The sequence below is a fragment of the Gossypium hirsutum genome, chromosome D07 (genome assembly GCF_007990345.1).
Source record: "Gossypium hirsutum isolate 1008001.06 chromosome D07, Gossypium_hirsutum_v2.1, whole genome shotgun sequence".
Lineage (NCBI taxonomy): Eukaryota > Viridiplantae > Streptophyta > Magnoliopsida > Malvales > Malvaceae > Gossypium > Gossypium hirsutum.
In genome coordinates, this window is record NC_053443.1 from 11,867,299 (window position 1) to 11,921,545 (window position 54,247).

General features: G+C 33.6%; 5 protein-coding genes across 7 annotated transcripts; 2 read left to right on the forward strand and 3 right to left on the reverse strand.

The window, feature by feature from the left end:
• Positions 1–5,693: 5,693 nt before the first annotated feature.
• LOC107954016 (uncharacterized) lies at positions 5,694–9,440 on the reverse strand. 3 transcript variants are annotated; one of them, XM_016889463.2, is made up of 4 exons: positions 9,113–9,440; positions 7,054–8,318; positions 6,834–6,906; positions 5,694–6,299 (listed from the first exon to the last, which is right to left on the reverse strand). In XM_016889463.2, exons 1-4 carry the CDS (start codon positions 9,209–9,211, stop codon positions 6,144–6,146), a joined length of 1,593 nt encoding a protein of 530 aa, XP_016744952.2. In that variant the 5' UTR covers positions 9,212–9,440; the 3' UTR covers positions 5,694–6,143. The 3 variants fall into 3 exon arrangements, with proteins under 3 accessions (XP_016744952.2, XP_016744953.2, XP_040953420.1); XM_016889464.2 differs by having other exon boundaries at positions 8,689–9,411; XM_041097486.1 differs by having other exon boundaries at positions 5,694–6,329; positions 9,113–9,405.
• A 400-nt stretch (positions 9,441–9,840) lies between these two features.
• On the reverse strand, positions 9,841–12,338 carry LOC107954015 (transmembrane 9 superfamily member 12). The gene is made up of 2 exons (XM_016889462.2): positions 12,176–12,338; positions 9,841–11,956 (listed from the first exon to the last, which is right to left on the reverse strand). Exon 2 carries the CDS (start codon positions 11,884–11,886, stop codon positions 9,919–9,921), a length of 1,968 nt encoding a protein of 655 aa, XP_016744951.1. The 5' UTR covers positions 11,887–11,956; positions 12,176–12,338; the 3' UTR covers positions 9,841–9,918.
• Positions 12,339–12,419: 81 nt separating this feature from the next.
• LOC107954018 (adenine DNA glycosylase) lies at positions 12,420–15,152 on the reverse strand. The gene is made up of 6 exons (XM_016889466.2): positions 14,701–15,152; positions 14,523–14,582; positions 13,857–14,074; positions 13,215–13,756; positions 13,022–13,128; positions 12,420–12,716 (listed from the first exon to the last, which is right to left on the reverse strand). Exons 1-6 carry the CDS (start codon positions 15,043–15,045, stop codon positions 12,633–12,635), a joined length of 1,356 nt encoding a protein of 451 aa, XP_016744955.2. The 5' UTR covers positions 15,046–15,152; the 3' UTR covers positions 12,420–12,632.
• Positions 15,153–16,705: 1,553 nt separating this feature from the next.
• On the forward strand, positions 16,706–19,792 carry LOC107954014 (glyoxylate/succinic semialdehyde reductase 1). The gene is made up of 8 exons (XM_016889461.2): positions 16,706–17,119; positions 17,316–17,426; positions 17,520–17,621; positions 17,806–17,907; positions 18,275–18,390; positions 18,621–18,699; positions 18,770–18,940; positions 19,541–19,792. The coding sequence occupies exons 1-8, from the start codon at positions 17,015–17,017 to the stop codon at positions 19,628–19,630; spliced, it is 876 nt and encodes a 291-aa protein (XP_016744950.1). The 5' UTR covers positions 16,706–17,014; the 3' UTR covers positions 19,631–19,792.
• Positions 19,793–25,871: 6,079 nt separating this feature from the next.
• On the forward strand, positions 25,872–28,145 carry LOC107954013 (uncharacterized). The gene is made up of 3 exons (XM_016889460.2): positions 25,872–26,137; positions 26,245–26,325; positions 27,832–28,145. Exons 1-3 carry the CDS (start codon positions 26,024–26,026, stop codon positions 27,841–27,843), a joined length of 207 nt encoding a protein of 68 aa, XP_016744949.1. The 5' UTR covers positions 25,872–26,023; the 3' UTR covers positions 27,844–28,145.
• Positions 28,146–54,247: the final 26,102 nt, after the last annotated feature.

A 54,247-nucleotide genomic window follows, 5' to 3' on the forward strand; every position in this document is an offset into this window, starting at 1 on the left:
TTATCGATTTTTCGCCTATTTTAGCTTTTAAACTTATATTGTTTGTCAAATCACCTCAAAATAGATGGAAAAGTTAATGTTTGTTAACTTTGTTGATGTAACATTCATATGTATCCATGTTAGCAATTAATTTTTTTTAAAAAAATTAAAATTTTTTAATTAAGTTTAAATAATTTAATAATTTTAATAAATTTTGAATTTTTTAACATTTAAAAATTAATTAATTGCTGATGTAGCAATCCACATGTATGCCACATCAACAAAATTAACCGACGTTAACTTTTTCATCTATTTTAGGGTGATTTGATAAACAATACAAATTTAAGGGCAAAAAGATGTGAATAAATAGAGAGCTAAAATGACTTTTTTGCAAAGTCTGAGGGCCAAATAAGTCCTTATGCTTTTTTTTATTCAAATTGCCGATATAGTAAGTACACACGTATTTACAATTTTGATCCATGTATTTTAAATAGCTGTATATCAAATTTATACCAACATTTAACACCTAAACTAATGGCTAAACGAAAAGACGCGATGGATGCAATTAATTCGAAAAAGAAAACCTTGGAAAGCTGAAAAGAGAGGGATTGTTGCAGCTACCACTGAGAGATAAAGGCACCAAAATGATAAATAAAGAAATAAGAAAGCAAAAATGGTGCAATAGCTCCTTTTTCTCATCATTTTCTTTGGCTTTCTTTTTTCATTAACAAATCTAAAAACCATTTTATAGCAACAAAAACAATTTACTTTTCCTCTCTTAATGTGAACTTGAAATAGTAAGCCATTCGAATTTTCAGCTTTTCTTTCTTTTTTTTATGAATATCGAAAAGTCTTAGCCTAGAACTTCAACTTGCAAGGCTTTATTTCCCAGGGACTTCTATTTTGATTAGGTTAAATTTTGCTTTTAGTTCTTGTGTTTTGTGAAAGTCTTGAATTCAACCACTATACTTTAATTTGATCAATCTTAGTCCCTATACTTTTCAAAATGATTAATTTTGATCTTGACCCAAATGATAATAGTTAAATTCGTTTGGGTAAATTCAATTACTAGTTATGCGGCATGCATTATGCATACAATTAGGGGAGATATCAATTCGGTTTAGTTGGGTTTTTTAGATTTTATGAATTATTCATCATGATTCTCAATTCCGCTGGTTCAATTCTCAATTTTTCAATATTATTTAGACTTATTTTGATCAAATATGCTTTGTTTTATGCTTTTAAATATTATTTGACTAAATTTCAAAACTTTTTCATAAAATATTTCTAAAATTCTTTTTCAAGAACTTATAAATTACTTTCAATATTTTAAATATAAAATCTTTATTTCTATATTATAAAAAATTTTAAAATAATAATATATTAAATAAAAAATAAAATTTGGTTCAGTTTCAGGTAACTTCAATTTTTAAACTTGCATTCCATAAACCGTTCAAACACCTTAGTTCGGATCGATTTTAGGTTTTACTTGCTTAGGCCTACATACAATTGTAGATTTAGTCTATATTATTCAATTGGATCATTTTAAGTCTTTATACTTTTCAAATTTAAAAATTTCAATCTCAACGCAATTGATATTGATTTTTTAGTGAGTAATATATGGAAATAATAAGTTGATACAATATTACTCATGATAATGTGCTTGCTATATCAAATTTTAGAAATAACACAACTTAATAAATTTTACAATTATTACTTAATGAATACTGAAATTTTAACATTTGAAAAGGACAATAAATTATAAAAATAATCAAATTAAGTATACGAACTAAATCATTTCAAAACATAAATCAGACATTACCTACTTAATAACTATAGACAAAACCCACGCATGATTTACGCAAAATAAACTCAAACCCAAATATTAAAAATTTGGAAGCTCAACTTTTGTCGATTGTGCCAAAGCTTCATTCACAACCGAGAACCGATTTCTAAATATTATTGCACATTAATTATTGAAAGTAAAATTATATTGTATGTTAAATATATTAAATTTTAATTATTATTTGAAAATTTTCTATTATAGTATTTAAATTGACAAGTTGATATATTTTAATTATATTAAATAATTAAAATAAAAATAATATTTTACGTTAATTATTGTAATTAAAAATATAATAGTTAAACTTAAGTAATTATTAAAAAAGACAGATGGTAAATATTTGGTCTTACTACTCCATTAAACATATAAAACTGATAATTAATGACAAACAGAGGGAAGAAATAACAATGAAAAATGCTTGTAATGGGGAGTTTTTATTTTGATGCATAAAGTAGCTCCTCATAATCTTTTTTTTTTTTTCAAATTTCAAGTTATATTTCTGCCGGCTACGGTGGTTTAGGTTGGTTTTGGAGGGGACCGAAGCCTCATATGCACTGGTGTATTTTGTTGTGGTGGCGGTGTACCAGGTACCGGATCCTTCTTCTGCTGCAGGCTACGACAGACCGAGCTTTGAGCAACCAAATTATCTGTCGTAAAGTGGCGTTTGAAATCAAATTAGTATTATATGCAAATTTGAATTTGAGTTAATTACATCAAACATTTTCAGACAAAAGTCCGGATTTTAAATTCTTATTTAAATTTTAATATTATTTTAAAAAATATAATTAAAACATATGGATCAAATTATTAATATACGTGTATTTACTAAACCGACAGTTTGGAATATGTTTATATTATAAAAAGACCCTCATAAATTTTAATATCACTGTATTTTTTTTTTCTAATATGTCGAATTTAAAATGCTCTTGTGGTAAGTATGCATTTGATTATAAATTGATCCCGAGTTTTAAACATTTATGTTAAATCCAAATTGACATTTAATCTCTAGATTATTAATATTTATATTTAACAAAGAAGAAAAAAAGCTCGATTGATACAATACAAATTAGGGGTGTAAATGAGATATAAATGCTCGCAAGTTACTTGAGTTCAACTGTTCAAATTGAAAAAGCTCAAATTAGACTTGGGAAATATGAAGCTGAGTTTGAGCTACTCGAATCAAATTTGAGCTTAGTAATACTTGGTTTGAATTGCTCCCAAACCTTATTAAGCTTTTCATCTTCAATATTGAAAAATTTTATATTATTAAATTATGTTATTGTCATTAATATATATTATTAACCTTAAGCTTAATTATCGAGTTAATCTCAAACTTGAATACGTAAAAACTTAATTGAGTTTCCCAAGATTAATTATATATTAAGCTAAATTCAAGCTTAAAAATAAATATTCAATCCAGTTTAAACTAAATTTCGAGCTCTAAATTTTGAATCAAACTCGAACTTGCCAGTATTTGAATTCATCAGTTCAAGTTGAGAATAATTTAGAATCTCAAAGAAAGTTGAATACAATCATACAATTAATCCTAAAATTAAAAAGAAAGTTAAAAAGATTTCAACCTTGAAAAGCTAAAAGTCGGTAGATAAAAGCACCAAAACGTGAAATAAATTATCCTAAAATAGTAATTTTAATTTCTTTTGTCAATACAATTGCTCTAATTATGAAAATTATTCCAATCAGTAATTGTCATTGAAAATTCTATTAATCCACTAATAAATTGTTGACATGACACATTTGCCTATTGTGTGGTTAACACGTGACATTTTTTTACTTTTGACTAAAGTTAGGATCTCTTTACAATTAGTCTAATTTTTTTTTTGATTTATTTGCAACATTAATATTTCAATGGTAACATCATCAACATTTGAATTCTCTTTAAAAAGAGAATCCAATAACGATAGTGACGAACCAAGACCATGACTCCACTCAATTCAATGGGCTAACCTACCACTAACGAACCGATGACCTCATCGATTCGACGACCGATCTGATTTAAGAAAAGCATTGATAAACACCTTTAATTCATATTATCTACATAGCAAGTATTGGCGCATGGCCGTAGCTAAGGGATAGGGCCTTGGCCACCTTTTTAAATGGACAACACAACTTTAGTCCCTTCCAATTATAAAATATTCAATTTAAACCTTATGTGTATAAAATTTTTACTTTTACTTTCAACCTTTAAATTTTTAAAATTTTATTTTAGCCCTCAAAATTGAATTTCTAGTTCACCCTTGTTTATACATTTACGGTTTGATCCATTTATTTTAAATATACCCTGTCATATTTAAATTGACATTTAATACGATAGTGAGACTTTCAAAATTCAATCTTAATATTTATAGATAAATTTAAAATTTAGATGGAGAAAAAAAAGAAAAACCAAAATTATTAGAAAGGGAAAAGAATTGAACCTTGGAAAGCTGAAAACGGAGGGATTTCTTCATATGGAACTGATAGATAAAAGCACCAAGACATTAAAATAAGTAATCAGAAAGCATATATGCAGCAGCCACTCCTCTTTCCCTTAATTTCCTCTTTTTCATTTCTAACTTAAAAAAGATACCATTTATAGATAAGCAATATCATTTTGATGTCAACTTCAAATGGTAAAACAACTTCATCCATTAATACAAAACTCGGTTTTCCTTCTTTTAATTTTCCCTGTAACTTCTATTCTGAATACAGTACAATTTCTCTTTTAGGTAAAAGGATTATCAATTTTGAAAGCGAGCAATTAAAGATAATTGATTATACCGTCATTGTTTTTCAACAATTTTACATAAATTTGATTAGTATAATAACAAATTTAGTTATCATATTTACACATTCTATTAATTTGATCATGATTTAACAAATTTAACATGTAATATTTTTATAAACATAATAATGTTGAAGTTAAAATTGTTAAATTTTTAGAATCAAGATCAAATTAACAAAATATATAAATATCAAGAACTAATTTTGTTATTATTACTTAAAATTAAAAAAAAAAGACTAATTTACTTAATTTCGAAATTAAGATGATCTAAAATGGTTTTTTATTTTTATTTTAAATTTCCCACTAACTTACTAATATGAAACTATGGGTGCAAGAACAATGACGAATATATTATATCTGAAACGGTACCAACAAAATTAATCATTACCTAACAATCTAACACTACTTACTTATACCAAAATAACTCTAAATAAGACCACACATTTAAACCAAAACATGGTGCACAAAGGTTTACAAAATATGATAAACATTAAAAGTTTGTGCCAATTAAACCAAATTAAGACCTATACATGCATTTCATGTAATTAACGTCTGGTCTTCGATCTTTTATTAGAAACTCGACTTGAATTAGTCAGTCAGGTTTGCTGACTTTCTGTTTTTGGTTGCTTTGGTGTGAAGGTTGTGACAACGGCAAAACTTGCACCATTTTAGACATGTTTACGTCATCATGAGCTTAGCTCATCAGCATAATACAGCCTCATACAAATACTTCAAACCCTGCAAGGCTAAAATTCTCAAATAACTGATATCTGAACCGAACTGGCCCAGCTGATTCAACAGGGAACTGGTTGGTCTCATGGTTCAATGGGGTACATAAAACCGGACCAAACCAGTTGAAACTGAACCATGTTGTTGAAACCAGACCAGACTAGCCGGTTCAACCAGGAACCGATTGGTCTAATGGTTCAACCAGACCGCTTGAAACCAGTTCAACCAGGAACCAATTGGTCTAACAGTTCAACATGGTATATACCATATAAAGCTAGAAATCTGAAGAATTGGCAAGAACCGGATAAAAACTGGGAACCGAGAACCGGTTTCTCGATAATTGTTTATGGGATCCTAAAGTAGTTGAACTATCGCGGACTTTGATTTTCCTTCTGTAAAGTTACCAAATCCATATACAAGATGCTAACATGAAACACTTCATAAAACTGACCCTGAACATGAACAAAACTCTTACAAGGCAAAGGGCATGATAATTTTAGATGGTTCTGTATTACAATAGCTGATAACATGGAACAGATCCTAACTGCTAACCTATTCCAAAATACTGTTTATACTTTCAATTTCCTGTTGGGGAATCCGGAGATTTACCTGCATGTCAACGATGCTGCATAACCTCGTAGAACTACTTAAGCACATCTAAATGTGTCACAAAACCTTTAACTTCTACTTGTTACACATATCAGACATTGAGCCACCTATCTGCTCTGTAAAAGATAATCACGGCAAAGACAGACATATTCACAACAAAAAGACATCACCTTGCTTGTTCCGTTGTAATTAGTACCCCTATTACCCTTTCGAGATCTCTTTGGCCACGATATTCTTCCATTTGTCCTTAAGGTCAACTGGAATACGGGTTGAGTGGAAAACAGGACGACCATGGTCCAAAATTTTCCTCCAGGGGATGTTTTTGTTTACTTGCGATGAGAACTTATGGACCAACTCCTGAAGTCAAGAAAATCAATTCTTGAAATCCTGTAAGAAACACGCATGCCTAAACACTAGTGTGAGGCCTGCAATCTAGCATAAGTAACTATGAATCGGGCCACTTCAGGAGGCAAGGCACCTTTTCCCGGGCATGTGCCGGTAAAGGCAAAAGGCACAAGAAAGGCATGCCTCACCTCTTCAAGATATATTGCACCAAGTCTGTTTCAATTGCTCAAATAAAGAATAGGAGAGAGCAAGTAAAAATCTTTTTGTTAGCATAAAACCACTACTGAGGAAAATATACAGGTGTGCATGTGTATGTCTGAAGCTGAGAACTTAAATATTCTTAACTTAAGGGGATCTTTGTCAGATCAGGAACTGAGGAAAGGCATCCTTTTAATAAGTTGGCAAAGGATGCAGGAAAACTTTTAGAAAATAACTTACACATCTATAGAAAGGAAACATGAATGCATGCTAACCAATTGAAGTTAATACATGTTAGCAAATACAGAATTTGGGAAAGGTAGAAATGAAGTGTCCCTAAATTCATACCTTCAACATATCTTCCTCTTCAGCTGTCCAGTGTAGTCTCCTACGTTTCTCAGTACCCAGTACTGGGAGCAAGCTGCAATTTAGATGAAAAAGTAAGGTAATTTCAGAGCAAAAGAAGTTAACGAAAACCGAAATCCAAAGTATGATACTAGCCACGTGCAATATGAATCTTTTAGAATGTTTCTTTCCTTGAATGAAATATAAAACCAGAGCAACTTACGACCGCTTAGTTGATTTTGCGCGTTCCTCAGATATTTTTACTGCTACAGTTTTTCTCTCTTGGTTCACATTCATATTCTTTGCACTGGTACTTGGTTGAAGTGATGACTTTTCTGGTGAAACAACTTTCAGAGGTTGTGCCTTGTTTGCTCTTTGTTTGTCACGCTTTTGATGTGTGACGAGTGTCTCGGCATCTAAATTGCGTGATACAAATTCAAAGCTTTCAATTACAGGCACTTTTGAACTAGATGGTCGTAATTCCCGTCGGTCGTCACCAATTTCAGCATTTCCACTATCAGAAGAAATTTCTATATCTTCCTCCATCATTTCTCTGTTCCCAACATTTTCAAACCCATGACCTCTAGAGATGTTTTGCTCATTGGATTGTTCTTTCCTTATGACATCAACACCCTGTGTTTCTTCTACAGTTCCTACACCACTTGAACTGGACGGTTGCTTTTGCTGTCGGCCCTCACCAATGTCATCACCTCCACTATCAGAAGAATCTTCTTCAACTTCCTCCATCATTTCTCCGTTCCCAACATTTCCAAACCCATGAGCTCTAGAGATGTTTTGCTCATTGGATTGTTCTTTCCTTATGACATCAACACCCCGTGTTTCATCCTGACTACGATGTCTAGTCTCTTTACCATCATCATTCAGCCCATTTCTACAATCACCACAACCCACTTCCCTTGCCATTGTTGAAACACTTGCTCCCTTCATGCTTACTGTTTCCCCTTCCCGCTCTTTGTTCCTACTATCCCTTCTCAAACATATAAAGTTGGACAATTCCTTCCTTGCCAACATAGCTTCTGTCGTCAAGTCTTTGAACCTGGCCACTTCTTTCTTGTACAAACAATAAGGGCAATAGAATTTACCCATATCATCAAATATGGGTCTCCAAGTCATGCATGCCTCGTGTAAAGCAACTGGGCAACCATTTTCACTGCAGACCAAAACCTGGCCGCTTCCGCTGTTGCATTCAAAACAATACTCTCCATTTAACCAATCAACAACAATGCAGTCTGCATGCTTTCCTCTAACACATCTAGCTACATCATCATCCCCCTTCTCTTCATCACGATCATTCACCTTGTCATCAACATTAACAAGGGCATCACCATTTACATTGCAATTACCCATTCCATCAGCATCAGCATTAGCATCACCACTGCTATTATTATCCTTATCTTGACCAGAACCAGTATCCTCATATGCTCCATGATTCTTACCATCTACATGGCGATCCTCATCACCTTCATGCTATGCCAAAAGTTTATTATAACGAATCATCAAAAACAAGTCATATTAGCTTGACTAAAACATTAGTTTCACTTCTTACAGTATGACAAAACATATAAAAGGCTTCAATCTCTTAAGAAAGTCTCAAAGCAATTTCCATAAATTTTCAACTTTCTCTATAAACAACCGAAAGTTCTATTCCACTATTTTATGATTATTTGACGGTTTGAAATAGCAGTGACAGCACCATCCGCCACAACTAAAGACCTCAATAGCAAATGTTAACAAATTTCACATCAATGCCACAAAGAGCAGTGTAAGTGTGTTAACAAAAAAAATCTCGACTCAAATGAAATCATCCAAGTTAAGTTTTAGGGTTTCAAAATTTTACCTTATTTGATTTCATGGTATGTCGGGAACTCGAAGGCAAGAGAGCACTTGTATCACGCATTGGAAGAAGATAGAGGGATCGAATACAAAGCAGAGAAAGACGAGGCGTGTTTGAGAAGAGAGACGAGAGTGGGTACTGGGTTTTTTTTTCTTTTGTAAAAGCAAATTTTAAAAGTACTTTTTTTTATGATTTTATATAAAATTTGGTATTGGTATATTTTTTGTTACATTAACTTATTATTTTATATTTTTATTTTGAAATAAAAAATAAAAAAAAAGTTTTATATTATTAAGTCTACGAATGATTTCACCTTTAAGTTGCGGGTTCTCGAGAAAGAACAAAATGTAGAAGAAATAAAAAAGAATGATTTCCCGAGAAACAAACAGAGAGCAAGAAAAAAAAAAGGGGGAAAAGAGAAAGGTACCTGACAACGGAGAGGAAGGGAGAAAGTCGAGGGGTTTGAAGAGGGTATTGAATTTCTAACTCCAGACTTAACAACTCCAACTTTTCTTCCCATTTTCATTTCTTAGAGATTTTTTTGAGATTTTCCTTCGAATTTTATTTGGTAATTTTCTTTTCTCCCGATGTTTTAAGTCGTTATCGGAGGAATCGCTGCTGTAGGAAGCATTTTGGTAACGGGGCTTGGCTATTGATTTGCAATCCTCACGGTGGTTCGTGTTTTGAGGAGGAAGATGAAAGCCTGTGTAGGCCTACGGGTAAATCGGGCATTGGGATTTGGTGGATTCGGCTTTAACCAAGCCTAGCCGGTAGTAGCCACATTCATTCGGGCCAATAACTTAATATTTAGTCATTTAGTCCCTGAACTTGGCAAATTTTTTCAACTTAATCCATGCTTTTTCTGGTCCACACTAATTGTGGAACTTGACAAATTTTCAATCTTTTTACATGCAAGATCTAAAATGCCCATAGGTACACCTGTTTATAAAAGGATTAATGTGTTTTAAATATACTCAACATTAAGGATTCAATTATTTAGAGACAAATTTAAAATTTGAACCATAATTAAAGAGTAGTGAATTGAGAAAAATAAAAAATATCAAAGGGTTATTAAAGAAAATAACCTTGTCTATCTGATATAAGAAAAAGAGAGAAAAATAACGAAGTTAAAACTTCAACAAAAAATCAAAACAATGAATCAATGTATCATCCTCCCATACATTGCCAAAAGTCTTTGAAAAAGATCAAACAAAGGGAAATTTTTTAAATCAATTAATCAATCTTAACGGACGAGAAAAGATAATGAACAAAATAGAATGATGTGATGAAACCAATGGTACCAGTAGCCAACATGATCGCAACCGCCATGATCATTGAGTAACCGAGGTAAAGAACAGCTGAAACCGGGCCACTCAAGCTCTGTAAGTCGAAGACAAGGTAGTTGATGGAGTAGAGGAAGACATAGAGCGAGACGGAACTGGATGCGAAGAATGCGTTCCACCACCATCGCCAATCCTCGACACAAAGATGCATGTAAGTGAGGACAACAGATACTTCAGCACAAACGATGATGAGGAGTAGAAGGACGATAAGCAAGAAACCGAAGACATAGTAAAACCTGCCGAGCCAAATGCTTGAAAGGATGAAGAAGAGTTCGATGAAGAGGGTTCCAAATGGAAGGGTACCAGCACCGAGAACAAGTAGCCATGATGGATATTTGCGTGCAGGGATTTCTCGTGGGATTTGGTTGGTTCGTACAGGGTATTGGATAGGTTCAGCTCGGGTACCGAAGTATCCTCCTAAGAGAGTGAGCGGAACCGAAATGCAGAACCAGAGAGATAAGAGTATGAAGTAGAGAGAAATCGGGATTGCACCGGTACTTTTGCTGCCCCATAGAATGAAATTCAATGCTGTAAGGATAACAAAGACGATTCCTGGGAAGAAGCATGCAACTGACCAGGAAAGAGACCTCCATCCTTCTGCAGTTCCTTTGAGAGTTCTCCAAAGACAAACAGCGACATATCCGGCAGCTATACCTAAGAAAAGATAGAGAATGATCATCCCGGTGAGTAGCATTCCTCGTGAAGCCGGTGACATGAAACCCAAAGCTGCAAAAACTATAGTGACTAAAGCCATTCCCATAATCTGAACTCCATCACCAATCATCACGCAGAGAAGCTTCGAGTGATTAGGTTCTCTGAAAACATCACCCACGACAAGCTTCCATCCGGAAAGCTCCTCATTCATTTGCGCTTGAGCTTCTTTGTCAAGTTCCTCGTACCTTGTCAAATCCCTCCTTACGGTTCTCAATAAAATAACAAACACAATACCGGCTAAGAAAGTGATCACCATTAGAGAATTTAGAATCGAGAACCAGTGGACGCGTGAACCTTCCATCTTCAAATAAGCATCCCAACGAGACGGCCATCTGATATCACTTTTCACGAATTCAACCTCATAAGTAAAAGAGATCCTCTCTTGTTCCCGTATTATCTGCGATTTGTCTAGCTCCAATGGGCAGTTCACAGAGGAGATATTGTCATACATGTGAAGTTTAGTCGTGACTTCTGGATCATATTTAACACTACACGGAATAACCTCGAAACCAACAATCTCAAAACCCGAAGCTTTCGTCTTATCAGCTTCGGAAATCACACCCATCCCTTCTTCCCCGGTCCCGATTATCTGCACACCACTCCCTTCATACTCATGAACCAAAATTTTAAACTTAAGGTGATTGATAATGTAATCATCATTACTATTCGGCGGAGTATACCCAATCGGGAATCCCGTCCATTGAATGTTAACCCCATTTTGTTTCGTAATCCTCATAACAGGCAAATTATCGAGAATCATATTCACTTGATACAAATCTCGAGTCCTTTGTTTCAAAAGCTTAACCTCGCGCTCGTTCAAAGGACTGGTAGTGCATAGGTAAAGAGACTCATTCACATTCATTCGAAACCGATAAGGTGAGTTATCGATCTGATCTCCCATTAGAAGCTCACCGAGATTCTCGGCACTTTTCTTAATCCCACCCATCGGTTTACAGTAAGGAAGACTGTAATAACTAAACGGAAGCTCGGTTTCGATTGAAGTCAAGGAATTAATTTTAGCATATATAGCATCTTTAGTCGAATACGTATGCATGTAACTCCCAGGCAAGTAAAATCCATAACAATGATGAACAAATAGAATCAATAATTGAAAACCCCAACAGATTCCAGGCATGTTTCCCATTGATAGCTGCAGATCTTGAAAAATTACAGAGCTATACCCTAAATTGAAGCATTCAATATGAAAATGGAATCTACACAATTCACAAACAACAGGTTTTTCAACATTTAGTTTCAAACATTGATTAAACTAAAAAAAAATCCAAAACGAAGAAAACCCAGATTGAGAATTTGCATATTAGATCCAAATTCATAACAATAGATTGAGAATTGGAAGAATAAGATCTAAAAACAAAAACCCATATTAGTAAAATGCTGAAAAAACAATAAAAAAAGAAGATTGGAGGAAGAACCTGAGAAAGATCTAGCAGATCAGAGTCTCCTTGCCTTTTTGCTTCTTAATAGTTTAAGCTATTAGGAATTTTGCAAATAATCTGAAGATCATTGAACAGAGAGATTGGGGTTATATATATATAATGTAGGTGAGGAATGTAAGAACATATATGAACAAACCGAATAAAAAGAAATGGAAATTTGAGCTAGAGTCACAGTGACAGAGATGTCTGTTCCGGTTAGATGCTTATTGTCGGGTTTGGATCCAGTTTACGCGTGATATTATTAGCATAATTCAAAATTGTTAGGGTAAATTACATCAATGGTATCTAAATTTTGTTTAAAATTACATTTTGGTCATTCAACTTTCAAATCTTACAAAACTGTACTAACGTACAAAATGATCCCTCAATCGTTAAAGATTAAATATGTCATATATTTCCCACTTGTTTTGCCACCTAAGGTGTTCGACTTGGTTCATGAACACTTTGGCCTTTTCCTCAATGGGACGGAATTGTTGGATGTTCCGTCTTGTTTGAATTTTTGAACCATGGAGTATACCTGCATTGAGGAAACGATAAAGATTGAAGTAGGATTGATAGCAATAAGCGGAAAGTTTTTAAGCTGTGTTGCTCTGGTTCTTCATTTTTCTTGACATAACTCTATTCGGATCCCGTGTTCCACGTATATTCAAAATAGATTGAAGGACTCTCTAAATACATAGAAAACTATAAAAACCTGTACGTATCAATGTTGGATTAAAGATTCTAAAGCTTTTTCGAACTTTCTTCTGTTATATCATTCTAACCGGAGCTTATAAAGATGTTGAAATCTAGAAGCTACTTGGAATATCAATCATGAAATACCTTCCTTACAGACGATGTCAATCCCATCCTCGAAACGGCTTCGCAGTCCAAAAGCTTCCAATCCGTGGCGTTTATGTCATCCTCTTCGAACAAGACATGCTTTCCACCTACATACCAACAGAGTGAAAACAAAGGATACTTAATGAGGAGCAATATGTACGAATATATACATGTTCGAGAGAAAGCTCAGAACCTTTAAGATGTAACACCAACAACTCGACATAGATCTTACGGCGAATGTGACTGAAAACATGGACAAATTCCCCGACAAGTTCCCTAGAAATTACGTTACAGTTCTTTGGAGGGTTAAGTTTAAATGATTTCTTCAATAGTTGATCAATTAGTTTTCTCCTCATGGATAAGTCAGCTTCTTCATCCAATGTAACACACGGGAACTCCCAAAGACCGGCAAGTAAACCTTCATCCGGCCGTTTGACGAGAAGGACTCTGCTGTTGGATTTGGTTTGTTGCAATCTATCTTGGCTTCTGGATATCTCCACAACACTGACGGTGGAAAAATCATTTCTTTGTTTGGTTTTTACCACTTTCATAGGATAATCCATCACCATAACTGACTCATCATTTCTGGAATTATGTAACGCACGACATTGGCTCGAAACAGGACACGAAGTGCAGTTTGGGTTCAATGGGGTGCATAAAGTTGCACCAAGTTCCATTAGTGACTGGTTAAAATCCCCAGGTCGTGAAGGATCGACGAGTTGAGCTGCTAGCTTCCTGTATGAAGACAGAATCATTTCACAATTCCTAATCCCGGACAGAGAATAATTGTAAAAGAATTGAAACCAGAGGTGTTGCAGACACTAATAAAGCTCACCAGAAGTTCTTGACAGTAGTTTTGTCTTTTGGATTAGCGGAAATTGCCTTTAGTCTTGCAAGCACCCTAACTACATTTCCATCAACAACAGGCACTACCTGTTTGAATGCTATTGAAGCGATTGCTCCGGCCGTATAATCTCCTATTCCGGGAACCTTCCTCAAGGCAAAAACAGTATTCGGGAACTCACTTCCCTCAGCAACAATCATCTTGGCTCCCTAACATGAATATTTATGCATCAATAAACATTTTGGCCAGTTTTTATCCACAAATTGTAATCAAATGCAATACAATCATCATGGACATAGCCATACATGAAAGTACCAAACTGGGAAAGGTAAAAGTACCATGAAGGCTACTGTATTACAAGTCAGATTGTATTTTGTTCCTTTTACTCAATAAATAGACGAATTAATCTCTATATTAGTTCAAAGAGCATATTAGCCATTTCTCTTGAAAGTTTCATCCATTTGTAATTAAAAAAGGACTTGACTGACAGAATAACCAGATGATGATATGTTGCTCTTTAATGCATAGAGACCAATTTACTTACTTTTTGAATAAATGAGCAAAATACAATATGAATACCGGACCTCCATCATACTTTTAGAATTCGAGTAACATAGCAGCTAACATCAATGGCCAAAAAGGAAAACTAGAGCTTACCTCTAGAAGAAAACGAGCTCTTCTGTAATACCCTAACCCAGCCCACATCTCATTCACTTCCTGCAAAAAAATACCATAAAAAACAAAAGAATTAAACTTCAATTTAAACCCCCAACCACCGTAAACAAACAAATAGAACAAAGATAAAATCAAATCAGATCAAAAGCATTATAGAGACCTCAAGAGAAGCTTGGGAAAGGTGTTGAAGAGTAGGCCATTTTAACATCCAACGATTATAATAATCAATTACAGTTTGAACCCTTGTTTGTTGCAGCATCACTTCCGAAACCCATACTCCATATGCTCTCTTTTCTTCTTCTTCTTCTTCTTGAACATTTTCGCCATTTTCTGATTTTTTTGTTGATGTTCTCCATGGGAGGTCTCTTTGGTTCTTGTCGTACCATTCTAACAACGATGCCCTTATTTTGTGGGTATCTTCTTCGCTAAACAAATCTTCTATGTCACCTATCTGTTCTTCTTGCTTGATCAACTGTGGTCTCTTCGTTTTGTTGGTCTTCGCCATTGATAGATGAGATAGCAAATTGGGGTTGATTTTTTTGAAGTAAGACCAGCTGCTGTTGATGAGTGCCGTTTGAAATTCGATCCCGCGCGTGGGGAAGGGCAAGTAAAAGGGAAAGGCAACCATACCAAATCCCAAACCGAACCGAACCAAACCCGACTCACCGCTCCAACTCAACGAACTCAACGAAACGAAAGTTATATTGCATTATACGTCCTTAAATTATAACTTAGATTTTAAATTAATCCTAAACTTTAAAAACATTTTAATCGAGATATCAAAATATCATTATTATAAATTTTTCAGTCTAGCCATTAACGTAGATAATAAATATTAACTTAAATATGACATAGAATATATTTAAAACAAGTAAATTAAATTATAAATATATGTATACTTATTATATGGACTCACCTTGTGAACAACGTGGGTTTAATTTGATTTTTTTAAATTGTGTTCCTAAATTTAATTTGGGCGTTTGACGCTGATTTTTTTTTAAATGGGTTTTTTTTTCATGTTAAAAGTTGTCCTAAACTATTAATTTTATCTTATTTTACCAAAATGTGTACCACATTCAATAAGAATGTGCCATGTGCCACATTCTCATTGATTAATAGGTAAATAGGGATGAAATTAATAGTTTAGGAACTCTTGAGGACCAATTTGACAATTTGGGTATAATATAGAGGTTAGTTTACTAATACATCAATATAATTACACTCAAGTTATAAATGTAATATGAGGCTAATTGCCCAACCTCTTCTAACTACGATTCAAATTCTAAATTAGTCCCAAATTCTAAAATGTTTTCATTGAGTCCTCAAAGCATCATTATCATTTCATTAAGGATATTCATTAGTGTTAGTGTTAAATGTCAACTCATATATGACATTAGACTTATTTAAAAATTGTATATCAATTTGTAAACAAATATGTACATATCGCATTAATATATTGAATATGACATGTCAATTTGATTCACGTGCTTTAAATACGCTTTGCATCAAATCCAATGAGTAAGTTAAACATTTAAACCAATTATTAGATTGATAAAAAGATTTAATCGATACAATTTAAAACTTCAAAAACTCAATTACAACATTTTAAACTTTAAGACCAATTTGAAAATTGAATGATAGTTTGAGGACATATGATGAAACTAACCTTATAGTAACAAGATTTTATTTTGACGTTAAAAGTATCATGGAGGCCCTTATATTAGGAGCCAATTGCATTTTGCCCCTCTACTAAAAAAATGAGCAAATTAGTCTTTGTGCGTTAGATCAAAGGGTAAATTGGTTATTTTATTAAAAAATTTATCTATTTGTACTATTAAAAACTAGTGTGGACAATGACATGTCATATATCATGTGTACTTCATATTGACGTACAAAAAATAATTTTTAATGGTAGAAATGGATGAAATTTTTAACATAGGAAAAAGTTTGCTCTTTGATCTAATGTATAGAGACTAATTTACTTATTTTTTAAGTAGAGAGAGTAAAATGTAATATGCCTCTAAGTATAGTGGCCACTATGGTGCATTTACCCATTTTGACTGTCTTTGTATGACACTGAAGACTCAACAAACTACGTGGCAAATACTGATTGGTTCGAGACTCCAGTTTATCTCCATCATATACCACAGACTAACATATCCTCTGAGGATTCCGAGAATAGTGGAGCACGATCACCCTAGCTTTCAGATGCTTACGTGGAACTCATCCATCCATCCATCCATTAACCCACAATCAAGATAATCACAAATTTACATGATTAGTTTACTTCTAAAAACATTATAACACCTTAGTAATGGAGTACCAGATTTCAGTAAGCTATTAAATTACTATGGAAAAGTGATTTTTTATATACACATTTTTCCCTTTTTGGTAGATGAACTTATAAAGAAGAAAAGAGAGAGAGAGAGAGAGAGAGAGAGCAAACGAAGAAGGAGAAGAAGAAGAAGAAGATAATGGAGGTTGGGTTTTTAGGATTGGGAATAATGGGCAAAGCCATGTCAATGAATTTGCTGAAGAATGGATTTAAAGTCACTGTTTGGAATAGAACCCTTTCTAAGGTAGTTTCCATGACTCTCAACCTAAAAAAAAGTGATTTTTTTTTCTTACTTTTTCTTTGGATTATTATCGTCAATCTGTTGCAAACTGTTCCCATTTTGAGATCTGATTGATGGGTTTGCTTTTGTTTTTAGTTTTATGTATTGGGTTTAAAAAAAAATCAAAACTTTGATTGTGTTTTATTGTGTAAATTTGCAGTGTAATGAATTAGTGGCTCATGGTGCATCAATTGGAAAAACCCCAGCTGAAGTGATTAACAAGTGTACGATCACCATTGCTATGCTATCTGATCCTGCTGCTGCTCTTTCGGTAAACACTGATTCTTTTTTGTGTATGTGCATACAAATTGAATCTCAATGAACTGTCATAACAAGGAAAATTTGTGTTTTGATGATTGCTTAGGTTGTTCTCGACAAAGACGGTGTTCTTGAACAAATTTGCGGCGGTAAAGGTTACATCGACATGTCGACCGTCGATCCCGAAACTTCTTGCAAGATCAATGAGGTTATTAGATACTTGTTTGATGGTGTTTCTTTAATGTTTCAAAGTAAATAATGGCATGTTGGTTGGATCATTTTTTTTTCGTGTTTAACACTCCTATTTGATGCATATTGTTGCACGATTGAGCATACATATTGTGTTTATACTTAAAAAAGAGTGGGTTGAATGAATGAATCTACTCATGTAGGCGATTACATCGAAAGGTGGACGATTCCTTGAGGCCCCTGTTTCCGGTAGTAAACAGCCTGCAGAAACCGGTCAACTGGTGATTCTTGCTGCTGGAGACAAGGTAAGTTCGTGATTGACACGTGTTTGGACATGAGTATCGAGATATGACTCGGAAAACTTGCTCTATTTTGTTAGTCATGTATTTCTAGATAGAAGAATTATATGTTAAGGCCAATTAGAACAAACTAAATGTGCCATTTTATCAAAAGCTTATGTGAACTACGCAGATTTCTGGGTTTTTTTAGGATAACCAAAAGATCATAGTATGGTTTGATCATTTTCTTTGAAATACTCGTGTTTGATATGTTATAAGTTTATATTCATAGTGTGATGAAACTCATCCTTTTCCGTAAGATATCGTACTGGAGCTTCTATCAAATCACATTCTAAGCTTAAATGTTTGAGTTATTAACTGTTTGTAAATGTAGGCATTGTATGAAGCAGCAATTCCGGCTTTCGATATCTTGGGGAAGAAGTCTTTCTTCTTGGGACAAGTCGGAAATGGAGCTAAAATGAAACTTGTTGTCAACATGATTATGGGCAGGTAATGGTGGCTCATTTCGCTTTTTCATTTCCTTTTTACTTTTCGGAACACGAGTATGAGGATATGACCTTTCAAAGACTCTAAATGCATGAAAAAACTTACACCTGAATCAAGTAACATAGTTTCGGTTCAATGAATAAGTTGGAATAATCAGTTTTCAATTCTCTTACTACGAATTAAGAACTACATGAACTCGAAATCAAGGATCATAGTTCATTTTCCCTTTGCAGTATGATGAATGCATTTTCAGAGGGACTCACACTAGCTGATCGAAGTGGACTGAACCCACATGACCTTCTTGATGTGCTGGTAAGATCACAACTGATCGAATATTCTGTCAAGTTGTGGCAAATCGGTATGACGGCCTACTTTGTTACAGGACTTGGGTGCCATTGCTAATCCGATGTTCAAAGGGAAAGGACCAGCGATGCTCCAAAACAACTATTCCCCTGCATTTCCTTTAAAACATCAACAGAAAGACATGAGGTTGGCTCTTGCCCTGGGGGATGAAAATTCAGTACCGATGCCAGTAGCTGCTGCTTCCAATGAGGTTTTTCTGTTCTTTCAATCTTTGCTTGCTGTTTTTACTCGACCTCTATTGGATAAGGATACCTGTCCACAACTGGAATGTTTAATTTTGTTTCTTTGAAGGGTCTTGAAGAATCATATCTCTATACCCCATACTTGAAATATGCCTCAACTAGGTAAAAGTATTATGGAAGCCCCTATATTAGAAGTCACATTGCATTTTGGCCCCTCTACTCAAAAAATGGGCAAATTAATTCTTGGATGTTAGACCAAAGAGTAAATTGATCATTTATTTTAAAATTTTCATCCCTTTGTACTGATAAAAGCTGATGAGACTGACGGAATAATCAAATAATGACATATGACATGCCACATGTATCTCATTATGAATACAACGACCAGTTTTTAATAGTAAAAATTGATGAATTTTTTAATACAAGTATCAGTTTCCTTTTTGTTCTAACGTATATGGACCAATTTGCCCATTTTGTGAGTATAGGAGACAAAATGCAATTCAACTTCTCTTATAGGGGCCTTTACAGTACTTTTACCGCCTCAAACACGAGTATCAGAAATAAAAAACTTGATTTGTTATTACTTTTTTTATTTTTTGGGTTTGCAGGCTTTTAAGAAGGCTAGAAGCATGGGATTGGGAGACATGGATTTTTCAGCAGTGTTTGAGACCTTGAAGGTTCTTAAACATTCATCTTAATATATCGCATGGATTTATAAATGTCATGAAAACACGAACAAGGTAGGGGACTATATACTGATTTAGGGTTTTGATTCTTACTTTTGAACAACCATTCAGTATGGAGCTGGAATTTTAGTGCTACAATAAATAAATATAATTATATGAGAAATTAATATGGTATGATAAGTTATTGAGATGTATAACTAATCAATCATTGAAGTTTTGGAAGTCTTGAGATTTTTTTCATGACGGAGTGTTCACGTTTTATCATTTATACCTTCTTTACCACGTATTATATATTTATCATTTTAGTCTTCAAATGCTAGCGAATCTGCAAAGATTAAAAAATAGAAAGATAAAAGCTTTAGAGGAAAGACCATATTGAGATAAAAAGCAAAACATTAAAAAGTGAAACAAAAGTCAAGAGGAAGGAAAGCTCATAATAGGTTCCTCTTTTCACAGAAAGAGAAGGCAAGAGAGCAGTGACGAAGCCGGAGGAGGTTGAACTTGGTAGTGGCCGGTAGAATTGTTTTAAAGTCCCTTTAAAAATTGTAAATATATAAATTAATCCACCAAACATTTATAATTTATATCTGACCCCTTCAAGATAAAATTTCGACTTCAACCCTGTAAAATAGCTTAAAGAAAATGCTCATTGAGCTTACCTAAAAAATAATATAAATACAATATAAAAATATAACTATTCAAATTTCAATAAAAATACAAATTTATTAATTTATGTAAAAATAAAATATTAGAACATAACTAGCAAAAGAAAAATCAAAATTAGTTCACAGTTGTTTAATCATCAATGGGCAATTGTTTAATACGAAAACCAAGACCAAAGAGAGTCTTTTTCTCCTACCTTCTACACTTTGTCTCTCTCTTGGTGCGGTGTTTTCAAATTTTTACGACTACTACCAACCCTATTTTTTTGTTTGTCTTTATTTTACCAAATTTCCAACCTTAATATTAAGAATTAATACATTAGTTATAGATGTTTTTGTTAGGACCGGTTTTAAATTAAATAAATATAAATACATTTTTTATAAAAAATAATTAATTAATTTTTTTAAATAGTCTCGTTATAATTTGATTATATCTGTTTTTTTTAAAGCAAAAATGTTTAAAACTAGGCATAACCCTTCCCAAACCTATAAGTAAGAGAATAATGTGCTTCAATACACTCGAACCTACGTCTTCTTACATTGATAAGAGTATTCATGTTAATCTAATTAAGACTCAATCAACAAGTCAGTTATTAAGCATTAAAATAGCTTTTAATAGTTTGACTCAATAAGATGTTAATTCACTTTACAAACCAACAATGGAGGAGGGAGAGGCGAAGCCAGGAGTTCAATGTTGAGGATCAAACTACAATTTTAAAAAATTGGGATCAAAGGTAAATATTTATTTTAAAATGTTTAAATTGAATATTTTATAATTGAAAGGGATAAAAGTTAATATTATACCACTTACGTAAGGGGAGGTCAAAGTCACTGATTACTCCCTCTTGCCCCTGGTTGCAGGAAACCTCGTTCCGAATTTGAGGGGTAGATAACGGACTTAGCCCCCATCAAATGAAAAAATTTCCATATAAGTCTCTATTAAATGATTAGATTACAATTTAATTTATGGTAAAATTGCATCTTGATCCTCAAAATGAAGAAAATATGTTTAATCCCTTTAAATATGATGAAATCATAAATTAATACATTATAAAATTATATTTTGAGAGATCAAAAATTTATTATTCAATCCCTATCTTTAAAAAATTTTTGGATTCGTCCTTGTCTTGGTATCTCTTTTTCATTTCATGCAATCTCATTTTTCTTGCTTTTCTCAGTTACAAAATTTTTATAGAACTATAAATTCTGATACCCTTCATGTCTCACCTTTATCTTGCAATTTACCTAAAATCATTCAAACTCTCTCTTTTCATATTCCTACGAAATCCATCTACAAATCTGAGCCATCATAAAATATATATATTTTTTTAATCCTTCACATGTTGAAATTTGATATTTGCGTCCCTAGTTTTTAATAAGGGTAAACTACACCATTTAGTTACTAAATTATGGGTAAATTTTCATTATGGTCACTTAACTAAAACAAATTACAATTTAGTCATTGAACTATTCAAAAGTTTTCATTTAAGTCATTGGACAATTAAAATTGACTCTATATGGCTCTCTGTTCGCACTGTCTGCACCAATCAAATGATCTCTTTCCCTTTCTTTTCTGTAGTTTAGTTTTTTTTTATGAAACAACTTTTGACAATACGAATCTACGAACCAAAATTCAAATAACCTTTTTCTCTAATCTCCGATATTAACTGTCAGATCGACTTGGATTTAGGTATGTTTTTCTACTCATCGATGGATATAGATCTACTGTACCGATTGTTGAATTGTTACTTGGAGCTCATTGACGGAACTTAAAAAGAAAACTAATAGCTTAGTGACTTAAATAAAAACTTTTGAACAGTTCAGTGACTTAAATGCAAACTTTCAAATAATTTAGTGACCAAATTATAACTTTTTAAAATTAAGTGATCAATACGAAAATTACTTATAATTTAATGACTAATGGTGTAGTTTACCCTTTTAATAATCAACTATCAAATAACCTGGTAGATCAAAGGGGAAAAAAAGGGGTTTCATTTACGTGACTATTAATCAAACACTTTATCGGAAACTGAAATTAAATTAATTTAAAAATACTTAATATTCTAATATCATTTTCACTATGATGTAAGCAATTAGCACCCCTTTCCTTCAACTCCAAAAAGATTCTTTCTTCCTTCCAAATTCATTAATCAATTTATTATTTTTTATGGCTTCACTCCCCCTGTTTTTAAATTTTGCCTCAAACTTTTAAAACATTGGTATTGAAATATTAAAATATTAATATTATAATTATTAAAATTTTAATATATTTATTGCATGAATAATTTGAATGTAAAAGAAATAAAAAAAATCTCATAAAAATTTAATAATATTAATATGATGAAATTTTAATATTTACTTTTATCGGTATTTTTTTGAATTACTTTAACTTTGAACCTTCAAAGCTTAGTTAAATTACTGTTCTTTGGATGAAAAAATTAATTAAACTATTAAAATTTTGCATGATAACTTATGTAGCAATTCACGTATACTTTATAAAAAATTTAAGAAATAACCTATTGTATTAATGTTATTAAAATTTCAACAGCTCAATTAGTTTTCCTATTAAAAGAACAATTTCACTAAAATTTAAAAGTCGATGGGTTAAAAGTTAAATTATACCTATTTTATTACACATTAGGTCTAAGCTATACATACTGCGATGAATGATTAGATTATTTGAACATTTAAGGATTAATTTAAGAAGATTGGGTAGTTTAATTATTTTTGAAATCTCAAAATGTTGAAAACAGGCCAATATTAATACGTCTCTCAACCACCGAAATTATAAACAAATCTGAATTAGTCCTTTTAATACAAACACTTATTATAAAAAATATATATTTAGAAGATTCTTTTGCTGGAATAATCCAACTAACATGTTCGTGGCTGGCGGGTTGAGTCCCTTTATAAAAACAAAAACCATTGACTGCCTTAATCTGCTATGAAATACACTCTTCTTTTTCCTCCTCCTTCTCTCTGAATTACTTATGTCGAGTCAATATCCCGACAACGGCTACCCGAACGGGTGGTCCACTCATAACAGCGACTATGGTGGCGGCAGCTCTTCCACGACCGCTGTTTGGATTGCAGCCGGAGTATTAATAGCTATTTTGGTGCTGCTAGTGGTTTATTATTTCGCAAGGAAAGGCAAACTTTGGTGTTTCTCTTGCAAGATTGAATTTGGTTCTGGTCACACTCACCATGGTTCCTCCAAGTGTTGATATTTAAATTTCATATCAGATTCAGAGTTCCATTTCTGTGTGTAATCCCTTTCGGTAATGTAATCTGTAAGGGAAAAATATATTTTCGAGCTTTTTTTTGTTGGGGGTTCAAAATTTGTTAGGAAAAATATAATGTGTTTAATTGATGTTTCTTAAACTGTTATATTTATATATCACTCCTCGTTATGCTTTTATTTTTTTTTCATTTCAATTTTCTTTTTGATTAATTACAAGAAGGGTAAAGCCCTAACCATAATGTTACTAGCACAACTCGAACCTAAGCCACATCTAGGACAATGAATACCCTGACCATCAGGTCAACATACGGGTCTATTTCATTTTCCTTTTCCTTTTCTTTTTCTTTTTGAGAAAGAATACGTTGTTTATGTTAAAATAACAAGGGTTAATTTTATTAGACATCTTAAATTATGGTTTTGATTATAAATTAGTCCTCAAACTTTAAAATATTTTGATCGAGTCTTCGATTATTAGTATTATATAGATATGTTCAAGGGTTGGGCTACTCGCCCAAAACTCAAAGGTCAACTAGAAATTTGAAGGGTTTAAATAAAAATATTAAGCTCGAAGAATGAGCTTGAGTAAAAAGAAATAAGCCCATTTTAGCATATAGGCGGGTTTGAACAAAAATTTTATATCCGTATTTTAGACTGAGCAAGTACAAGGTGTGTTACTACCTCTAATATCATATTCAATAGGTCATTTCATCATCTAACATTAATTTGAGAATTAAAGGCCAACTTAAATATGACATGGAACATACTTAAAACACGTTTATCAAATTTTGAACACATTTGTACTTATCGTATTTTAGATTGATGAAAAATTGGAATTTTTTAACAATCCTATATAATATTTTAGGCTCAGAACTTTTTCTTTTACTATAAATAGTGGTAAATTCTCACTAGAGGTGCTCATGGGCCGGGCCAGGCTGGGCCCATAAAAAATTTCGGTCCGGGTCCTAGGCCCGAAATATGGGCCTAAATTTTTGCCCAAGCCCGGCCCGATAAAAATTCATAAGCCCGGGCCCGGCCCGTTTTCTAAATAAATACAAAAAAATTATTTTAAAAATTTAAAAAAATTTAAAAAAAGTATTTTAAAAATATTTTAAAATTAAAAAAATTTTGAAAAAGTATTTTAAAATTAAAAAAATTTTGAAAAATTATTTTAAAATTAAAAAAATAAAAAATAAAATATTTATTATATTCGGGCCGGGCCGGGCCAGGCCCGGGTAAAAAAAGTAGTGCCTGAGGCCCGGCCCATTTTTAAATTGGGCCTCATTTTTTTGCCCAAGCCCATATTTCGGGCCGTCGGACCGGGCCGGGCCGCCCGGCCCATGAGCACCTCTAGTTCTCACCAATTTTCTTTAAGTTCTTAAGAATTTCTTTCATTAAAGAAACATCATGATAGAGTTTATAGTCAAAAGTTATAATTGAAAGTTGTATCCTACTCATAAAAATGAATCACGTTGGTGTCGAATCGTATTTAGGCTTTTTTAGCATTGCTTTTCAAAAATATTTTTCGGGTCAAAAGTGCTTTTCAAACAAGAAGCGATGCTAAACAAACAACTTGTGGAGTCGGAAGTGCTTTTGAACCTAAAAGCAAAAGTAATTTGTTTTAGCTTTTGCTATTGACAAAAATGCTTTTGGACCAAATGACAGTTTTAACCCTTATAATATATTTTATATAATATTTATATCTTGTATGTAGTTATTTTCCTATTAAAATTTATTTTATATATAATATAATATTTTTAAATTTTTATCGATTATATTTTATTATTTAAAATATAGTTTATATATTCGAATTAAATTATATGAATAATTAATATTAATTTTTTAAAAAAATATTTAAAATTTATATTTTATATATTAAAATATTAACAATAAATTATAATAAATTATTTTATATTCTTACTAATATATCATAATGTTAACTAATTTGAACATTATTTAAATATATATATTTATTACTTTGTAACACCATGTCTAAAATAGACATTTTATTTCTCAAAAGTACTTTTTGACAACAACATTAAACACTTAAATCTTAAACTAAATTTTTTAAAATTAATTCTCAATATTATTTTTCCAGCACACTTTTTAAAAACATTTCTAAAAAATAATGATAAAGGAGTCCTAAAACCTCCGCGCTCATCCATTGAGAATTATCGTATTTAAATCTTTACACCAAGTCCAAAAATTTTACGGTAACCTTAACACGTACGGCTACGAGTCTCGAAATCTAAATTAAAGACATATATTTTGAAAAATCCGAAAAATACGGAGAAATAAGAAAAATACAACATTGTAATAAAAGAGCCCACATAATGAGGGTTGTTTTTTGGGTAAATGGGAATTTAGGCCCAAATTACAGAAGGATTTTGGGCTAAAATCGAGCCTAAAAATAGTTTCAGAAAACAAAACCTTCATCTTCTTCGTCTCGATTTCACGATTCAGTCTTTTTGTTTTGGGTAAAGGAAAAAAAAAAGAGAAGGAAAAATGATGCGAAGTCGGTTGCTATGGTTCACCTTAGGGTTTTCGGTGACAGCGGCTTCAATCTCTCAATTCATATATAGAGACCTTTGGACTGATCGTTACGCCCTTAAATCTGATGTACTAACATCTGTTGTTTTTTGGTTTCTGGAATTTGGAGAGGTTTTTGGTAATTTTATTAGTACAATTTGATTATAATTTATTTGTTTCTTTGAATATTTTTGCAGATGAAGGAGAAATTCGATGCTTTAGAAGCTAGGGTTTCGAATCTGGAAACCCTCCCTACGGAGAATCCAAATCCAGCTCAGGTACTTATATTTTTCTTTTTAATTAAGAACTTTTAATTCTGTTTTATAATTGGTTAACTAGTTAAATTCGATGTTCAGCTTAACAATCCAGCTCAGGTTTATTTGCAAAAATAAGTTTTTAAATGTTACATTTCTGTGGAATGAATTTGAAATATAAACAAGAGAAAATTTGGCATAATTGCTGTAGAATTTCATCTTTTTATTTATTTATTTATTTGGATTTGAAATACTAATGACTTGCATAACTAACAGTGTTAATACTTTTTTTTTTGGTCTTTGGGTATTATATACATAATGTACTTCCATTTCCTTTGGTCTTTGAAGTATCATCGTGTTGATACTTCAAATTTTTTATGATATATGGTGATTATATGCTTAATTTACTTCCTCATGTTGTATTGAACTCTATCATTTCAAAATTTTTATGGTATATGGCAATTATATAAATAATATACTTCCGTGTGTAGCTCAGTGTTGTTAAGGGTACAAGGGGCACTCTAGGTACTAGAACCCTTATAATGCCCCAGGCACAAAAAAAGTGCTAGCCTGAGTGAGGTAAGGCGCAATATATTTATGTGTGAGTATTTGTAAGGCTGTTTGTATGTGTGTATATCTACATATCTATACATATAAAGCGTAAGATATATAATAAATTCTAAAGTACGGTCCAGTTTATCTACAAAACATGCATTTTTTTTATTGGTCAATATGCATAATTTCCTTATAGTCGATGTTGGTTGTTGAATGCTCAAAAATGCCTCATTTGAAAGGGTTTGAGGCATTTTTGTTTTATAACACTAAGGTGCAGGCGTGCACCTTGACAACACCGGAGTAGCTTAAAATTCAATGAGCTTCCTTATATACTAAAAAACGAAAAGGCTTTCATGGATTTTCTGAATTGGTAGCAGTAGTATTTCTGCTGTATCTACTCATTTAGTTGAAATTTTTCATGATTTAGCGTCACTGACATGGCAAGTGTGATTTATCTTGCATTTTGCTCTAAGATGGGAATTTGAAGGCTTGAGAGTCTCATCTGTGTTTAGATTTGAGATGCATGCTCACTCTACCTTTTTTCTTTTCTCTGGTCTCTTTTGTTCTTCTTTTATTTCTGGTCTTCTGGCTGGCACGAAACAAGTTTTTAGCCATGAAAGGCTTTTAGAAATTAGGGTTGCCTGCAGCCAATAGGCATATTCTGGGAAAGAACTTTTTCTTTATGAACCGGTAAAGAATTTATATCTAAGCCATATAAAGTTGCAAACAACTGCAAGGAAATGGAATTTGAGTTGGCTATGTGGGATGAGTACACTCCGATACACCTTCATACATTGCTTCTTTCAATAAGAAACTACCTGTTTCTCAATTTAATTTACATCATTTCACTAGTTCGGCATGATAGAGATTGAGCTTTCTTGGTTCATTTGGGTATTTTTTTCCCTTGAATTCACTTTTTGATTCATTGATGTCTCTAAGCTACTTAATCTCATCCTGCATTCTTCTTTCTGGCAGGTTGATGGCTAGATGTTTATTTGGGGTTCACATAACTTTTGTGCTTTGAATATATTTGAATTTTTTGTTTCCTTTTTATTATATATTTGAGGTTTTTTGAACTAAGAGTTCAAAACTCTATCAACAGACCGGATCACCCGGTTGTTGGCGAATGTATTTGATTTCGAAACAAAAAGGAAAAAAGATGATTTAAGTTACTTTTATTATGACATTTTGAAGAATGTTGTTGTAGAATGATCGTTGCCTTTTTGGACTAATGTGATGTAGTATCTCCAAACCATCAAAATTTCTTAATAGCATACAACTTCCTGTTATTTTCAGGGTATTAATCATTTTTGGTTTTTCATTTTTAAAGCTTGAGTTTTATCCGGATTAACAGTCTAATTTCTTGATCATGTTCGATTATGCTTGTGTACAGAGTAAAAATATATTTGATTAAGGGTCTGTTTGATTGGCAGTGAAATGTTTTCCGTAAAATGATTTCTGGAAAATGTTTTACTTTTCTGTAAAATGATTTCTGGAAAATGTTTTACTTTTCTGTAAAATGATTTACTGGAAAATATTTTCTGGTGTTTGATTGAATCTGTGTAAAATATTTTCTGCTGTTTGACAGATTTCCTGAAAATATTTTTCGGAAAAGTTGTTTTTACATATATTAATAAATTTATATACATATTAATAAATTTTTATATTTTAAATTATTTTTTCACATATTGCAATGATTTATTTATAAATAAATTTTTTATTAATAAAAGTTTTATCTAATTAAATTCGAAATGTTCATCTATTTGTAGATTATATCGATTTGATTTTACTTTTTCATTATTAAAACATTTATTTGTATTTAAATTTTATATTAATTTGATTCTACTTTTATCCAATCTGATTCTTGTGATACATATATTTAACATGGGATTTAAATTAAAATAAAAAATACTGTAATTATTAGAAAATTTCATTTTTTTTAAAAAACTAGTATATTGTATTAACTCGTACTAAATGATATGTCAAACTTAAATTGCTACATTAATATATGTTGGGTAACTAATGCAAGTGTAATATGCAATTAAAAGCTAGAATTTAAATGTTACCAACACAAAAAATAAAGACGAGATAATAAAAATTATTGAAAAAGAAAAGCAAAACAGTAATCCATAGCACAATAAGAAACTAGTTATATTGTTGTTCTCTTTTTTCTATCCAAACTCAAAACAAAACATCAAAATCGCATTTAGTACTGCCAAAGTCTTTTATGGTTCCATCTAAGATTTGCAATAAATGAATTTGAAACTACTTAGGACCAATGTCTTTGAGAGCACAGATCTGCTCTTCCCCCATTGCAGACATAACAGATACAACCAGGTCTTTCCCCTCAGCAAAACCATCTTTGATCTGCAATCACACCAAAACACATGAATGTAAAATTATATAACTACCATCTTCATGATATGTAAATTGGAACCAACATTTTCATGTTTGGATATATGGACATCACATCAGGCACCAGTCGCAAGAGATATTAGTAAAATGCAACTCATATTTTCATGTTTAGAATGTGTTTGTCATGTATATATAGACATTTGCATCAGGTACAAGTCGTGTGAGTTAAGATAATGTCTAACAACCCGGTAAAACTATAGCAGCACATATATAAAAGAACAATACAGTTCAGTTAGTACAACATGAGAAAAATGACTATATTTCCCTAAAAGAATATGAGGTTCATATTAAAAACCTTGTTCTTGAAAACCAAGTCCTGCAAACAAGTGAAGCCAGAGAAAAGACCTTATGTAACACCATTAGACCATAGTCCATGCACAAGAAAACCAAACAGTCTAAAAAGAAAGGAAATATTAATAAAGGAACTCAAAACGGACCTTGACTTCTCTGAAAAAAGATCTCAGCTCGTCCAATGGCTTCTCAAAACTTCCATACATTCTAATGGATAACCTTAGCCACTTTGAAATATGTGCTCTATTCTTTTCATCTTGATCACAAAAAACCATTTCCATTTAAATATGCATTAAAACGAAAGGGGATAATTACTATCATTTTCTTAATGTTATTAAGAACATTACCTCAAATGCAGCAAAATATCACAAGCCATATTTTAGTTAAATAAATATATGGCGTCAGACTATTATACTGCTGAACTTTGGTACGAAAACATCTAATAGAAGACTCTAAGGAAGTGCAGCTACTAGCTAATAGTAACATCTGCACATTTCTAGGGGCATTGCTTCACATATTTATACAAGTTTGATGCTTTGATACAATCAAGTAGAGCTGACTAAATTCTTCAGAAAAAGAAATAGGAAATTCTCAGAAGCTAAGGATTTGTTTTACTTGCCCTGTACAACTCATCCTAGCCAAAAAATGCACAAAGAAAAAGTAGAAAACAGTTTTAGACTTAACCCAAACCCAACTGGTTATCATATGATATACATTTAGTGAAGATGCCTATGAATCTCACTAGAGGCAATGCAATAAACCATCAATGAATACTCTGTTTCATATAAAAGATTACCCTAGTCCACTTCTTATCCTACCCATCTACGTTTTGGGGAAGAGCTTTGCTCTCTTCCATATCTGCTCACCTAGCAGACAAATAGTGAACTATCACAAGTCCATGGCATCACTGGTAATTTGAGCAAGGGATTAGACATTGGCCACAAAGATGTTCCCTTGTATATTCATTTGATAGTAAGTTGTGTGATGTTAGCATTTTATATTCAGAAGCTTGTGTAATAGCTAAAACCAAATCCAAAATGATTACCTAGTAGGATGATGGCTCCATAATCATATCTATGGCGTATACAACACCCTGCATAGTAAAAAAGGTAGTCATTGAATAACACCATTGAACTGAAGAAAGTTCTTTTTCTTTTTTTTTTCAAGGGGAGATTTATGAAGAATATATGCTTAAATGACATAATCAACCATCTGTATATAACCAAAATATAACCAAAATATCATCCAGCAAGAAAAGTCGCCCAAATAGGAGGTGAATAGCCCAATAGATAATCTGTAATCTTCACCGGCTACTATACTTTCTCTCAATTTGATGACAATCAGCATAATTCATTAAAATAAAAATGTTAGAAATCAAAGAACGAGAGAGGAAGAGGGGAAACAAAACAGAATATGCTGAGAAGAGAAGATGAAGAACAGAAGGAGAAAAAGGAATGAAGAACGGAAGAAGAAGAAGGAGCCTTACCTGGATTAAGGAGGAACCGGAAGAGGTCCTTGACCAAACTGATTTGCAGCCCAAGGGGAAGGGAAAATGGGAGGGGAAGGGAAAGGGGAAAGGGGAGAAGAAGGCATCATTCCGGAAAATGTCTTACCGAGTTCAAAAGCGTAAGACATTTTCCCCCAATTTGTAATAGGTTTTCCCGTGTTGCGGAACTGGTTTTACAAAAGGAAAATATTTTCCTGCTATCAAACACTGGAAAACGTGTAAAACCAATTCCGGAATTGGTTTTCCCCCTATCAAACACAACCTAAGTTCGTTCTATGTTTGAGACTTGTATTTCAACAGAATAACAAAAAAAGCTAAAAAAGAGTCTGGATAATAAATATATTCTCAAGGCTACACATCTAGGGTAAAATTGTAAGTAGAAACACAATATATTCATATTAGAAGGCAAACCCCAACAAGCATGTTGAGAAAAATGGAAAGCATTGTGTACTTCTGTCTTTCGAAATCAAATGGAAAGCATTGTGCACTTTTGTCTTTCAAAATCAAACTCTGCGTTGCAAACTCAATCTGATCCAATCTCCTAACTTCTTCACCAATTGAAAATATCCATGTCTCAAAGACCTGTTAATCAGTAACGAAACAAAAGCTCCCCAAAATCCAACAAAGAATCCAGTGGCCATCCCAGTAAAAACCACAGGCTCAAACAATCCTTTGTCACTTTCACTCCTATTTTCAATATTGCTATTTTTAGGCGACTTTGGTAGCTCATTTCCAGGACATTTCTTCAACGGGGTTCTGCACAGTCTTGGATTTCCTGAATATGAAGTAGCATCGAAACTCTGCAGTTGAGTGCTTAAGGGAATTCTTCTGAACAAATTGTTGTTTGACAAGTCCAAAACACAGAGAAAGTATAAATCGAACATGCTCTTCGAGATTTCGCCAGACAAGTTGTTTGTTGACAAATCGAGTGATTCCATTGCCTTCAATTGGCCAATCTCCCTAATTATGCATCCACTCAACGTGTTTCTTGATAGATTCAGAGAAATCAATCCTTGCAGACTTGCTATTTCTTGAGGGATTTCCCCACTGAATATGTTGGATGACAAGTCAATGCTCTTAAGTAATCCAAGAGTTCTCTGATATTCTTGTTCCACACCTTTTCATATAACTAACAGATGATCATCGAAAAAGCCACCATATTTCACAATATTGGAATTAATACCATAAATATCATGATAGACATACCCCAACATGATGGTTGCTATCGAGCTCTCAAGGTTAGCCATTGTGGTCAAATTGTTGAGGCATGATGGAATGCTTCGTGATATGTTGTTGAGAGAAAGATCCAATACTTGAAGAAATTGTAGATGACATAAAGTTGAAGGTATGCCACCATGAAACTTATTTGATCGTAGACGAAGAATAATCAGACTCTCTAGTCTCTCCCCTATCCACGATGGAATGGTTCCAGTTAATCTGTTTTCCCCCAAATCCAAGAGTTTTAAGTGGGTACAATATTCTAGGGATTGAGGTATTTCACCATATAAACTAGTGTTCCTTAGATGCAATGATCCCAACTAGTTAATTGATCCCAATGAATTAGGGATTACCCCTGACAAATTACTGTTCTCTAAATTGATAATAGATAATTGCTGGTATGTAGTCCAACAATCTGGAATCTGACCCGATAACAAATTGTTAGAGAGATCAAGATAAGACAAATAACTATCCTTCTCTATGCATAAGAAAGACAATGATCCATTGAACATATTGTTGGATAGATCCAACATCGATAAATTAGACAAAAATTGAGGCATGTGACCACAAAAAAAGATTAGAACTCAAATCCATTAAAGGGAACGTATCAAATTTTAGTGGCAGATTTGGAACTCTCCCACTAATTTGGTTGAAGGAAAGGTTCAAAAACAAGAGTTTTGAAGGCAAATTCCAGAACGAATCGGGGATGACATCTGAAATGTTGGAGTTGGAGATATCTAGATGCAAGAAATTAACTTGCTTCTTAAGCAACTGGGAAATTGGGGGCTAAGCTCGCAGGACTCAATCCAATAAAATAAAGTTGAAACGTAGGGATCCAATCAGAGCTGGGATGGAATGACAAAGCACTAAAAGATATGGACAGAAATTGCAATTTGGTAAGATTTGAAAGATGAGCTTCAGAAATGACACCATGCAAAGAGTTGTTGGAGACATCCAAAAGCTCAAGTTTAGACATTTTCCCGATGCTCAACAGAAGAGGCCCTTCGAATCGGTTCCCTCTAAGAGATAATTCTCTCAAAGATGACAATCTTGAAAGATCAGACAATGGCCCAGTGAATCGATTTTCATCTAAATTCAAAACATTGAGCTTTGAAAATTCTCCAAAGTTGTCTTCGAAATGGCCGCTCAATTGGTTATATCCAACATCTAATTCTCTCAAAGATGAAAATGGTACGAAGCTGGGCAAGGATCCATTGAAATGGTTAAAATCCAACTTCAAAACCTCCAGAGAATCCTTGGCACATCCACTCAAGTTCTTCACAACAAAGGTGAGAGGTCCACTGAGACTGTTTTCCTGTAAGTTTAATTCTTTTAAAGTGCAGAGATTGCCCAAGGTTTTTGGTATTCCACCTTCGAGATTAATTCCCTCGAAACTAATGCGTTCAAGAGATTGCATGTTGTCAAAAGTATCTGGGATCAAACTTGGAAAATAACTATAAGAAAGATCGAGTTCAACCAAGTTTTGACTTATATTCAATAACAGAGGAAAAGCCGAAGGATGAAAAGTAGAAAGCCGAATCAGGTGAAGAACAGATAAAGAGTTTGAGGAATTAAAATGGACAAGAGATGATGGATCAACCTCCGCAAAGTCACATTTTTCAAAGTGTAAAACTGAGAGGGAAGGATGAGATTGAATAACTTAGAGCCAGTTTGTAGCTTTTGCAAATAGTGCAAACAGCAGTGCAAGGCATAGGTGAAAATGGAAATGAGCTCGTCTTCCTTCAACGAAGACACAAAATTAATGGCAACAATGCACTCTGAAACGGTAGTTCCAAAGAGAGCGTGTAACTAATAAGTAATCCTTTGACCATATTGTCCAATACTGTTTGTAGTTTAGTGTCCGGAGATTTTTGTTCATCTTATGTGATTGTCACTATTGCTAGGAAAATGATATGGAGACAAATTAGTTAACCACATGCCGACATCTGTCTATCCTCTATTGATTACTATGCACTGCTAACATTAGTTATTGTTTATTTTCTTCTAACTTTGTTGATTCGAATTGCTAGCCCTTTTGGCTGATGCTTCATCGAAGACATAATTCTCTCAAAGATGATAATCTTGAAAGATAAAGTAATGGCCCAGTGATTTGATTTTCATCCAAATACAAAACACTGAGCTTTGAAATGGTACCAAACTAGGCAAGGATGTATTAAAAATTTTAAGACCCAAGGACTTTGGTATTCCACCTTTGAGATTATTTCCATTTAAATTAATGCGTTCAAGAGATGGCCTCGGTGATTGATTATAAGGGAGTTCGAGTTCAACAAAGTTTCTGACTTATATTCAACAACAGAGGAAAAGTCACCTCCAGTAATTTGCCTTAGTGTCTACATTTTAGAAATGGGAAATGTCCATATCATTTCCACTTTGACCATCGGTAAACACCCATCAACCTTTATTTACTTATATTATTTTGCAGTGGAAAATTGGCTACTTCACTCACTGTACTGCTTTCCTTGTTGTTTTCTGGAAACGACTATTGGTGTTAAAGGCAGTAGCAAGCTGGTTTGGCCTTGCTTGTGCAGCAAGCCTCGTGGCTTGGGGAAGAAACAAAAGCAGAAAATGCTTTGCAAAATGGAAAAACAGAAAAGAAAGAGAGAGATTGAATGAGATTCAAGCTGAATTTTTTATTCATTAATTGATGAGGCATAATGCCATTACATATATGAAATAACTTTTACAAAATAAACAAGTTTTCACCTAATAACATACCTAACACCACTAATTTGCCTAGTAACTTAATAAGCTAGCTTGTATGTGTTGCTTTGCTGAATTATCAGTCAATCAACACCTAATTACATCAAAATGCAGCTACCAACTAAGTTTAAAACCAACTAAAATACAAAAAGTTCATTGGAGTAACCAAATGAAACAAGAATAGTTTCAGCTTGCTGCTTGCTGCACGTTCCCTGCATGACCACCTTGGCTGCTGCATGGAGGCTGACTTCAACACTCCTCCTCAGCTTCCATGCTGCTGACTCCCAATTGCTTTTTTAAGCTCATGAATCTCGATACTTCAAGAGCTTTTGTGAAGATATCAGCAATCTGTTCTTCAGAATTGCAGTGAACCAACTCAATCTCTCGAGCTTATTCCATTTCTCTTATCACATGCAGCTTAATATTGAAGTGTTTTGTTCTACCCTGGAAGACAGGATTTTTAGCAATAGCAACAGCTGACTTGTTGTCACAATAAATCTCAGTTGCTCCATTTTGTTGTAGATTCAAATCAGTGAGAATTTTTCTCAGTTAAATAGCTTGATTAACTGCATTAGCAGCTGCAACATACTCTGCTTCTGCTGTTGATTAAGCCACCATTGATTGCTTTCTTGAACTTCAACAAAACATAGTTGAACCAAGAGTAAAAGCATAACCAGAAGTGCTTTTCATATCATCCTTTGAACCAGCCCAGTCACTGTCAGTATAACCTATCAGCTTCAAATCTTCAGCTCTGCTGAAATGTATTCCATCAAGGTACCTTTGATGTACTTGAGCACTTTCTTCCCTGCTTGGTAATGCTGCTTGTTACAACAATGCATAAACCTTGATAGTATGCTTACAGCAAACAAAATATCATGTCTTGTTGCTGTTAAATACAACAAACAACCAACAAGGCTCCTATAAATAGATTCACAGATAGGCTCATGATCTTCTTGGCTCGACAGCTTCATACCAACAGCCATAGGTGTGCTTGTTAGCTTACAGTGCTGCATTGAAAACTTGGATAGAACCTTCAAAGCAAATGTTTTTTTGTCCCAAAAAGATTCCTCCTTCTACTTGGCACACCTCTATTCCTAGAAAATATGTCATCAGACCCAGGTCAGACATCTCGAACATCTCCTTCATTTTTGTTTTGATGTCAGCTAATCTGATCTTATCTCCTCCTGTCACCAGGAGATCATCGACATAAAGAGACAATAAGTTGTGTTTTAGCACAATTTTTCTTAATATAAAGTGTTGGTTCACTAGCACTTCTCTCGAATCCCAGACTGAGCAAGTAGGAGTCAATTTAAGCATACCAGGCTCTAGGAGCTTACTTCAGGCCATACAAGGCCTTTTTAAGCCTGTACACCATGTGTTCTCTACCAGACATTATAAAACCTTGAGGCTGTTCAATGTATATCTCCTCTTCCAGAAAGCCATTGAGAAATGCAGACTTCACATCCATCTGGTAAATTGTCCACTGGTTTTGAGTAGTTAAAGCAACCAACAATCTGATTGTATCAAGTTTGGCTACTGGAGCAAATGTTTCCATGTAGTCCAAACCATATCTTTGACTAAAGCCCTTCACAACTAGCCTGGATTTCAGCTTGTTTAAACTCCTATCTGTATTGTGCTTGACTCGATAGACCCATTTTACACCAATGGTCTTCCTGTTTACAAGCTTTTCAACCAACTCCCATGTCTGGTTCTTTTGAATCATGTTGATCTCATCAACCATAGCTTGCTTCCATCCTTCATCTACTTCAGCTTCTTCAAAACTGGTAGGTTCAACAGTGGCAACTTGTGCCCTCTCATAAATTTCATCTAAGAGCCTTGTGCCCTTGATAGACACATCATCAATGTCTATTTGAGGACCAAATTGCTCGGGTTCAGTCTGATCAGACACCAATTCTTCTGTAATAGCTTCTGGTTCATTTTTCTCCCAATTTCAGCATGCATTTTCATCAAAGATCATATCTCTGCTCACTTGAATCTTGTTTGTTAAAGGATCTAGGATCTTATAACCTTTCTTGACTGAACTATAGCTTACTAGGATACCTGGTTGAGCCCTCTTTGACAACTTATCTCTTTTTACTGCTGGTATTTGTGTATCGCACAAGCAACCAAAGACTTTCAGATGAGCCAATGATGGCTTGAATCCAAACCAAGCTTCAAAAGGTGTCTTGTGAGCAAGTGCCTTGGTTGGAAGTTTTTTTTGAAGGTAAACAACAGTATTTACTGCCTCAGCCCACATGGTTTTGAGCAGTTTCTTCTCAAACAACAGACACCTATGTTCACCAGGCTTTTGTTTTTCCTTTCACTGACCCCATTCTGCTGAGGTGTGTACACATTTGTTAGCTGGTGTTTGATGCCAGCATCATTGCAAATGGCATGAAACTAAGCTGAGGTGTACTCAGTTCCATTGTCTGATCTAACAGACTTTAATTTGCATTCTGTCTCTGTTTCAATTTCAGCTTTAAACTTTATAAACACTTGAGCTACCTCAGACTTGTGTTTCATGAAGTAAATCCAGTAATATCTAGTATAATCATCAATGAAAAGGATGAAGTACCTATTTTTGTTGAGTGATTCAGTCCTCATCGGACCACACACATCAGTGTGCACCAGCTGTAACTTTTCTGTGGCTCTCCATGCTGTGTTTGTAGGAAATGGCAATCTTACTTATTTTCTTAGCTGGCATACTTCACAAACTTCATCATTCTCCACTGAGTTGGTGAAGTTTTCAGCCAAACCTTCACTGAACATTTGAGCTATTGATCTGAAGTTGGCATGTCCAAGCCTTTGATGCCAAAGCTTGGAGTCATCAGTAGAGGCTGTGCAAGCTGACTTTGAGTCACTTGGCCTGTGAACCTCAAAGCATTTGTCAGTCATGGTGACTGTCATGAGACTTGATCTACTTGGATTAGTAATCTAGCACTCATTGCCCTTAAACATAACTGAATAGCCTTTCTCGAGCAGTTGAGCTATGCTGAGAAGGTTTCTGTCAATCTCAGGCACCAACAGCACATTCAAGATAACTTTGTCACCTGTAGGAGTGCATATTAGCACATCCCCCTTTCCTTCAGCCTTTATGAATTGACCGTTTCCAACCTTAACTTTAGTTTTGTAGCTTCTATCCAAGGTTTTGAACAAGGATGCATCTGATGACATGTGGTTAGTATAGCCACTGTTTAATAACCAACCTTTTGAACACTTCTTCTCAGCAGCTAAGCAGGACACAACAAAGACCTATTTTTCATGGTCACTGTTGTCTTCAGCCACTCGAACCACTTCATTTTTCTGCTGAGAATGAACCTGCTTAGGCCTACTTTTATTTTTGCAAACCCTTTCAACATGGCCTTTCTTCTTGCAGTGTTGGCATATTGCATCTGGTCTGAACCATCATCTTTCTTCTGGATGACCAAGCCTGTTGCAATGTCTGCAGAGTTGGTCACTGCTTCTTGCAGCATCAGGCTTAGGCCTATTTTTTCAGAACTTTTTACCTTTATGAGCATTGGTGCTCGAGGCTTCTTTAGCTTTAACTTGAAAAGCACTTTCCTGATGGTCTTCAGCCCTGCTAGCTCTTCTTTGTTCCTGAGCATAGAATGTGTTAATCAGCTCAGTCAAAGAGATACTAGCTAGATCTCTTGAGCCTTCTGAGGAGGATATCTTTGCTTCATATCTCTCAGGCAAAGTAGAGAGAACTTTCTCCACTATTCTTGCCTCATCAAAGTGCTCACCAAGGAGCCTTATACTGTTGACCACTGCCATGATTCTATCTGCATACTGCTTCACAGTTTCTTCTTTCCTCATCTTTAAATTCTCGAAATATCTTCTTAAATTCAACAGCTGCTGTTTCTTTGTCCTCTCTGTGCCTTGAAACTCCTCCTTGAGCTTGTCCCAAGCCTGTTTTGGAGTTTTACAGGCCATAATTTTTGGTGAAGATGACATCTGACACACAATTCTGAATGCAGGACATGGCTTTGTGCCTCTTGGTCCTCTCATCAGCATGTTGTCTGATTTGAGCTACTGTGGGATTGGCCCTCAGTGGTGCTGGCTCAGTATCTGTGTTAACAACTTCCCACAGATTAAAGGCCTGCAGGTAAGTCTTCATCTTGACCAGCCATATGTTGAAACCTTCTCCATTGAAGACTAGTGGGGCTGCTGGTGAAAATCTTGAAGAAGCTATTCGAGCTAGGATTTTGCTACAACAGGTCCTCTAAGACAAAGGCTCTGATACCAATTGTTGGTGTTAAAGGCAGTAGCAAGCTGGTTTGGCCTTGCTTGTGCAGCAAGCCTCATGGCTTGGGGAAGAAACAAAAACAGAAAATGCTTTGCAAAATGGAAAAATAGAAAAGAAAGAGAGAGATTGAATGAGATTCAAGCTGAATTTTTCATTAATTAATTGATGAGGCATAATGCCATTACATATATGAAATAAATTTTACAAAATAAACAAGTTTTCACCTAATAACATACCTAACACCACTAATTTGCCTAGTAACTTGATAAGCTAGCTTGTATGTGTTGCTTTACTGATTTATCAGTCAATCAACACCTAATTACATCAAAATGCAGCTACCAACTAAGTTTAAAACCAATTAAAATACAAAAAGTTCGTTGGAGTAACCAAATGAAACAAGAACAGTTCCAGCTTGCTGCTTGCTGCACGTTCCCTGCATGGCCACCTTGGCTGCTGCATGGAGGCTGATTTCAACAACGACTAAGTAATAAACATCCACCAAACACTTACTGCTATGTTTATTTACCTATAAAGGTACCTTAAAAAATTAATCGTATTGCCATAATAGATATTGTACAAGCCCAATTTCGCCCGGGCCCAGGCAAACAAAAACCAAACAAAAATTACCAACCCAATATGTTGACACCATTTTTTGATTGAAAACGGGTCAACTTGGGTTTTGAAAAATGGAACGGGAGTCGCCACCAATCCTTTTTTATGAGGTGTGATTGGATCACCTCGAAATGTGGTTGTTTTTAATAAACGGTTTGATTTTATTAAAACAACAAGTTTGGTCCACGAAATTCAGAAAAAGCGGGTTCGGGAGTCAGTTACGCACGAGGAAGGATTAGCACACTCGATACGCCCAAAATTGGTACCTAGTTGATTACTTACTGTCCTAATGTCGAAAATTGAGAACTTTGGAGAATTTTTTAAAAAACGATCCTTATTTTGAAAGAAAATTTATAAAAATCGAGCTGCTCGTTTAGACCTTTTATTTCATAAAGAGAAAATATCACACTCAATACGTTAGGGTGCGATATCTTACCTAGAGGTGAGCATTCGATCGAATCGAATCGAATAAAAAATTTTCGAGTTAATCGAGTTTTCGAATCTCATTTTATCATCCTAACTTTATTTGAAGTTTTCTCGAATCGAGTCGAGTGAGATGGAATTCGAATCGAATCGAATCGAATATATTTGTTCGAGTTAAATTTTAAAAAATAATTTTGGGTCCTTGTAACCATTATCACCTATCGTAATAAAACTTGTCCACCTTAATCAAATTTTTTATTAACTTTCATCACTTCATAATTTATTTATTAATTTTTTATATATTGGTTAGCTTCTTTGCTTGCTTAGTTGTTTCAGTTATCTTCAGATTCTTGTCACTATGTATTTTAGAATTAAAAAATATATTAAATGTAAAAATATGATTTTTTTAATAAAAGTTATTTTAAAAATAAAATGTGAAATTGATACCAATATAAAATTTTAACATGAATATTTTATGGCATAATTAATAATTCAATTTTAATATAAATATTCAATATGACTAAACAATTCAATAATATAAATAATATAAAATGTGAAAATTAATTTAATAATATAAATAGTAGATATAAATAAAATTATTACTATTTATGTTTAGTGATTTTTTTTGGATAATTTTGATTTTTTATTTTAGAGTAAAGGGTGAGACGTAAAAGTTTACGGGAAAAATAAAAAGTTTTGGGGAATAAAAGTTTGAGGGAAAGTAAATAGGGGGGAGTAAAATTTTGGAGGGAAAATATTTAAAAAAAATTGGAGGGGAGAGGGTTTGGGATAGATGGGAGGTGAGATGGGAAGGGAATAAAAGTTTTAGGGGAAAAGTGGGAGGGAGTAAAAATTTTGGGGGAAAATAAAAGGTTTTGAGGGTTTTGGGGAGTAAAATTTTGAGAAAAAATAAATGGGAGAGTAAAATTTTGGTGGGAAATGTATTTTGGGTAGATTGGGGGGTTGGGAGGGGAGGGGAGGAAAAGTTTTGGGGGGAAGTGGGAAGGAGTAAAAGTTTTGAGGGAAAAGTAAAAAAGTTTGGGAGTTTAGGGTAAAATTGTAAAATATTATAGTTTGATATTCGAATTATTCGAGTTATTCGAATTCGAAAACTCAACTCGATTCGAACTCGAAATTCGAAAAAAAAATTCGAGTTGATTCGAATAACTCGATTAACTCGAATAACTCGCTTCGTTTAACTCGAAATTCGAATTTTTTTTTCGATTTTTTTGAATCGAATCGAGTTTTGCTCACCCCTAATCTTACCTCTTCAGAAATGAGCAAGTCTAAACTCGCGTAAAAAAGTTTAAAAGAGTGTTTGATTGTTAAAAAATTGTGGCCCAATACGTTAGGGTACAATTTTTATAGGGTTAAACATTGAATATTGAATTTATTTTGAAAAATTCTCGCCTTGAGGAATCAACGTATCATATTCAATGCATTAGGACACAATGTATTGAATTCTCGATAACGAGTTTTATTTATGTCATTTTTATAAAAAAAGAATAACCTCGATTATCTAGATTCAACGAAGGAAATCGAAACCCAATACGTTAGGGCTCGATTCTTTCGAGGATCTCAAATACCGATTGTTACTTTTATTTTGAAATTTTTCGTTTTTGACAAATTCAAGTAGAAGTAGGTATAAAATAACAATAATGATGCAATGTAAACAAAGTAATACAAGCAAAATAAGAAAAGATAAATAAATAAGATAGCAAATATATGATAAAAAGAAATCAACAAATAAAAGTAAATAAATAAATAAAAATTAAAGCACTTAAACAAACAATAATAATGAGCATGTAAATAAATAAATAAATTAACACCAAATGAAACAATAGTAATGAATAAAATTATAATATATATATATATATGCATATATGTTAGAGTTATAAAATATAAAAATATACGTATGTATATATACATAGATTATGAAATATAGATATACATATAAAAAAACAAAAAAAAGTATTTGTATTAAATAAATTAAAAACATATATATATACACGTATATATAAACAAATATAATAATTATAATATAATAAAACACGTATATCTAAAATTTTCATAAGTAAATATAAATAAAAACATAACAATAATAACAATAATATTAATAAATATACCAAACAATAGTGAAGATGATAATAATAAATATAATAATAATAATAATAATAATGTTAAAAATAATTAGCTAAATAATAAAGGAAACTAAAAATGGACTGAATCGCAATAAAATAAAGACACAGGGCCAATTCAAAATAAAAAAAACAAAAAAGGATTAAATTGCGACACCCGCAAAAAGAGGAGGACCAAAATAGTGAATAAACCAAAATCTGAAAACGCGGCGTTTCAGGGGACTAAAATTAAACAGAAATAAAACTACGGGGCTAAATTTTTAAAAAAATGAAATTGGTGAAAAGGGGCCGAATTGAGGCACGTTGCAGGGTCGAGGGACCATATGCGCAATTATACCCTTTAAAGAGAACACGCGGATCCTCCCCGGGTCGGGTCACCGCGCGGGTTGAAGATGGCTTAAACGGCGCCGTTGCATTATATTATAAAATCAAATTTTTTTCACAAAAAACCTTCATTTCTGTCAAAATGAAATAAAAAAAAAAACAAAAACTCTCCTTTTCCCTCCCTCCCTTTCTACATCCGACCATGGATTCCGGCCAAAAGCTCCGGCGCGTCACCAATGTAGCGCCTTCGTGGGCGGTGGTCATAGGCGCAAAATAGGGCCTTTTCGGCTCCTTTTCAAAGCCGGTTGTAACACCCCGAACCCGAAACCGACACCGGAGTCGAACACGAGGTGTTAACTGACTTTAACCCCTTACAAAATTTATTTTCCAGACACTGCCCAATCTGTGTACTAGTCGTTTTAAAAATCATATCTTGAGTTTCGTAACTCGAAAATCAGTTTCGTAATTTTTCCCAGAAACTAGACTCATGTGCCCACCTATGTATTTTTTTCTAGAATTTTTGGTTGGGCCAATTAGTACAGTTTATTAGTCAAAGTCCCCCAAGTTGCAGGGGTCGACTACACTGACCTTTGCCCATTACGACTTGAATATCTCCCTGCACGGGGCTTCAATACTGATGCCGTTTGTTTCTATGAAAACTAGACTCAGAGAGGAATCTGTACATATATGGTACGACCCCTAATTATCTCTGGTTAATTTATAATGAATTTCCAAAGTCGGAGCAGGGAATCCAGAAACCGTTCTGGCCCTGTCCCACAAAAATCTGATTATCTCTTAATATACTGCCCATATGATCTTTTCGTTACTTCCTCATGAAAGCAGACTCATCGAGCTTCGATTACATAATTTATTCATCAATAAATTCCACTCCTACTATTTTTAGTGATTTTTCAATCTCATGACACTGCTGCTGCCAGCATCTTGTTACGAAAGTAACTAGGTCCATTTCATGCCTACCCTTGATCCAACTCAATCGAACATTCGTGCCATTTTCGCATGGCTTAAAGTTTACATGCCATAATTTAAACACAACGTACTAGCTTATACATGCCAAAATGTTCTTCTAAGCCAACTAAGAAGAAAGTACCAAGACTTGCTACCCGGTGTGATGACTTCGATGACGACCCGACCCCGCAAAAATAGATGAGTCCAAGCAACCTATAATGGGTGACAAGGAAACATCGAGTGAGTTTATAACTCAGTAAGTCATAAGCAATGCACTACATCCATCAATAACATTATCACGAGAGGAAACAAAATGGAACGAGCCAATTTACTCCATCCATACCAAACCATGCCATAGTTCCTCCAACCTATCGATTCAATTTCATATCAATTTATGCATTCACATTCCATATACTCATCAATAAGACATTGAAGCATTTTCATAAATCAATTTATTTTCGTTACAATCAAACGACTAAACGGCCTTTCACCCATCCTACGATAAATTTTATGTACGTGACTTCAAGTATATTTGTCACATAGGTTCAAACTTACCGAGCTCAACACCAAGTATAAGCTTAGCACCCATTAGCCATGTACTCAAGACACTTACCCGATCCGCTGTCCGCGATCGACTCGATAGTGTCGCACACATAGTGTCCATAATGATTCACGAATGTATATTGAGTCCGCACACTCAGTGCTATATCATCAACTCGCACACTTAGTGCTACGTAATCAAATCGCACACTTAGTGCTACATAGTCAAACTCGCACACTTAGTGCCGCATGGTCAATTCGCACACTTAGTGCATCATATTCATTTCGCACACTTAGTGCAACATAGTCAAATCGCACACTTAGTGCTACATAGTCAAATCGCACACTTAGTGCTGTACAATTTACCCCGCGCACTTAGCGCCAATCTCATGGTCATAAATGGTTATACCCGCACGTTTAGTGCCGAGATCAACAACTTAGTACATCTTACCTCTTTTCTTTTCATTCAACAATTTCATCATCACATACGTACATGCATATATATATATGTATATTTATTCATTCCATTCAGCATCAATACATAAACATTATGACCATTTGAAACAATACCAACTACATGCTTAATGACTTACCTCGTGTTGGGTAAGACGGTTCCAACTCGGCTACTCGATAACCTTTTCTTTGCCTTTGCTCGATTCACCTCCTTTAACTCCTTGAGCTAAATCAAACAAATTTAACTCATTAAAGTCTCATTTTGCTAGCTTATGGCCGAATATACACATCAACTTAGGTGCCCATTTATGTGGCCGAACACACACATGTCTATGTTAAGGCCGATTGCAACACTCAATACATTCTACAAGTATGGACACTTGCATTGACTAAACATCATTTCTATTATTTTTACTCCAAAGCCGAATGCCTCTCAAGCCCTAAGCTCATGATCCTTTCATCATTAAGCAAGTGTTATAGCACAACTAACATCCATTTTCAATTTGAACACCAACATAAAAATATTAAACATGAAAATCCATAGCCGAAACCTATACATGAAATTACTCATTAACATGCAAAGTTACATTCGGCCTTAGCACACATCTTGCTAGCCGATTCATCCCCATTTAGCAACCAATGCACATATGTGCTCACACAAAAATGCTAAAAAAAAAGGAGGTTCAAGAATCATCAAGCCATCATCACATGCATCATTAACAAGCTTCATATTTTGCATGCAATGGCATTAACACAACCTCCACCTAGGCCGAATCTTAACTCATCCTCATACCTCATCACCACAACATCTAACACCAACCAAGAATGATGCATCCATGGTCAAGTGCCATTTCCATCACATAGCAAGATTTAGACCATGGGCTAGGTAGAACTCAAGCTAACAACTAAAACATGCATGCATCTCATGGAACATCATCAAACATACCTTAGCCTAGCTACATGCATGGCCGAATCTCTTCACCTTTCTTCTTCTTTCCTCCTTAAAATTTTTGGCCAAGGATGAACCAAAGGATGAGAAATTTTTTTCTTTGTTTTTCTTTCTAATTTAGGCTAAATGAAGGTGAGAAAAGGATGAACAAAGATCTTCTCCTCTCTTTTCTTTAGCTCACGGCAAGGGGGGGAAAAGAATCAACTACACACTTTTTTTTTGTGTATTCATCATACTCCTATTCATTATTTAATTTCCATGCCTATTATTTTATTTTTTTCCACCCATGATGCACCAACAAAACATGTCTATGACATGTCTTGGCCATCAAACTTGGTCTACCATGCTTGTCATGGCCGGCCACTACTAGTAGGGGGAATTTGACATGCAAGTCCCCCCCTTTGTCCACATGCACTAATAGGTCCTCACACATTGACCTATCACATTTTAGAATTTTCTCACATAAGTCCTATTGACTAAATTCACATGAAATCAACCAAATTGAAGCTTGAAATTTTCACACATTCATAATTACATATTCTAGACAATAAGTATCACATTCAAACATTTCGGTGGCTCGGTTTAGCGGTCCCGAAACCACTTCCCGACTAGGGTCAACTTTGGGCTGTCACACCGGTAGCTTCTAGGCCATGTATCTAAGGCCGAATCTTGCGAAAGACGAACGAAAAGCGCAAAAACCGGAAGCAAAACCGTTCGGCCTCCCCTCCTCCGGCGCGACGTTGGAAGGAAGGTACTTCCTTTCCTTATTCTTTTATTTTTTTATGTAAAAATATGCGTAAAGAAAAAAAACAAACCAAAAATAGAGTTAAAAAGATTTGAACAGAGAATGAAAGAAAATCACCTCTTAAGATTCTAATTTTTATTTCTTTTTTGTTTGCTAATATGTTTCTTTGATTACAAAAAAGGAAGCCAAGAGCTTCAAAATACATTTTTCTTGGCTTTTATAGCCGAATGCCACTGTTTCTATTGCCTTATTTTCTCCGTTTTGTTTCTTTTGCAGGTGACGCCGCAAGTGGGGGGAGGCCGACGTGATGTTGGCAGTGACGGCGTGACGTTGGCGGCGGTGGCAGAAGGCTAAGAGTCAGCATGTGCGGCGCTAGGGCTAGGGGCAGAAGGCTGCGGTGCTAGGGTTTCAGAACTGAAACCCTAGGCAGATTTTTGGGAAAAATGGCTAGGGTATTGGGCCTCGGGTTTGGGCTTTGGGTAAAATTGGGCTTTGATGGGTTAGAGGCTAATTGGGTGTATTGGGTTTTGGGGTGTATTGTTTGGGTTGTTTATTAATGGGTTTGGGAAGGGTTAAAATTGGGCTTGTACACAATACACCCAAACCTCATCCCAATTACAAACTTAGCCCAGCAGAGCCAACCCACCTAAACACTAACCCAACACCCATGACCCAAACCTCAGCCCAATAACCCACTTGGCCCAACAAGACCCAAACCCAGAAACTAAAGTCAAATTAGGGTTTCAGAAAAGCTGAAACCCTAGCTCCTGGCCGTCGCACGTCTGTCGCATCACCAGCAGCCACGAGCCACCGCCATGCCCACTTGCCGCGTCAATCACCTGCAAACAATAAAGAAAGACAACAGCAACAGTAGCAAAGATGGGATTTTTTCTTTTTCTTTGCTTTCAGCTATAAAGCCGAATATTGTAAAGGAAATAGGGTTTTTTTTCTCTTTTATTTTTCTTCTTTTCTTTCGGTTAAAGCTGAATAGGCTGTAAAGAAGAACTTCTTCTTCTTTTATGAACATTAATAAAGAAAAAAACAAAAACAAGTTTGAGAAGGTGATTTTTTTTTACTTTTTTGCTTTTTTATTATTATTTCTTTTTATATTTTACAGAGCATAATAAAATAAAGAGGGAAAATGGAGGCTCACTGGACGCCGTGACCACACTGTAGGAAGGTTTTTCCCCGTCACTGGAATCAAGCCCAAAGGGGTTGAGAATCTCCATTTTCGGTCTTCACTGGTTGAGAGAGCGTGGCCCTCAAGGACACCATGCGACAAGGGCTGAAAAGCCCATTCTTTAGCGTCGTCGCCAGCCATGGCGGTGGCGTGTCAGAGGTTGAGGGAGTTCCATGGCCAGATGTGGGGCTGTTGAAAGAGAGGGATTTTAATTTTTTTTGGTGAAGGGCATCAGAAATGAATTTTGAGAAAAAAATTTGCTTAAATAGAGATATAAAACGACACCGTTTCAGTCAGGGGCATTTAGCACCAAGTTTACCTCGTTATTTTTCTTGTGATTTCGGTTTGGTCCTCATTTGAACGATGCCATTTTGGAGGGAAAGGGAAAATTACCCTTTCAGTCCCTCTATGTTATTCGCGCGTTCATAATAGTCCTCTTCTTTTATTTATTTATAGATTTGGCCCCGAATTTTGTTTTAAAATCCAATTTAGCCTTTTTTTGTTATTTTGATTATTTTATCATTAAAACTAATAAATTATTATTATTATTAGTAGTAGTAGTAGTAGTAGTAGTAGTAGTAGTAGTAGTAGTAGTAGTAGTAGTATTAATATTATTGTTATTATCATCATAGTTATGTTTATACTTACTATGGAAATTTTAAATATATGTATCTTGTTATATTATTATTATTATTACATAATTGCTTCTATATATATACACACATACATACATATTTAATATTTACATACATATATACGTTTATATTTTATAATGTATATACATACATAAATATTTTATCTTTTATTATTCGTATTGTTATTGTCGTTCTATTGGATATTTCTTTATTCATTTATTTATGTGTTCGTCATTATTTTTAGGAAATGCTTTAGTTCCCTTTTTATTTACTTGTTATTTCATAAATACTTGATTTGTTTTTTTATGTATTTTATTTTTTTAATTGTTGCTCATATTAGTTAGGCATGTATTATCACGTTCATTATCATTTTTGTTACACATATTAATATTGTGTTTATTCATACCATTTTATGTTAAATTAATTTTATTTAATGTAAATCATGGCTTTAAAATAAGTAAAATTTCGTATTCTGAGATTCGAAAAGATCGTGCCTTAACTTACGGAGTTTCGACTTTCTCGACAAATTCAAACATACGAATCCTTTCAAACTTAAGTTTTTTAAACAATCTCGGAAATTATTAAAAAATTATGTTCTAACTTATGGGACATGATTTCTTTTCTAAACCCGAGATAACCAAATATCTTTCAAAATAAATAATTTATTTTTTTGAGGCATTTATTCACGTATCGAGAATTGAAGACATTGTATCCTAACTTACGGAATATAATTTTCTTTCTCGATTAACGTAAAATATGCCCATTTTCTCGAAATTTTTAACATTTCAACACTACACCAGAATAGGCTTTTAGCGGCACTTTTTGCGGCGTTTGGAACAAATGCGCCACAAAAAATCGAGCATTAGCGGTGATTTAGCCAAAGCGCTGCTAAAGGTAGAGCATTAGCGGCGATTATCCGGAAGCGCCGCTAAAAATAGGAATTAGCGGCATTTTATATAAAGCGCCACAAAAAACCTAAGACCAATGGCGTCGTTTTTGCGATTTTTTAAACCTTTAGCGGCGTTTTTGTGTAAGCGTCGCTAATGCTCCGATCTTTCGCGGCGTTTTTGTGAAAGCGCCGCTAATGCTCGGATCTTTAGCTGTGTTTTTGTCTATGCGTTGCTAATTCTCAGATCTTTAGCAGCGTTTTTGTCTATGCGCCGCTAATGCTCGGGTCTTTAGCGGCGTTTTTATACAAGCGCTGCTAATTCTCGGATCTTTAGCGGCATTTCTAACTGAGCGCCACTAATTCGCTTGTCTTCAGCAGCATTTGTATTTAAGCGCCGCTAATGTATTTACCTTTAGCGGCGTTTTTGCCGAAGCGCCGCTAATAGTAACAAAAATCTTATAAGTTGAAATAATTAATATTTTGTTCTATTTATTATATAGTGGGACAATTTACATTTAAATTATAATTAACAAATAATATTGATTAATATAAAAAGTTTTTATTAAAGAGAAGTCGTATATATATAACAGCTAACTATTTATAACAGTTGATTATTTAAACTACTTTACGAGAGAAAATATATTAAATTATGAATAAAATAAAATATAATAAAACTTAAATTGTTGTATTAATGTAAAGAATAAATTAAAAATAGAATTAACTTTTTACAAGAGTAATAAATTTTGGTAGTATATATTGTTCGACTAATTTATACAAATTAAATATATATATTTTAACCATTAATTATTGACTATATTTTATGATTAATTATATATATTAAACATTTAGGGAATTTTTTTTATGGACGGTATTTTAATGAGTATGGGGTATAGATTTAAGGTAATTGGGATTTAAGGTTAATTTAGGGGTTAGAGGTTTAGGGGTTTGAGATTTAGGGTTAATTTGAACGGTCATGTACAAGGTTTAATTAATTAGATTTGTTTTTGATTATTTTTTATGGTGAATATATACGTTCTTATATATTTGTAAAATAGATATTCCAGAATAAATTTAATATATATATATTGAATATTATAATAGGTAGATCATGATCACTTTATGCATGTCAGATTGATAATTTATAATTTGAGACTTGTATAATTATCTTGTATATTTAAAAACATTTAACCGGCCCTAATAACCATTAATTGATTTTTTTGATATATATATATGGCTATATATATATGGTTAATTAGTAGCAATATACCAGATGCAAAAATATCGATACTTAAGTTCAAAAATGATAAAAACTTATATTTAGATCCATATATACAAAAATTTTTGTCATAAAGATATTGCTAGCATATATTTCAACTAATTTGTACAACATTTTTAACTACTATATATAATATATATATATATATAATTAATTAACTTGCATGTTTAATAGATTTTCACTATATTTTGTGATTATTAAAGAGTATTAATTTAGGGAATTTTTTGGGTTTGGTCGGGGGGTTTAGACGGTCATGATAGGGTTTCTTAAGAGGTTAATATTAGATTGATTAATTTTTACGGTAAATATATATTTGTAAAATAAATCCAGATGATCGATTAATTTAATTAATATATATTAACGAAGTTTAGTATAGTTTATATTATAATTATTAATTAATAGATATATATATATATATATATAATAGGTGCGTGGTAGTTAGATGATCATTTTATGGATGCATGTTAATTTATAATTTGAAGATTGTTAAATGATACAATTAACTAATAATAGTTGTATATTTAAAAACATTTAACCCAAATATTTAACGGCCATTTGAAATTTTTGATATATATGGATATATATATATAGTTATTAATTATTTAATTTGTATATATAGGACCAAAATAGTCTTGGTATAAATAAATAAACAAATAAATAAGTAGGTAATTATGTATTTGTTAGGTAATTATGTATTTAAATGTAAGATCACAAAAAAAAGAGAAATTTAGCGGCGTTTCTATAGAAAAACGCCGCAAAAGGTAGCCTTTACCGGCGTTTTAGTCAAAAACGCCACAAATATTGCAATATACGACGTCGTTACGTGTTAGGGAATCAGTTTCTATTGTGGCGTTTTATAGGTAAGCGCCGCTAATATTCTTGATACTCTATCAGAACGGCGTCGTTTCAGTTGAATGATGTACTCTATTACTGGCGTTTTTCGGGAAAACGCCGCAAATATGTGTACAATTTTGTGAAAATGTCACCGTTTGTTTGTGTAATTGAAAATTTGATTTTAGGGGTTGGGGGGATTTAGGGTTTAAGGGTTATGCTTTAGGGGTTAGGGGATTTAAGGGTAATGGGTTAGGGGGTTATGGATTTGGGGTTTAAGGTTTCAACGGTTATGTTAGAGTTTAAGTTATTAGATTAATTAGTTTTATTAATTTTTATATCAAATATGTTCTTATATATTTCTAAAATATATAATAATAAATTTAATATATTGAAATTATGAGTATATAGTTTAAATTTATTTATTTATCAATAAAATTAAATATTATAAATTTCAAACTTTATACAAAAAAATAAAAGTTGTCTACTATTAATTATTGTTTAATCAATTATAACTATTTTATGATCATTAAAGATTTAGGGATTATTTTGGATGACCGTGCTATTTTAAGGATTAGGGGGTATATATGGATTTAAGGTTTGGGATATAAGGGTTAAGGGTTTAGGGGTTAAGAGTTACGGGCTAAGGGTTAGTGGTTTAGAATTTAGGGTTTAGGGTTTCAGGGGTCGGATAAGGGTATTAGGTTAGTTTAGATTAATTTCTTTAAATAATGTTTTAAAAAATCAATTTAAAGTACCAATTGATATCAATTGGTATAATGTTTTTGTCATTTAAATATTATTTTAAATAGAATTAAGTTTAATAAGTTAAAAAATAGTTTGAAATATGCATTAAAGCTTTATTAAACGGCGCCGTTTCAGACTATAACTTAAGTTTTTAGTGGCGTTTTTTGGAAACGCCGCAAATATACAAGAAATAGTGGCGTTTTCCTAACAAACGCCGGAATGGTGTCTTAAAATTTTGGCAAAACGACGCCGTTTCTGTTCATCGTGTTTTAACTTTGCCATTTTCTCTATAGGCAGAACACAATAAATAGAAACAGAATCAGAGGACAAAACGAAAGCGATTGAAACGAAAGAGAAAATACAAAGGAAAAAAGGGAGAGGGGAACTCACAAATCAGGTGAAACGAAGCAACAGTTGAGCCAATCTTGACAGGATAGTATCAAAGTTGCGGAATTTGTGGTTAAAAGGTAAGTTTTTTTTCTTTTAAAATGCTGTATCTTGATTTAGGGTTTGGGTTAAGTGTAATTTGGGAAATTGGGGTTTAAATAATAAATTCAATCACCAAGCTTTGGCCTGTTTGTTTGGGAATTCAGGGAATTTGGGAATTTTTGCGTGTCTAGGGTTTAGGAAGAAGTGCCGATCCTGGGTTTGCTTTCTAGTTTGTTCTTCTCATGGTTGAAGAGTTAACATTAACAGTTGTTCTTATGTTCAACTTTTGTTTAAGGTACTCACACTGCATTTGCCCAACTGTTAAAGAAAGGAGAACTCAAAATTGTTTGTTAACGATTTGTTACTGCCTTATTGATCAGCTCGTATTTAGGTAAGTTTCCTGAACTTAATTAGTTAATCAAAATGTCCTTACTTTTATTCCTTCTGATTTCAGATCTGTTGATGAAATTCAGATGTTCTCTTCTGTTTTTTCTGTTATTATTATCTTATTTGCTACTTGGATTTCTTTGTGGAATTGAAAATATATTTTTTTAAAAGCGCGAGCTTTTAGGTCTTTTTTATTGTTAATGTGTTATGTGGTCAATTAATGGATTCAGGAGGGACATAGGCTTCTAATTTTGTAAGATGCCATAATAAATTGTGGTATATTATTCTTTTGCAAATAATTTGTTATATTTTGTTAACATGTTGCTAAATCGATTATGTGTATTGAAGAAGCAAATCTGTCTTAAAAAATGTGCTCATTATGTATGTATATATGAGTGAATGATGGTGACTTGCTGTAATTTGTTTGAAATCGAAATTCATTTTGTATTGCGCTTTCTTGATGCACCAGTAAAATTAGGAGTCAACCGATAATTGCTTGGCATTCTAAGGTTAATCTTTGGGCACTTAATTTGGTTAATTGGCATTTTAACGCTGACAAGTTAAACTTCATTTGTTTTATGAGAGACTGGGTTTGGGGATTAGGCCTCTTTTGGTGAAAATAAAATTTTATGTTACAGTTGTAGATGTTATTTTTATGCATCATTGGAACAGATACTGATATTATCTGGTTGCAATCTTTTGCAGTGACTACCAGTTCAAGCTTCTGTTTATTGGAGATTCTGGTGTTGGAAAATCTTGTCTTCTTTTGAGATTTGCTGTAAGTTTCTTGACTTATGTTTCCATTTGAAAGCAAATGTCTACATTGTAGAGATCTATTTTCCTCATCATACATTCTTAGTTTCTTATATGATTGCCCTGAATGCTTATATCCATGTATGATGCTAGATTGTAATAATGATTCATTAAAAAATTTAACTGCATATAACATGTGTCTTGAGACAGTGAAATGTGCACTTCACGAGTTTGGACATAGGCAGTTGTGGCCTCTGAATCTTGTCACTATATTTAGTTGTATAAAAGGAAGCATCAAACATGTGGAATTTTGGATATTTCCAGATGGTTATGCAGGACAAAATCATGAACCTGAGATTTTGTAATTTCTTCTATGAAGTGTGGCCTACGCTTCTATGAATTTGAAGAATTTGTCTATTTTTGTGTTTCAAAACATTCATTTTCTTGGATAGCAAGATTATCATTCATGTACTGCAAAGAACAAGTTTTAAAGGTAAATGAAATAAGCATGATTACCACAGAATTGAATGAAAGATTAGAGGTCAAAGGCAAATGAAATAAGCATCGATCAAGATTTGAATAAGGCTTTATTTTATGCAAATTAATTTCATAACAAAGCCAGCTGCAAATAGGTAAATAATCATAATTAATTTGAACACCAAATACTCATACAATGAGTTCTTAGCAGCCATGAATATAATTCAACATCTGCTCCT

What these genes read in the sequence shown, in the direction of transcription:
- LOC107954016 (XM_016889463.2), bottom strand. Translation starts at nt 9,211, where the DNA reads ATGAAAATGGGAAGAAAAGTTGGAGTTGTTAAGTCTGGAGTTAGAAAT. An exon ending in CCCTTCCTCTCCGTTGTCAG is followed by an intron (nt 8,319 to 9,112) that starts GTACCTTTCTCT and finishes CTTTTGGCATAG; the next exon opens with CATGAAGGTGATGAGGATCG. An exon ending in GCAAAATCAACTAAGCGGTC is followed by an intron (nt 6,907 to 7,053) that starts GTAAGTTGCTCT and finishes TCTAAATTGCAG; the next exon opens with CTTGCTCCCAGTACTGGGTA.
- LOC107954015 (XM_016889462.2), bottom strand. Translation starts at nt 11,886, where the DNA reads ATGGGAAACATGCCTGGAATCTGTTGGGGTTTTCAATTATTGATTCTA.
- LOC107954018 (XM_016889466.2), bottom strand. Translation starts at nt 15,045, where the DNA reads ATGGCGAAGACCAACAAAACGAAGAGACCACAGTTGATCAAGCAAGAA. An exon ending in GTTGGTGTTACATCTTAAAG is followed by an intron (nt 13,129 to 13,214) that starts GTTCTGAGCTTT and finishes GTTGGTATGTAG; the next exon opens with GTGGAAAGCATGTCTTGTTC. An exon ending in TGACATCGTCTGTAAGGAAG is followed by an intron (nt 12,717 to 13,021) that starts GTATTTCATGAT and finishes TCCTCAATGCAG; the next exon opens with GTATACTCCATGGTTCAAAA.
- LOC107954014 (XM_016889461.2), top strand. Translation starts at nt 17,015, where the DNA reads ATGGAGGTTGGGTTTTTAGGATTGGGAATAATGGGCAAAGCCATGTCA. An exon ending in ATCCTGCTGCTGCTCTTTCG is followed by an intron (nt 17,427 to 17,519) that starts GTAAACACTGAT and finishes ATGATTGCTTAG; the next exon opens with GTTGTTCTCGACAAAGACGG. An exon ending in TTCTTGCTGCTGGAGACAAG is followed by an intron (nt 17,908 to 18,274) that starts GTAAGTTCGTGA and finishes TTGTAAATGTAG; the next exon opens with GCATTGTATGAAGCAGCAAT.
- LOC107954013 (XM_016889460.2), top strand. Translation starts at nt 26,024, where the DNA reads ATGATGCGAAGTCGGTTGCTATGGTTCACCTTAGGGTTTTCGGTGACA. An exon ending in GTTACGCCCTTAAATCTGAT is followed by an intron (nt 26,138 to 26,244) that starts GTACTAACATCT and finishes ATATTTTTGCAG; the next exon opens with ATGAAGGAGAAATTCGATGC.